The following is a 61,208-nucleotide window of genomic DNA, read 5'->3' as shown; positions in this document are numbered from 1 at the left end:
AAGATTACGGTAGATGCAACGAATTATGTGGTGATCTGGTTAAAGTTATTTTTGAAATAACGGTTGAATCACAGAAAATTAAGGAGTACATAATTGCTGGATACATTTCTGGTTGTCATATGAGAAACCATTCAGAAGTGCAGGATTTTCCTAAGAGAATTTTTTTATTATTTACGAAAATTTTTTTTTGACTTCTGAGATTTTGCATTTTGTGAGTATAATAATTCATTCTTTCTCCTTCCTTGTTTTTCAATTTTTCCGTTTTTTAGAATCGTATATGGGCTACAAAAACTATCGGATATCGAAAGTCAAATCAGTTTTTTTCTCTGAATTTCATTCACCAGTTTCTCGTAGCTAATGGGAAAATTTCTTTACATCAAGAAATTTCCTACCACTTTTATTGCAACAATAATTATATTTTTGTAATTAAGAGATGGCATTCTTATTCTTGAATTACTAGGTCAGTTATTAAGCAAATGAGCTGTTATCTATTGAGATCCCTAGGCCAACATCTAAAAGAAATGATTGAAAAAAGAAGACGGAGAATCCAAAAAAAAAAACGTTCCTCCGGTCCTAAAACGTACGTTTCAAAAAGAGTTTGTGAGAATCGATGTTGCAGTTGCATTGTTTGGAAATAAAAAGTTTAAAATACAACTGGGCAGAAGAATCTCGCAAAAAAAAAATTGGAAAGAGGTGAAAATCTCCAATATACATTTGTGAAAATAGTAAGTACAGTAGACAATGGTAGGTCCTTTTCAAAGGACAAAAAACAGTTCATTGCTTCTGTATTCACAATTTTTTAGTTTGTGGTTCTATTGTTTTTCATAAGCAGTTCTTTGCTTGTTGACGAGTTTTAAATGGAGTGTTTTCGCTTATTTTCCTTAAAATACTTAATCTTCAGTTTTATATTGGTTCCTCAACATGTATCCATACATATATCTAGCTATCATCTAAGAAAGGTAGCCTGTTTTGCATTTTATCGGATTTAAAATCGTTTCTTTTTTTCAACTCGCGGTTGTTTCATCCATTCATTCCATTCTCTCCCCTATTCCTCTCCACAAGTAACTGTTAATGAAGTAGTCGGGTGCGTTAGGTGTGATTAGCGCCACCTAGCTCGGGCGGTGGCTAATCCCTTGATTGTCCGGCGGCTACCACGACAACTGACCATGATTATCAGGTCTGCACTAGATCCGCCCTATAAGGGAGCATGTATGGAGCTGAACTGGAATGTGGCTGGATAAGAATTTGAACAGCTAGTTGGATTTTTCTCGTATGAAAAAAAAATCGGTGGAAAAAATCCACTAGAGACAAATATTTAAAAGCAAATAGCTGAAGTTACCAAGTTACCTGGCAAAAATAGCAAAAAAAAAAAAAGAAAAGTGAAAAATGGTTCATGCCAAAAGATATATTTTTTGGACTGCTATTTTCTAGTGATGACCATATCCCTATACATTTATAATTGTTTCATTCTGGTTAGACTAGGCTTGAGACACAGGAAAAATCCTTTTCCCCATGAAAAATAATCTTTTAAATAGCGCGGCTTTCAATTATTTCCGGGAGATCGAGTTCTCAGCTAATCTCACCTTATTTTTACCCCAATTGATGCTACTTTGGCGTTCATTTTTTTTTCATAATTTTTGCTAGCGACACAAGACATATTTCGCAAAGAAACCAGTCTACTTGTTTACATTTTTCGTAAATTGCACTTACATGACGAGAAGAGGAAGGAAATAAACCAAACAAGTTATCAAGTAGTCTGCATATTTTGCAGACCTCAAAAAGTTAACCTTAGAGCAATTATTCGACCATCCATCTATCCAAAGACGTCAAATCAAAGGCAAAAATAAACACGGAGATGAAGAAAGAATAAGAAAATCTCTTCGAAAGTGTAGAAACAATATGTGAAGGGACGTTAATGGGACCCATCGTAGGACGAGAAAGAATATAGTGCAGCAGTCGAGTAGCCGACTGGAAGCAGCGTGTGTTAGTGAGGGTCAGCGCCATCTAACACCTCACTCTGCAGGTCCGTTATACGTTCAGACGACTAGCCTCGTATGCAAATATTTGGCAGTAGCGCGCACCTCAGTCGGTAGATCGGCTGAGTTGAGTGTTGAATTGAGGAGAGTACAAAGCGGTAGACAAGGAACACCTCCTAAAAGCTTAAGATGTTCGCTATAGTGATAGTCAGCAGAACTCCAGCTCATCAACTCGGGGGTTCCAGCGGTGACTGACTAGAAATCAAAGCGGATGAAATCTGTTTGGGAGGTTTTGATCAATGGATAATACGGTAATTGCTCGGTAGGTAGCGGTAACAGATGCGGAGTATTTGCAGAGTATCACTGAACCGATGGTTCATTGTTACTGTAGCTATCGCGTTCAGAAATACTGTAACTAAGAAGATAAAAATGTTTCCTCACCTAAAATCACTTCTATGTACCCTACAAAAATCACTGCTAGAGTTGGAGTTGGTCCTGGTATTGGAGAAACCTCTATGATTACTGTAGATTACAATATAAAACGATTGAAAATTCTACACATATTAGATCTGTATGACGATGCGTAGTATCGGCATGAGTTTATTGTCTCTTACTATGATATTTTACAACAGTAAAGCTATAGATGATAAGTTTTAATAACAACGGTACCGTCTGTCATCTTGTGATGCGGTTTCTTAGACTCGAGAAGTCCATATGAGGGGAACTTTCTGCACCACTTTATTAGATGATATCAAATCAAAATAGTCCTTGGTGATAATAAAATATTGTCAGTTGGAGGTATTTTCTACTTTGTCAGCTCCAATATCTAGCGTTGCTTCTTGTGTTCCGTCTTCCTCTCTTTGTGTAATCTCTGATTTGCTACAACTGCAAGTAGTACGCATGTGCAAAATCGTTACTGCCAATATTGTCTGAGCAAGTATTTTTATTTTACATATTTCATATTATTATTTATTGCAGTAGTGTGGGTGTAGTATAGCGGTTAGGGGTTCCGCTTCCTGCAACGAAAGTCAGAGGTTCGAAGGCGATTAGATACCGCCCTAGTTCTGACCGCAAACCATCCCATCTAGCGATCCAATGGGGTATTGTTGCCTTGTCGAAGAGTTTCCCGGAAAGTCTTTCAGTTTCTGGGGTAGTATGGTTGCAAAGCTGAAACTTAAAGAAATTGACGGAATGGCATTCGGTAACTGATTTTGTTGTGTCTGTATAATTGATCGAAGGTTCGAATCCGCCCTAGTGCTCACCAAGCTGTCCATCCCTCCGCAGTCTATAAATTGGTACCAGACTTGTCCGGGAGGATAAAAACACTGATTTGACACATCGGCTAGCCACCGCAAGTCATTGCATTGGCCAGTTACACGTCCGTAAACCTCAAACGATTCTGAATTGAAGTGGACGTGGTGGCACATCCCAAGTGGATTGGCTAACGCCAGACACTTTATCCTTTATCCGCTTTATTTCATTACTATTATTTATTATTTATCTTATTATTATTTCTTGATTTTATATTTGACCGCTTTAATTCCGCAAGGAAGCGTATCTACGGGTCAAGTAGATTTATTTTAATCCACCTGTGCTAGTTCTTCTCTACCCTCTGAAGTGCTTAGACATTCGCAATCCTTTAGAACTCAAGAGTGGGATAGCACGCGGCAGTATTGGAAAAAATAACATTCCTTATTTGCACAAATAGCAACGACACTAGACTTTTTATTGCATTCTGCTGCTGCGCCTGCGGAGGTGCGCAGCCTTGTTGAATGAACTAGTGTTATTTGGAATTAACAGGTAGTTGGTAGAACGCTAAGGAGACAGATGGATTCAAAAGCAGTGTACTACGATATTGATATTGCTGGATTAGAGGTGTAATTCACGACTATGAGCGTAATGTCGCTCAATTCCCTCCCGGTCGCGTCTACAATCCCACTACAAGGCACCCAGGAACTTGTCGTAGGTACGAAAGAGGCGCCGGCTCTGCCGAGGAGCGGAAGAGACAGCGTTCGGCTGCTGGCAGGCGTTCACCTGGAGCGTCGCACGTTGTTAGGTGCGTTGTAGGGAGATTTAGGCCGAGAAGGCCGTTTCCAATGTTGTGTTTCTGCATAGTTAGGGGGAAATGAGGGTGATCGCACTCATATTGATCACCTACACCCCTGATCTCATTTGGAAGAATCCCGAAACCCTCAGTTTCGTGGTATGCTGCCTTCAATTGAGAGGATTGGTTGTTTACTATGAATAGAGATAATGTGATGGCACGTGTTCACAAAAGACAAGTTGTGTGCAAAAGGAACTCCATGAACTCTTTTGTAAAATATACACCTTGCAGCTTCATTATTATCTTAAGATACGGCAGTCGTTAACATCTACTGTAAGGTTACATCACATCACATCTACTGTTAACATATACTTCTAGGTGCGTTTAGTGCCTGGATTCAACTATTGTACGGATCCTACAAAATTGGAGTATTGTAGGACTTTCTGGCCACGAACGTATGCGTTCTGGAATCGTCGAACTTATTCATTTACCTAGTTTCATTGATGTATTTATCCATCGATGCATTTCTCCAAGGTTTCATCTGTACAGTAATCTTTCATTGATTCGTAATTTCATACGTTTATTCATCCAATTTTGTTTTCAGTAGACTCTTCCTCTAAAAACTCAGAATTTTTTTCGTTTCCTTCTCTGTTCGCCTTTTATCCATTTTCTCTATATTCTTCTATCTTTTCTCCCTTTTTCCCATGCTTTTGGTGACCTGGAAAGATGTTGCTCTTCTCTTATTGTCTGTTCTCTCTCTTTCTTCTTGTGTTTCTCTTTTCCTTTTTTCTCTCTTTTTTCTTCCACTTAAAATGGAACCTCTTCGGAGTCTTTTCTTGCGGTAAATATGAGTGTTTAGGTGCGTTTTGTTTGCACTTCGTGCGTAGCGGCCTGAGCTTAAGCTAAGGTCAAGTGAAATCATGGTTTCACTTGACTTTAGGCTGAAGAAACCTTGCTGCATATGGAGAGGAGTGTTCACCAGTAAAATTTGAAAACTCCTCCCATCATTTTTTTTAATCCTCAAGTTTGTGGATCTAAAAATTGCAATGGATAGGAACGACACATTGAAAGCAGCGTACTACGAAATTTCCCATGTTGGAACGTTTGGACGAGTACGTAATGGTAGGAGCGTAAATGTGACTGAGTGGGTTCACTCTTATATTTATGAATTGAACTCTTACCAATATCTGCTCATCCAGAAGTCCCTGCACCAAAAATTTCTAGATACCCTGACTTCAAACGGCATAGTGAAAGAAATAGAGACATTTAGCTAAACAACGACGACTTAGCAAAATTTGAAGGGCATCAACAGAAAGGCGTTTGTCGACAATAGTGGATGACTTGTTCTGCGTTGCACTGATGGAGACAACCTGCTCTCACCGTCATAATGGCAGGAGGTGGCTTTCATAGAGGACACGGTTGCCATGCTCCTCATCTGAAATCCTTATTTCTTTCAAAATGAAATCCTTTCAATGCCTGTTTCAGATTCAGTATTCGCCGCCATACTTATTCCAAAAATTAAAATGAATGAAATGAATTTTGCGAATATGGGAATTCGATGGTCTTTAATGACAATGTTTTAGTAGTACGACTGTCACCTGTAGCACAAGGCACATACCAGTGCATAGAAAAAGGATGAAGGAGAATATCTGTAGCACATCAATCCGCTTGGGACGCACCAACGCGGGAGTTGGCGTATACAGTGAGCGAGTCAATGTCAACTTAGTGTTTTTATCCACCTAGACAACTTCAGACAGGCGACAGACGACATTTCGCGGGAATGTGAGGTTTAGTTGGCACTAGGGCCGTTTCGAGTCATCGATCATGTACTTACGATCGAACTTCTTACGGACTGCACCGATGTAGGTGGAAATTAACCGTATAAAACGGAATGAATATGAGAAAAACACAAAGTGAAAATGTGATTTGAAATGTTACATGAAACGTAAACGTTTGAGGAAAAATCAAACAATGTAAGAATCAGGATTATTCCCTTTCGATTCACGATCTCATAATCATTGCTCTCCACTGCAAAGAGGTAAACCAGTAAGCTTAAAAGTAGTGTTGGCGAAATTGGGATCTCATCACGTGTGGTGGGAGTGTACATAGTTCACGAATATGAACGTGATCATGCCTAAAGGCATCACCCCACAAATCTGAGGTGGTACGGATTTCAGGTGGAGCATTCATGCACGGGATCGTAGATTATGGATGGTTCCGGGTGGTTCCGTCCATTTCTTCCTAATTGCCGTAAAAAACGGCCCGGACGATACGGCTTCAAGCGTTCCGGCGCATTATTTTCTACAACGTGTTCGATTGGAGCGCGCCAGCCTTGTGCACGCGCCGCATCTTCCGGATAGTTTTTTACGGCAATGGACGGAAGAAATGGACGGAATCACCCCTCTCTCTTTAATCAACTATCCCGCATAAGAACACTCCACCTGAAATCCGTACCACCTCGAATTCGTGGGGTGATGCCTTTAATTTCCATTACTAATCCAGAGAAAGGAGCACGAAACAGCCTTAACGTGACTCGTTTTAAAGGGATTAGATACGGTAATTCTCCAGGCAAATTCGCTTTTTAGTGCTCTTATTTTTATGTTATTCGTTTTATTAATTGCGGATGAAATTACGAAAAATGTTTGGTTGCAACTATTACAAAAGGGGAGATGAAGACGCTTCCGGTTGCGTTTTTTCTTCTTGATTGTCGTTGTCGCATGAAGTTTTATCCGTTCCAGTGTTCGCTTTGAAATCGAAGCAAAAATATCCATGAATTCCAAAGATACTCATGTCTTCTACCATAATTCTGACATATAAAGAAAATTTTTCAGTTTCCGATTCGAAATGTTACTAAAGAGAGGAGCGGGATTCTATATATGGCCGCTCTCTAATTCTTGAAATCCGCTGGGGAATTCGAAAAGAGTAAAATTCTTCTGTTCTTGCATTATTGTTTGTGCATGTGTATTTATAGCAAATGCAGTTTCACTTCAATTCTCGCAAGAACCTAGCCGATTTCAATCTAAGATCAACTTATTGAACAGTTTGATCACATCGATATCGATCGCACCATCGTTCAATCTGGAGAACTAGTTCGTAAATTTGTTGTTCTCGTACCGTTCGTCGATGAATTACACGAAAACATAGCACTCCTGTACGCTTTGTTCGTTTCTTAATTGCAAGCTGATCGTTTCCGGGGGACAATAACATTTCCACTGTGGTTCTCGAGGCGAGACCGGCAATTTCTCCTTTCACTCATTCTGTGCTTGAGTTTGAAATGTTTTCTAGCTGACGATATCCTCATTAAATCGCGTTGAGCATAAATATTTTGGTTTTAAAAGTTGCTTTTTGTGTCCTTTGAAGAGTAGAAATTAAGAGTTTCCCGCTGAGAACTCTAGAAAAATTCGTAGATTTTTTTAGCTCTTTCTTACCTTCATTTCAGTTTCTTCAGCTTGAAAACATTTCTGATCATTTCTGGCCTGAAAAGTACATACTGCCTACATAAAAGTATTCATCTACATAACGTGTACCTAATTTCTGAGCGCTCTTGGACGAAATTAGAAATATTTCATCAACAAACGCTTATAGTGCATACAAGAAATCCATATATAATTTTTATAGTGTGTCTGAAGATACATACTAGGACCTATGTGACATGATATAGGACTTTTCATTTTAGATTTTCGATGAGTTTATTTAGTTATTTATTTTTAGTTGGTTGTTGTTTTTTATTATCATTTATTTTTTCATTATATTATTTTATTATTATACTATTTTATTATTTATTTTATTTATTTTATTATTTTTATTTAGTTTTTATCTAGTTATTTATTTATTTTCATTTTAGTTTTTCGATGAGGACTCCAGAAGAACTCGACTCTTTCTTACATTCATTTCAGTTTCTTCGGCTTGAAATAATTTCTAATTCTGGTCTAAAAAGTACTGCCAAGGCAATAATGTTTTGTGTTTACTATTGAAATTAAACTGCCTATGAATATTCTCTCGCGTGTTTTGTTTTCATCTCTGAGCGCTCTCGGACGAAATTAGAAATATTTCATCCCTATTCACTTAAAGTGCATAAAACAAGAACATATAAAAAACTTATAGTGTGCTTAAAGATACTAAGGTTTGAGATATAGGATTTTACATTTTAGTCTTATTAAGCTTGTTTTTTGAACTAACCGCATCTGCTTCGTTTGGATGAGAGGATAGCTGTCCAGATGTGCTATACCGGCAAATTTGCAGTGGACTACCACAGCTTTACGTTTTGAAAAAGTGGGAGAATGGTTTTTATTTTAGAGTGACGCTAGAATAAAGGTGGAATCCACGACAGTTCTGTGCGCTGTAATCTCGCCGGGTATTTTTTCTCCTGAGTTTTTTTTTACAAGCTTCGCCTTCAGTACGATCAGCAGGGGTTAACAAAATATTCATTGGGTGTCGTTCACTTTCCTTGTTCCCAGTTTGAATTTTGTTTTATTCTTGAATTTATTCCTTGACAATGCATCTTTTCTAAAACGTGAAACATCTTCTACCAATAGAGCCCTCCACGGTTTATCTGCTGATTAGAATTGACTTCAGGGGTTATTGATAGCTCATGGTTTTTTATGCTATACGTAGTTCTTCTTAAAACTACGTACACACACATTCCCTACTCATCAACCCTTGCTGACAGGGGTCAAAACGTGTAGTGAACGTCAACGGTGCAGTTGCGTCAGCGGATGCAACGCAACTGGACCGAGCTTCAGCTTTGTTTTGACATGCGTTTTTTTCTGCCCATACGATGCTAACGCTGGGTTAAAGTATTTAAACTATTTTTTTTCGTTAAAGGATAAAGGATAAAGTGCACTGATCAACCCCTGTGGGGATGAGCCTACGCGTTCGACTTCAACTCAGACTTCGTTTGAGGTTCATGAACGCGCGCGTGCAGCCTTACAATGACTTGTGGGGGCCAAACGATGTGTCAAGTCAGTGTTTTTATCCTCCCAGATAAATCTGGTACCATTTTATCGACCACGAAGGGATGAAATTCTTGCTTTGCACTAGGACGAGTCAGTGTTCATCTGTTAATAGCAAAGAAAAATTGGTTGCTGGTTTCCAAAGCGCTTGCGATTCGTCAGTTTTGGTGGGAGTTAAGAACATTGGAGAAGAAGAGCGTTGCTTTTTACGCGGGTAAATTTGCTAAAAATAATTTAGAATTTTGTTTGAAGTGTCAGACAAAGATGCGTAACTAACAAGATTCCCGATACTGTATTATTATCATTATCGTGTAGAAAAAGCAAACTAACAAAATACACTACTTTATCTAACTCACGAGAAAAAGAGGAATTTGCTGGCATAGTGCTGGATCACAGTTATTACTACGAATTATAAATCAGTAATAATCATAAATGTTAATTCCAAATATTATTCCATGTTTCCTGCGTTGCACTTGCATTTGGCAGTTGTGAATTACCGATTGCTACATAATTTAAAGGGATCACCCCACGAATCTGGAGAGGTACGGATTTCCGGTGGAGTATTCGAATATGGGATCGTAGATTATTGAGAGAAGGGTGATTCCGTCCATTTCTTCCTAATTGCCGTAAAAAACCGCCCGGACGATACGGCTTCGAGCGTTCCAGTGCGCTATTTTCTATAACGAGTTCGATTGGAGCGCATCAGTCTTGCGCACGCCCCGCATCTTTCGGGCCGTTTTTTTACAACAATTAAGAAGAAATAGACGGAATCACCCTGCAATCCATAATCTACTATCCCGTATACGAATACTCCACCTGAAATCTGCACCACCTCAAATTCGTGGGGTGATGCCTTTAAGATCGGTGCTATTATTGCCATAAATGATTGTTTTCAGAGAAAAACAAAGGATCGTCGAACTACAATTTATACTGTTCCGTTTCGTTGTATCTGATTCAAATCTGTATTGTTTTCATGTATAGTGCATTGTTTATTCTACTGGCTATGATACAAAGCGTTTCTTGCGGATTCCACCATTGCAATCGTAAGTACTAAAGTGATAAGCAGATTTTAAATTTGTTTCCGGAAAATATTTATTGAAAGATCTATTCTTCAGCTAATAAGTACAACACACAACAATTTCACCTATGTCGACGATTTCTGGATCCGAGATTAATTCCACGTTATTTTTTCTGGCCTGAGGTGAGGGTTTGCCGCTCTGGCGCTTAAAGGCATCACCCCACGAATCTGAGGTGGTGCAGATTTCAGGTGGAGTATTCGTATGCGGGATGGGAGACTATGGAGAGGGTGGTGATTCCGTCTATTTCTTCCTGATTGCCGTAAAAAACGGCCCGGAAGATGCGGCGCCGCACAAGACTGGCGCGCTCCAATCGAACCCCTTGTACAAAATGGTGCGCCAAAACGAATGAAGGCGTATCTTCCGAACCGTTTTTTTTTACGGCAATTAGGAAGAAATGGACGGAATCACCCCTCTCTCTATAGTCTCCCATACCGTATACGAATACACCACCTGAAATCCGTACCACTTCAGATTCGTGGAGTGATGCCTTTAAGTATCTCAGAAATTGTTAAGCTTTGAGCTGAGATATGAAATCTTCAGTAGAACTTCTATACTTAAGGGAATTATTTAAGAGAGTCCCTGAACGTGGTGCTATTACGATGGTGGAGCACTATAAAAAGAAAAAGGAGCGATTACTGCAAAAGGTACTCTTTTAGTTTATAGGTGTTTTATTTGTGGGAAAAAGCAGGTGCAGTAACCCAGCACAGCTGCGACGTTTATGAGTTTCTAAGATTTTCTTTACGTATCTGTTTCAAATCAAACTTGATGCTCGGTGCAATTGCGTAAGCAACCGCGTCCGAAGTGTCGGTAATTACGAGTGACTCGGACTTCTAGGACGAGTAGTACTAACAAGGGTCCCACCTCGTTCGTAAACGCTAGCTTCCAGGGCGATCGCTTACGCAACTGCAACTGACCTGAGGTCGCTTTGACCCGACTATGGCTAAAGTTGGTATGAATTAAATATGTCTTTGATAACTTTTGAATTTTCCTGTATTTCCAGAATTCTTCGACATCAAGTGATAATTCAACTTCTGCGTACTCGGAAGGGAAGCTTAGTCCACAAAAAGGACATTCGTCAGCAAGGCTTTCTGTTACAAAAAAGGACAAGGTGGTCAATGAAGAGAATAAGGCGAATCCCCATTACAAGTCCTCTTCCTCTGCTGAGTTGAAGTCGTCGAACTTGGGCGAATAAAGGAACATGAGATAGAATTGTAGAATTTCCTTTTATTTTGTCTGCCGTATATCTTTTCGTGTAGATGAAATTATTCAGTAAGGTGTTACTGAGTGAAGATCCATGGAGAATACAACCACACATTCCCTGAATAGATGAAAAATCTGCAATGTAATAAAGAATTTTTTCAATTTTATTCAGCACTTAGCCAGGTTAAAAGACTGACCAGAATAGGTTTTGATAATCGTAAATCGGATGGACGACAACGATTCGACAAAGGTGATGGGGCAGACGAAAGAGACAGGATTTGTTGGTTTTAATCGATTGAAAATCACCAGACCGTGAAAATGTCGACAAAAGAATTGTAGAAGCAATTGGACTGTACTCTGGAATCCAGTCCTCCTATGCTTTGTTGTAAGACCTTTGGAATTATATCGCATGGCGTCAACAATTGCTTTTTCCAGAATGTGTACTTCGGAAACGTATCCTCGATCGATCGATAAATCGATCACACTGCTCAATCACAGAAAAAGAGCTACCTACTAATGAAAGTCTACTGACAGCACCAAAATGAAGAAGGCGAAAGTTATAGAAGGTAGAAAGTTGTGAAGAGAGTAGCGTCTGGTAGAAAAAAAGATATGTAAAAAAAAGAAGGAAAAGATGAAAAGGTATTTTTGTTCCTCCCATTTTGTTGCTACATAAACACGTGTGTTTCTGAATCCAAGTACTAATTCCTCATGGAATTGGATTTTCATGAACTCTAATGCACTTTTTCTCGGTTTTTTCATTTCAATTTCGTTCGTATCACCGATACGTCTGTTTTTTTTTCTCAGTTTTTGTTTCTCTTTCTCTGTTTTTCTTTTCACCTTCAAACACCGCTGATGCCCAGTCTCGTAGTAGCATTTTATGTGTTGTTGATATTTTTGCTGCTCGTGAATGACGATAGTTCAACAGGTTTTTTTTTCCTTGTGACTCGTAGCCGATGATCATCTCCTTGTGTGATGGTTATGTTTTGCAATGTCGTCGTCGAAATGTTGCCAAACAACAACGGGGATGACCTTTGACGGTGTATTTAAAGAGGGGTCCATCATCATAAGATCATAGGGTGCTGATCTGTGAGACCCTACGTTCACCCTCTTCACTATTGATTCCTTAGTGGACAAATTGTAGAGTATTTCCCGCGTAGTTTATTTCTATTTCATTTTTTTTTATTTTTTTTCTATTTTTTATTGAATTACCATCGTAGTTATACTTTTCATCTTTCACAAACCATAAGAGCAATGCCTGAGGAAGCGTTGTATTAAGACCTATAACAACATTCTTTCCTACTTTTCTAATATTCTCATTTTCATCCAACAACAAAGATATTCCAATTATCGTATCTATTCATCCATCTTCTTTCTTCTTCTTTTTTCTGTGTAGACTTGGAGAAGTTTACAGAGAAGATCATACCTTCTATACGGTCATAAATGGCGATTTCAACGGAAAATCTTCTACATACCATAAGAGAAACACCGCAAAAAGCGTAATGTTAGAATGACCCGTAACTTTTTTTTCCAGTTTTTCTAATATTTTTGCTTTTAATTCAACAACAAAAGATGTTCCAATCAATAATATATGACCGGTAGAATAGTCGATAGCTTTTCTTTCATCGTGATTATGATAGGTTGTTGATTCATTTGGCCCCTGATTCAGGTTGCTGTGAAATAAAATGTTGACGATCGTGAAAAGAAACTTGTGGGAGAACCTAACACATCAATACAGTGCACTGTAGTGCTTTCACTCAAAGTTTATCCTTTGAAATTTGACTCCGAATGTAATGTAAATTTGACTTGAAATCTATTTCAGACCTTTTAACCCTTTGCACTCCATTTTCAACATTGCACTTCTTTTAAATAAAATGTCTCCGCCTTATCTCAGGATTTCCGGATGAAAAAAATAGAATTCTTTTGTAGTTGCGTTTTTCTGCTTTACCATTGGCAGCACCAGCTACAAAAAGCTTCACATATTACGGAAAGGAAAGCAGAGAGACTCTGCCATACTAAGAAACAGACAAGAAAAAGGAAAACGACGGGACGAGATTAGCGAGTTTTGTGGTACTTGTCCTGGAAAGCCCCGAATGCATATGGATGACCATTTCCAGAGATATCACATACTTTCAGAAATTTTAAAGGCATCACCCCACGAATCTGGGGTGATGCGCATTTCAAGTGGAGCATTCGTATTCGGGATCGTAGATTATGGAGAGAGGGGTGATCCCGTCCATTTCTTTCTAATCGCCGTAAAAAACGGCCCGGAAGATACTTCTTCGAGCGTTCCGGCGCGCTATTTTCTACGAGTCCGATTGGAGCGAGTCAGTCTTGTGCACGCGCCGCATCTGCCGGGCGTTTTTTTTACGGCAATTAGGAAGAATCACCTCCTCTCCATAATCTACTATCCCGTATACGAATACTCCACCTGAAATCCGTACCATCTTAGATTCGTGGGATGATGCCTTTAAAATATAAACAATTTATTTTGTTATCATTTTATAAGCTAAAATTAGCTAGTAATGGTGTTTACAACAAATAAACAGTACTTCAATAACTATATTACCTGCTTTTTTTTTAAAAAAATATATGACTCGAGATTAGGATAGGATTTGTAACGAAGAAGTGCTGGAGTTGCTGGTGTTCCACGTGCCTGACTAGACTGTAGGTGCAAAGGGTTAATTCATAAACAGTACTATGAAACAAGGGCGAGAACTAGTCCCTCATCCTTCTCCAAATTCATTGAACTTTATTTTCACTTTATTGTACGGGTTTTTTTTAAATGAAGCTCAAGTGTCAAAGAAAAAAGAAAATCGTGAACGAAGATCTAATTCTATGCTGATGCTAGAAAGATGTATTTCATCACCTTTTGATCACGTGTTGAAAATTTTCCCAGCCAGCTCCGTGGTTCCGCCTTGGATCCTTCTGTATCCTCTGTATACATACTGTAATTCCTATCTACTGTAGATGCAGATGCTTCGACTATTCTTACTACTCACTTTACCAATTCTCATCTGTGCAGGGATTTTCTACAGTAAGCTCAGCGTTTCTCTTTAGTTGATAATTGAAATTTGTGATTTTCACGTGGGTATCGCGTTCTTTTAGATTTCATGCCGCCACCGCCACCTATCCCTCCACCACCATACTACTACCCATATCCATATCCGGTTCGTTTTTGCTCTTTTATTATCGAATGAATGTTTGAATGTGAATTCGAATAAAATGAACAAGATGTGAGAGCGAGTTAAATTTCTCCATTATTGGACATGAAGGTAATGCTTGTTTGATCTCTTTGAAGTACTGGAATTCTTCCTTTGGAATGAGAAGAGGAGAACTGGTCCTTGCACGTATTTCTTTCTGCATTATTATTATTATTATTACTATTGACTTGACTTAATCGGCGGGCTGATGTCATCGCCTGACGCGATTACCCGCATCTTCGCCGAGGTGTGCCGTCCTTGAACACAGCTCTGCCCAACCTTCTCGATCTTCTGCGAGAGCTTGCACAGAATCAATCCATTCGTCGCTATTCCATACTCTGCGAAACCTTACGTCTCGCCTGAACTGCCTCTCCACGCCGAGTGTCCTCAGGTCCTCTTTCACCACGTCAGTCCAGAACTTCCGTTTTCGGCCAGGTAGCTTCTTCCAGCTCGAACCCGACGAACTCCTCAAAACTCGTTGAACAAGGCGATCTGCCGGTCTCCTTAATATATGACCAAAGAAGCGAAGACGATTTACTTTAGCCACTTTCGATGGCGGTGCAAGATGTTGATGTTTTCCACGTGTCATCCGCCGGTATACCACATCAATTTCTGCGTAAAGATCTTCATTGTGACATACCCTAGGCCAAAAGTAGCCAAGTAGCAGCTTTCGTTCCGTGCAGTCAAGCCTCTCCATAACCGTTGATGGTGCTGCCCAAGTCTCCGATCCGTACATCATGATGGGGCGAATTGCGGATAGGTAGACTCGCAGCTTGACTTCGTTGGTGATGGGGGTCGACCACAGGCATTTCGTTAAGGAGTTAAATGCAGAAGTGGCCTTAGCGCACCTTTGCTGAACATCTCTCTCGTAGCTGCCATCGTTCTTCAGCGTACAGCCTAGGTAACAGAACTCATCGACGAGTTCTATCGGTTGTCCGTCCACCCTGATTCCCGTTCGTGGTCTCGAAGAGATCCACATCTGCTTGCATTTATCAGGGCGTAGGCGTAGTCCATAGGCTGCAGCCAGTTTCGATACAAGGTTGACAACATGTTGAAGTTTCGTACTGCTTTCCGCGAATATAACAACATCGTCGGCGTACTCGAGGTCAGTCAAGGGGTACCCTGATGGTGCTAAGACAATGTCAGCAGGACACTGGTCGACTGTTCTTCGCATAATGTCGTCGATTGCGAAATTGAACAGGAAAGGTCCTGCCACTGCCCCTTGTCTTACTCCAGTTACCACTTCAAACGGTGTTGTACATCCGGCTGGTGTTCGAACTGCAGCAGTTGTTCGTTGATTCATGTCATCAAGCAAGCGAACGAACTTTCCTGGTACTCCATCGGCGCGAAGCGCGTTCAGAAGACGGCCTCGGTGAGGAGGGTCGAACGCGGCTTCAAAGTCCAGAAACGCTAGTTACATTGGCTTCGAATACCGCTGCCAGATTTCGATCACTCTCCCGACGATGAACACCTGGTCAATCGTAGATCGGCCAGGACGAAAGCCAGCTTGCTCGTCCCGCGTTGTTTCTTCGCGATGTTTAATGAGTCGGTCCAGGATAATGCGCTCCAGTACCTTGTACATAACACCCAGCAAAGAGGTTCCTCGATAATTCCTTGGGTCCGTGACGGATAACTTCTTGTGGAGGGGAATTATGATAGCGTGTCTCCACGAATCAGGTATCCTTTCGCTTATCCATGTTGAACGGATGATCTTTGTCATCTCACGAATCCCAGACGGAGGAAGATATTTTAGCATTTCTGCGCTAATCCCGTCGTCTCCACCAGATTTTCCATTCTTCATTTTTTGAGTACAGACCAAGACCTCCGACTCGGTCGGTGGCTCCTCGTTAACCGCATATGTCGGTCTATGAACGTGTTCGAGTTCAGGAGCTGACGGTGCTGGCCGGTTCAGCAAGGTCTTGAAGTGTTCCTTCCAAATTGGAAGGGTTGCTTCACCGACAGCTACCCCATTAGCAGTGTTGAGGACATGGGAACATCTTTTCATTTTGCCGCTATACTGTTTTAGTAGAGCGTAGGCTTTCCGCGGGTTCCTGTCCTCCCACGCCTTCTCAAACTCCATCGCTCTTGACGTCCACTCGTTATCGCGGTCTTGTTGCAGTTGACGACGCAGCTTCCTTCTAAAACGCTTTTCCTGGTTGAAGTCACCAGCGCTGTGCGCGACACATACAGAATTGTATGTGGATTTTGTTTCCGCAGATGAAAAGGCAAACTTCTTCCGCGGCAATAGAACCGGGAGCGTTTCCCTTGCAGCGTCCTGGATGCACTTTGTGAAGGAATCCGCATCGCTAAGCTTCTTCCTGGTCCGTACTCCAACATGAATAGACACACGTTGGCGGAATTTTGTTCTGCATTCATCGTCTTTCAGACCTGCCATGTCGATTTTCGGTTGAGGAGGAACTCCTCGGTTTCTCTTGTGGAACCGTATCTTGAAGCTGAGAAGAACTGGACGGTGGTCAGAGTCGAACGCGACGTCCCAAACAGCTCTAAATTTTCGGATATCTGACTGAGGAATGTTCCTCGCCAGAACGTAGTCGAGCTGAAGTTTAAGAGTCCTCATCTTCCGCTTGCGCTGCTCTTCAGGCATTAAAAGGGTTGACCCCTGCCACGTGAGCTGATGGCGTCGATGATTCCTCTTAAACGTGGAAGCGATGATGAGGCCCGTCTGTTCGCACAAGTCGACCAGACGGTCACCGTTGTCCGACGTGCGCTCCGCTGCATAGTACCATTTTCCTAGCACATCGGATTGCTGTTCGAGTCCCATCTTTGCATTTGCGTCGATTCCGACAATGACCACCTGCTGGCTTGGTATTTTAGACATCAACGCATTGAGTTCATCATAGAAGGCGTCCTTACTGTTGTCCTCAGCGGTTTCCGTAGGTGCGTGAGCACTTACGATCCAGAGTTTACGTCCTCCGCGATCCCGCAGTCGTATAAAGGCGCACCTAGACGACGTTGAGCCAAATTCCTCCACCAGGTTCTTGTAATCGTTCCTCACAGCTATCGCGCAGCCACCTACTTTGTTCTCATCAGCATCGCCGCAGTATATGGTGTAATTTTCGATGCTGATGACGGGCCGATCTCTCATGCGTGTTTCCTGCAATGCAGCAAAAGGCACACAGAGATATCGCAGAAGTATGGATAGAGCGGCTTGTTGGAGTTCACTCGATAGTGTTCGGCAGTTCAGCGTCACGAAACGAATGTTTGTTGCCAAAGATTCCATGCTCCCTTCAGGCAGTTGACCTTTCAGGTCATGGGCTTTGGCGGTGTGCTGGACGACAGCACCTTTTTGCAATGTATGGGAAGCTTTCGCCATATAACAGTGCAGGTTATATAGCTCGTACGTTCCCAATGCGTACACTGGAACGCCTGATTGCGTTTAGTTAAAGCAGGGCCACCATGTGCAGGTAGCAATCAGACTCGTATACGCGGCCCCATTATTACTATTATTATTATTATCATTATTATTATCGTCATTATTACCATTATTATTATATTACTATTATTTCTCATGCGCGCTTTAAAAGCCATGCACCTTTGTGCAAACCACAAGCATAAATAATAATTGTTGTTGTCAATCAGAGGGAAAAGGAAGTTGGTGGGCTGCTCGAAAATGGTGGCTACCTAAGGAGGTTGCCTAAGGTGTGAGTCACTAAACAGGGTTGGTTGATTAAGGAAATACATTAATGAGCACAACTACTTCACGGAGTAATTACTTCCGGCGTTTGTAGCATTGAAAACGAACTTGCGGCGTGCTTCTTCACCGCTTGCGTTCGCCTGCTTCGCGGCTTACGGGGATTTCCATTGTTGGGGCGCAGTCGCTCTCTCCACAGTAAACCAAAAGCCATTCGTCGAAATCTTCTTTGAACTTCCATGCAACCTTGGACAAAAATAGTAGTCAGAGTTAATCAGGAAGAGTCAGCAGAATAGTAGAAGCCATTTTTCCCGTTGTGCAAATGAATGCCGGATTCCTGTTGATTCGGCTTTTTTCGGCTGTTAGGCTTTCATATAGAGGCATAGAGAGCTGTCATTTCGAATTTTGACGGGAAAATAAGGTGATACAACGATAAGATAATTATGATAACACAGCTAACTTATGTAGCTGATTAATCAGCCAACCCTGCTCAGCGATTCCAACTGCTTAATTAGTCATTACGACCACTTTTTGGATGCCACTCCCAACTCCATTTTTCCCTAAATCAGCTGTAAATGTCTCCTGTAGCTCCTGATGTTGCTTTTCGGAACGCTGATTTTTTAGAAAGTTCTGGTCAATGCGACCTGAAAGCCGTTACAATTGCACAAGCGGCTGCGTTCGAAAAGCTAACAGTTGGGATCGTATTGGGACCAACCCAAACTCTAGTGCCGGTGGTGCCAGCAAGGCTCTCCTCCTTGGTGTTAACCGCTACACTCCACCGCAACCGCTTACGCAGCTGCAATGAGCTTCATCTACACCACCATAAATAGGGTGTGACATTCAACCAACGCTGATCTTTGATAAACGTGATCATCTGCGCCTACTATAAACAAAAATACGTCACTTCAAAATGAATGAAGTCATCAGGAGGAGAAATTGATTCGAAGAATTGGATTGGTATAAATTGTTACTTTTTGGATGCACCGCCTTAAAAATAACATTCAAAATTTTATTTCTGGTATAATTTTCTAGAGAATTTCATCAAAAATCCCCGCAACTACATAGGACATGTATAACTGATTTATTATAACTATTATTTTTGCTACTAGTAGCTTAATGCGGGAGTATTCCTGTTTAAGAAAGATATCGTCCCATCTGATGCGAAGATGGATGAATTTTCCGTCAGCAATTCAATTGCAACGAATGGTCGGGCACGATCGAAAAGACAGGTGGGAGGAGACGTGAGCGGTGACGTGTCCGTCGCTTTTGACCCCGTTGCTTCGTAACCTTCTTGTATTTCTATATGAACCAGAAACAGTTGGCAGTAGTTATGTTTACCATTACAGCACGTCCGATGAATGCTAGCACGTTTCTAAATCAGATGCAGACCTTAACGGCATCACTCCACGATTCTGTGGTGGTACGGATTTCAGGTGGAGTATTCTTATAAGGGATAGTAGATTATGGAGAGGAGGGCGATTCCGTCCATTTCTTCCTAATTGCCGTAAAAAACGGCCCGGAAGATGCGGCGCCGCACAAGACTGGCGCGCTCCAATCGAACCTCTTGCACAAAATGGTGCGCCAAAACGAATGAAACCGTATCTTCCGGGCCGTATATATCTTTTTACGGCAATTTTTACGAAGAAATGGACGGGATCACCCCTCTCTCCATAATCTACAATCCCATATACGAATATTCCACCTGAAATCCGTAAAATCCGTACCACCTCAGATTCGTGGAGTGATGCCTTTAACTATGGCTAAAGATAGTGCTAGAGGATATAATTTTTAATCCTTCAGAATGCGATGGTGCCGAAATACACAAAGTTACGAACCAATGAACGAGTGTCAAAAGCGATGAAGTCTCCTAATCGATTAACATTGTGGCACTATGTGTTCTAACTACTATGTCAAACTGTACAGCTCCAACGTGAAGATCATGCTATATAATAGCAGTCTTATTCGTTTTCAAGCAGTTTCGCAAAAAAAGTAAGCAGTTGTAGTTTTTGAGATGTTGTGTCGAGTCAGAACCACATAAAGCACGTTGCAGTTGCGTAACCAGCTGCGCTCGAGGCGGTGCGGTGGAGCTCAGCGGTTAGGATCAAGTGAGGACCCTCGCTATCACCGTTCATTGCTGCAGTTCGCGATGGTCCCACTTCGATTCCAACCGCTGTATTCACCGCGCCGCTTCGAGCGCACAGTGAGCTTTATGTCGTTTTGACTCGACTATAGGTGTGAGTTTTTCGCAATTCCGGATAACATTGAGACCAACAGCGTATAGACCAGTATCCAACAGCGTTGAACTGGAGTGTCAGCGATAGAGGACGATAAAGTGGGCACTACGAATTCCATGACGTACGATTAGAGCGCTGGAGTCAGAATAAAGTAAAATTGGGTGGGATGGGGCTTATAACATCGGGATGTTGCGAAAGACGGCGTCAGAAAATGGGATCAACGAGATAAAGTGGGCATTATGAATTCCATGACGAGGTCGCTGGTACACGAACAGCGTGCAACGTTTCCAGGCAGGTGTGTCAAAAAAAGAACTAAAAAGTTGTGAGTAGTGAGACGTTGTGAACCGTTTCAAGACCGTCACAAGTGCTTTCGTAACGCCCTATTCTGCTACTCCTTCGTGTATTTACTCTCAGGCTGCCCTCAGAGTTCAGAGCCGCGCGAGCGTGCGGTTTATTGGCTCTGCGGCTTTGGTGGTTATTGACTATTCACAGTAGTGCGCTCAATAACTACCAAAATAGCAGAGCCACCAAACCGCTCGCCTCCGCGGCTCTGAACTTTGCAGGCAGCTTTACTGTACTCTACTGTTACTGTTTACTGTTTATGTTTAATGTTGGTTACCACTGTAATGTTTCCCAAATCTTCTCTTCAAAAATTGTTACCGCATTCAGACAGCTGCTTAAATAGTAGCTAATAGTTTATGTCGTCTGAAGTATGACCCATATTTATATCAGTATAACGATGATGTTCTCGTCTCATACGAGATGGGGTGACGTGTTCGCTACACAGATGGACCAGCTGAGAGCTCACGAAACTTGAGAACATCTTGGATGACAATGGCGAGGGAACGAAACAAGAGGAAGAGATGCTGGGGCCCGTACGTCCAGTGAAGACGGGCCATCTAAGCATCTAAGTAAGTAAGTAACGATGATGTTCACGTCGTTTCACGTTGGAACATCATCCTAAGTAAATTGCAGGATAGAAAGATGAGATGAGCGTCGTCCGATACTTTGATTCTTTCAAATCGTGGGCTTATAGAAGGAATGTAGATGTAAAACCAATATTTCTTTGGAAAAGAAAGATCTTGTTAGAAGAAAATACTTTTAATCCTGTGGCAGAAGTATACGGTGAGGAGCCCTATTTCAAGTTTTCATTGATGACTGAGAACAAGCGAAGCGAGCGGCACAAGAAATTTGAACTAGACCGACAGTCGAGCGTTCACGTCTTCTGCGTTCACCCTTTTCGAATATTCAATTTGTGAGTTTTCAGCAAATTACATATGGATGCACATCACATATAGATCAACACAGGTCACTGGGAGGAACAGTGGGATATAGTCCGATCAAAACGAATTAGATCTTAGTGCTGTTGCGCGATTAGCTGCGCTCAATGACGCGACGGAGCTAATCATGCCGATTGAGTTGGGACCTTTGCTAGTTCCACCCATCACTGCAGTGCGGGTGAAGTTGACGATGGTTCCATAACGATCCCAATCTGCCACTTCACTGCGTCGAACACAAATGGCCTTGAACACAGTCACTGAAGCAAATGCACCGGGATTCAGGTAGTTTCGACCCGACTGCAGAACAAAATGGAAATAATTATAAGAACCGTAGCCCGAATTTTACTAAATAACCGTAATTCTTATGAAAGTATGATAAGAATAAGAAAGTATGATATGCGCCATAGTTGTTTGAATTACATTCGACTTAACTATCTTTAGTACTTGTTGTTACACAAGTGTAAATTGAGCTGTTTTTTGTTTAACTCGTTCTAATTCTAACCAGTCGTCCAAAATGAAAGGTTGAAATCACCTTATTTTCTCTTCTTCCATCATTCCTTAGCAATAACAATGATGCTGTTTCTCTACATATAACGTCTACTAATTTGTAATTGTCTGCATTCCTAACCATGCTAAGAAAATCGCTCAATTAACCATCAAACTGTTTTTTTTAGTGTGATCACAAGAACCTATTATTTTCAGTACCAGTACTACAATCCTGGCTATTACAATCCGCTTGGGACAGGATCAGCGTGGGCCGCAGGTGGTGGAGTGATCGGAAACACATTATCGTTCCTTGTTGGATGATATGTATTCAATTAGTTGTACATACATGATATTGTATTGATATTGGGTTAGTGAACACAATGAATGGTTATTGATCTTTGAAGTTGAGCGCATTTCCTGATATACAGATCATACTAGACTTCTACGATTCGAATTTAATAAGGATGTCCAGAAATTGAGCATGTTAGAATGGATGAAATGGAGAGCCGGGCTTCCTTACCCTTCCCCGGGGTCTCAAACAATTCGGAATGAGACTAACGTTCGTTTTCGTTTTATTGTGGGCACAAATAAGTTTTAGGGTTTTTTTTTGTAACTTTGAACCTTTATTCCGAGAAATTGTGTAAATGTATTTTATTCAAAATATTTTCATAATTAGCTACGACTTTTCTCCATCTTTATAACAGCATACGGATTTAGAGAGCATATGTTGAAAAAAAATCGTCGTCTTTTGTGACTATCCAAAAATCGATCCAATTTTTGTCTTCATCGTTAGAAGTGAAGTGCTGTTCGGCTAGGCCACGAGTCATCGACCGAAACAGTCGGAAGGAGCAATGTCTGGTGAATGCAGCGGGTGGGACAGGAGCTCCTATTGAAGCGCCTCCAAAGTTTCTTTGACGATTTTTGCAACATTTAACCGAGAGTTGTCCGAAAGCGTTGTCTGCTAAAAGATCACCTTGTCATGTCTTTTGGCATATTGGGGTCGTTTGAGCTTTAATGCCCGTCTCAGTTGCATCAATTGTTGTTGGTAATGTTCCCCAGTGGCTTTGTAAGGTAGGAGTAGTTCATAGTAGATCACTTCTAGCTGATAACACCAGATCCGCAGCATCAGCTCCTTGCTGTGAATGTTCGGCATGGCCTTTGAAGTTGATGCCTACCTCACGATTTTCTGCTTTTTGCGTTTTCGTAGTGGATCCATTTTTCATGCTGCGCGACTGGCTGAACGGTTTCAACTAAGATTCACCACTTGTTCTTGTTTGGTTTTAGCCTTAGATCCACTGAGTCTGTCAGTCGTACGGCTAGTAGTTTTTTTCTACATTAACTGCACAAAATCCTAAAGTTGAAAGACATGGATGCCATATTTGTGACGTGAAAAGCACGTAAAAATACTACTGTGCAAAGAGTTTGAGGATCAAGTTCCAAGTTCGACTTTCTTTGAATCTTGGCATCGTAGTTTGAGGAGCATTCAAAAGCAAAGTAAATAATTAATAATTACTTTAGGAATTTCCATTAGAATTACAAATAGAGTGTGCGGTTTTTATTTTGAGATGGGGATAAATATAGGACTGACTAGCAAGAGAAAAGTGAGCGGAGCATGGCGCTGTAGATCACTTCATTTCCGCAATATACGTTTCCTTTCCCGACAGCGAGAAGTTGAGCTCATTCCTAGTAGCAAAAATGTTTGTGGAGACTACTGACCACAATTTGTGTGGATTCTCTGATTGTGATTCATCTGCTTTTTCGAAATCCGGTTAATGTGCGAGAATTTATCTATAACATATTACAAAGTTTGAATTTCTACATATATCAGTGACATGGTCACGAGCTCTCCAAAAAAAAACCACTCAGAGTTCAGAGAAGAGTTCAGAGAGTTCAGAGAAATGAATCAGAGTGGTTTTTTGGAGAGCTCGTATTTTTGACTGAAAGAGATGCAGTAAAGAACTTTTTGGGAGCCTACATCATTTTTTCTCATTTTTCTTCCTCGGAAGCATGTCAGAGGCAATGAGTGCTTTGTTAAAGGCATCACCCCATGAATCTGAGGTGGTGCAGATTTCAGGTGGAGTATTCGTATACGGGATGGGAGACTACGGAGAGGGAGGTGATTCCGTCCATTTCTTGCCGCAAGATGCGAGACACAAGACTGGCGCGCTCCAATCGAACCTCTTGTACAAAATGGCGCGCCAAAACGAATGAAACCGTATCTTCCAGGCCGTTTTTTACAGCAATTAGGAAGAAATGGACGGAATCACTCCCCTCTCCGTAGTCTCTCATCCTGTATACGAATACTCCACCTGAAATCTGCACCACCTCAGATTCGTGGGGTGATGCCTTTAGGCAAGTAACTAACACATATCACCGAATTGGAGGTTGTTCGTAGGTCAGTACAATCAAACAGGTCCTAATTGGCGCGTACATCTGTTGCTCTTTTTTTGAGGTGAACTTGATCAGCTTGAATTTCGTCATGAAAACGGATGGACGCCTTCCAAGTCATGGAATAAATGAACAATTTGGTAGGCAGATAAATCCATAGTTTCTGCATCAACTGTTAAATAATGCTAACTAAACTTATTACGGCTAACGTTTCGGCGTCTTCTCCCCCGTCAGAGCCTGGAAAGTCAGATCATTTGAAATATTTCCTCTCAAATGCCTCACCCAGATCCAGTCATCATTCTATGAGATGCTACATCCCAAAATCGAAACCAAAAGAGCCCAAATCGTTCTGCTTACCTGAGCAGGCGCGTTGATATTAGCGGACCTCCGCGTAATAAAATCGTTCCGCTAAGACTAATTAGGATGCGACCAGCATATGGCCACGTAGATCACAACCCGCAAAGGTCTTGATACAGAGTCAACTCGTTGGTCACGGCTATGCATTCTTCCTTTCTGTTCATCTTTGGACTTTTAGCGTTTATCCAAAACGCCTCCAAAGTTCAACAACCCACAATTTCAAGTCCCTACGGCAGGACCGTAGCAGATATGCAGAAAGGAGCATTTTCAGGACATTTTCTACGACAGCTTCGAGAGGGATTGCTGCGTTTGAATATTTCATCCCTTCCAGATGTTCTTTAATACGAACACAAAGAGGACGCCCTGTTTCGTCAATACGTTGTTCCACGCATGTTTTGCGCGAAATTAAATAAACTATACCAAGGGCAAGCATCACCCGCCTTACCGAGAGGACACCTTACACAGTTTGGAGTCAGGCAAATGCGATCGTACATTTTGTTTCGGATTAACTGCTTCTTGAGATTTGTGAGAGGTACTTACACAACTCTCACTTGGTCATCAAGACCACACCTAACCAAAATGACCCTTATCGCCTTACTCAGGTCGTCGGTTTCGAAAAAGTAAGCAGAAATTGACGTTCTGCGAGTCATCCACTTTCTGCTTACCTTTCATAACCGATGACCTAAGAAAGGCTCGATAAAGGCCAGTCTGGTTAGGTGTGGTCTCGATGACCACGTAAGAATCGTGGAATTACCTCCCACAAATCTTAATTATGACATCTATTCCTCCGATGTCAATAAATTGGTACTACAGCTGTAGAAGGATAAAAACACTGACCTGGTACGTTCTCTCATTACAGAATCGAATCGAACGATGTTTACGAACGTGTAACTGGCTTATACAATGACTTGCGGGGGCTAGCCGATGTCTCAACTCAGTGTTTTTATCCTCCCGGACAAGTCTTATATCAATTTATCGACATCGGAGGGAAGAAAAGTTTGGTGAGCACTGGGGAGGACTCGAACCTCCGATCGATCGTGTATACAGCGGAACCTCTCACCGACTGCGCTAAACCTGCGCCATAGAGTCTGCACACGTGCTTGGAGCCTCAAACGATTCTGAACTGGATTTGAAGGCTTCAGAAGAGTATAATTAATGCTAGCAATGTATCCCCACACAACAGTTTAGTGGAAAAGTTCACTGAATGAAAAGCGCCACGTAGCAGTCACGATGGCATATGAGACCAATTGCAATTGCAGAAATTGCGCATACTTCTGTTTTTTGCTTCAAAAGTCCAAATTGCTCTGCAGTGTGTTCGATTACTATGGCTCCCTTTGCACCATTATCGAAAAATATTAGAACTCTTCGACAGTCATGAGCGCTACTTGATCATTCTAGAATTGCAGTAGAATCGACTTTCACGAAAGAATCGCATTGAATTGGATCTTCAGTATGCACATTCGACGTCTGTTCTTCTTGACTGACGTAATTTGAGATGTGACTTCGCAGTTCAACGCTAATAACTGTTATTTCACCAGTGGGCAGTCTTCCATGGTTTGTTGCTAAAGCGCAATCGATTTGGCTGACTTGTTGCGCTCTCGGATGTTCTTGTAAAGCATAGGCTTTGGATATGCATACTTGGCAGGGGAAAAAGCATTTGCATATAGTGCATATCCTGATCCGTCGATACCATCTGATTAAACAACATTCTTATTCTCTTAAACACCTTTAGAACAAGATTAAGACGTATCTGCGATTCCCAACATTATTCCTTGCACTTGGAGGATCGACCTGCAGAACCTTTGTTCTATTTACTTGTTTATTACCATTTTTTTTACGATGTCAACCATCTATTTGCAGATCTGAGGAATCAGCTGTGTCCCTTTAATGGACTTTTCCGCTCTTCCTCGGAGATTTCGAGAAGAAGCATTTTCTTTACTGTATTGAGTACTCTGTTTCGATGTACCTCTACTTCATAAATTGCCCAGAATTCTAGAAATTTCTCTTCATCCCCCCAAAGTGTAGAAAGCTTCATCTGTCTTGGTCTGCGTGTTTTATATATCAACTTTTTTTTTTTCATTCTCTGATTGTATCGAAATGGTCCTATCACAGCTACACGGCATAATTTGAGCAGACAGCTATCCGTGGCCATTATGACATCTCCCGTTTGTTGGGATTATTTGCACAAGAAAGAATTTTTGCTTTGTTTAATAGTTATTAAAGTACCTTCTGTAAGGATGATTGAAGTCAAATATTCTTCAAACATTCTCTGACCATCTGTGTTGCACTCTCTTTAGTAAAATGAGAGAATGTCCACAAGTATGTGGAGTTCTGCACGCCACAGGTTTTCTGTGGAGAACCAAGAACCACTTTCATGATGACGTCCCAGAACTAGTGGCACTTGATTCAGCCGATGCATCAAATATTGTGCACGTGAGGTAGCGAGGGGCATGATAAGAGGATATAGAAACTAATTATTGCTTTAGGGGGCAATGTTTATCAAACTTAGTCGAACAGATATTCAGAATTCAAAGCTATTTGCGGCGCAAAAGGCAACAAGAGCAGGAATAGACCCACAGGAGAGCGGGTTCCTCCAAATGTGATCCGACGAGAAAGGGATAACATAGTAGCATAAACAGTCTAAATCGTTATGTTCCAAGATCGGAACAGATTGAACCTTATAGGGCTGTAAAAATGTCGACAAAGGGAAACGATGAAACTGTTTTGTGGAATCTAGTCCACTTCCTCTTTGTTGTAGGGCATTGCGAATTCATTTGCAGGCAGAGAATTGCACTTTTCAAAATGCATGTTGTTGATTTGTCATAGTGTTCAGTCGCAGAGAAAATGCTACCTTTTGTTGATGGTTGATTGACAGGACCAAAGTTGCAGACGATGGAAAGTTGTGAAGAAAGTAACTACCCCTTAGAAGATACGCAATGAAAAAGAAAAAAAAAGAAAAATATGTGTTTGCTCCTCCTCTTGTGTTGCTAGAGTACATGCGTATTTCTGAATCCAAGTACTATTTCCTCAAAGATTTGTATTTTCACATTAACTCGAATGCACTTTTTTCACTTCGCTTTTATTCATATAATTGATCCGTCTGCTTCCTTTCCAGTTTGTATTTCCTTTATTCACCTTCAAACACATTTTATACCTACTTTCGCAATGGAATTCATGAGCTGTTGATATTCTTGACGGGTCACTCACTCCTGCGATGGTTCCGTTCACCAGTGTCATCGAAGTGCTATCAAAAAAAAAGCGAGATGACCTTTAAAGGCATCACCCCACGAATCTGAAGTGGTGCAGATTTCAGGTGGAGTATTCGTATACGGGATGGGAGACTACGGAGAGGGAGGTGATTTCGTCCATTTCTTGCTAATTGCCGTAAAAAACGGCCCGCAAGATGCGGCGCCGCGCAAGACTGGCGCGCTCCAATCGAACCTCTTGTACAAAATGGTGCGCCAAAACGAATGAAGCCGTATCTTCCGGGCCGTCTTTTACGGCAATTAGGAAGAAATGGACGGAATCACCCCCCTCTCCGTAGTCTTCCATCCTGTATACGAATACTCCACCTGAAATCTGCACCACCTCATATTCGTGGGGTGATGCCTTTAAGTGTACGGTGGAGGGAGCGGTCATAAGATTGAAGTTGATCACAGAGTGCCGATCTGTGAGATTATATCCACAATTTTCACTTTAGTGGGCAGATTGTGAAATCTTTCCTGTATAGTTCATGTCTACTTCAATAGTGAATTACAAGCGTAGTTATAGATCCATCTTTAACATACCATAAGAACAAAGCCGGTGGAAGCGTAGTGATAAGTTGTCTCATAAGTTTCTTTCCTACTTTTTTGAAGAGGACGATCAAAAGGTACACGTACGATGTGCCACCGCATATCCTGGAGGCTAATGACCGTTGATAATTGCACCGCGCGTGTCCTGACAGCGTCAGCAGCAGCATGGTAGCTCATCTACCGTAACGGGGTTTTGAAGTGAGTGAGTGTTGCCGCCCATCCTTCAAATACAAATACAAGAGACAACGAATACAAGAGATTCTTTACAAAATGTTCCACTGATCGGTGTTATGCTGTATTTCTTCTTTAATTTTCTAGGCATTTTCTCTGCACATCTAAATAAAATTGGCATCCAACGCCTGACACGGGCCTCACAGACATGTATGGCACCTAATATCGCCACTCATACACCTAACCAATCATGTTGATTTCGTGCAGAGAACTGACAGAAACGAAGCGATAAAACTATGTTGAAAGGAGTTTAAAGGATTCATAAAGTTTTATTGGATAAGAGGTGCAAGCAATTTTTGAAATAGGTGAACATAGACTCCTTCAAAGACATTGTGACGTACACATACTTGTGTACTACACGTTCATATGGAAAAATATAGCCAGAAATATCCGAAATTATGCATACGCAATTGCATCTGAATATCAGGATGTATTGACACGATTGCAGCACAAAATAGAAGTAGAAGTGGAGACAGAAACAATCAGAATCTTATCAAATAACTGTATATCTTCGTAGAAGTGTTTTTTTTGCGTCTCAGTTGCTTGGATTACATTCGGCTTAAAGGCATCATCCCACGAATCTGAGGTGGTACGGATTTCTGGTGGAGTATTCGTATACGGGATGGGAGACTACGGAGAGGGGGGTGATTCCGTCAATTTCTTCCTAATTGCCGTAAAAAAACGGCCCGGAAGATACGGCTTCAGGTGTTTTGGCGCACTATTTTCTACAGGGAGTTCGACTGGAGCGCGCCATCCTTGTGCGGTGCCGCATCTTCCGGGCCGTTTTTTACGGCAATTAGCAAGAAATAAACGGAATCACCCCCCTCTCCGTAGTCTCCCATCCCGTATACGAATACTCCACCTGAAATCTGCACCACCTCAGATTCGTGGGGTGATGCCTTTAACTGTAGTACCTCTTACATGTGTGTATGGAGCTGCGTCTGCGAACATCTAATTCTAACCGGTCGCCCAAAATAAAAATGAATAATCGAGACCATCTTATTTCGCTTCTTTTCTTGCATCAATCATTAGCAATCCCGGTCATCCGATTTCTCTTTATAGTCTGACTTCCTTAATTTCTAATTGTCTGTAACCACGCGAAAAATTGCCCAAACAACTGCTGAACTGGTTCGTTAGTACAGTATTACTAAACGCAGAAGAACCGGCTATTTTCAGTACCAGTTCCACTATTCTGGCCGTTACAATCAGGCCCGGGAGCCGATCAGCGCGAGCTGCAGGTGGTGGAGTGGTCGGGAATACGTTGTCGTTCCTTGTTGGATGATATGTGTTCAATTAACTGTACATAGATGGTATTGTTTTGATATTACTTCTATGCCACTATGCACACGATGAATGGTTATCGATTTTTGTTGCAGTTCTACAGTTTCACACATCATCTTTATGATCCTGGAGTTATACAGTTCGAAGTTCGTGAAAATCTATAGAAATCTGCCAGGGTCGAATGGATGGGTCGAAGAGCCGGTCCCTCTCATCATTCGAGTATCAAACAATTCGAAATAGGATCAAAGCTCAATTTTGTTCTATGTGAAGGCTGGGAGGAATACCCGTAGTATTCTTAAGTGAGCTCGAACGCGAATCCTTTTTCTCATTCATTTTTTTTTGTGCTGGTGCTTTTATATGCAAATACAATCGGCGTGAAACGTTCTCCGAGCGACTCGATCCCGGTGAAGGCTTGCACTCAGCTCTCTTCCCAGTGTGGTGACTCTCCGGACCCGTTTCTTCTTTCTTTGTATGAATTCTCGGTAGTTTTTCCTATAATAGTTCGTGGATAGGAAAACACGGTCTCAGCGGTGGCTTTTTCCATTAGTTTTATCGTTTGCTTTATTCCTAGGATGCCTCTGAAATTATAGTTCGTTGGGATCTAATTTCTGTCTCGTTTTTATTTTGCGCACGATGTGCACTTTTCATTGTCGTAACACCCTTTTTCACGAGTTCCATAGTTCCTCCTAATTCCTGGGATCTCTTCAAAGATTTCAGTTCGCAGAAATTTCTCTGCTTTTTTGGGTAACTTGGCTATTTGTGAAACAGCTTCTGGGAATTTACTATCATTCCAATTATAAGGAACGTTAATCGTGCACGACTATATAGAGAGAAAGTGGGACAAAAATTGAACCCTTACAGGCTAAGAATTTAGAGGGATCTTCGGAGCAAAACGGAGGATAAAACTAATGGGTAAAGACTTTGAATACGAAAGAATAGTGGAAACGCAAAAGAAAACAAAATTAAAAGAGTTTCGACGAGTTTTCCAAATACTGCAGAGCGAGAGAGAGAGCTCTGCGCACGCCTTACGAGGACGTGCAGCATCGTTATCTTGCAATACGTTCTATGCGAACTTTATTTCTTTCATGCTGAAAAGAGTGTGGCACCTTCTACGACGTAACGAAATTTTCCGGGAACTAGGTTATGTGTACTGTACGCTGTGGTGCTGTGCGTACGATTTCACTCAAGTTATTCACCACATGTTCCAGGGTAGTTGTATACAGTATGCATATGCTGTATCTGCATATACGGTACTGCAAGAGGTATTGTGCCTGTACGAGATTCTAATGTTAAAAGCATCACCCCACGAATCTGAGGTGGTACGGATTTCTGGTGGAGTATTCGTATACGGATAGTAGATTATGGAGAGAAATGTGACTCCGTCCATTTCTTCCTAATAGCCGTAAAAAACGGCCCGGAAGACGCGGCGCGTGCACAAGGCTGGCGCGCTCCAATCAAACTCGTTGTAGAAAATAGCGCGCCGGATCGCTTGAAGCCGTATCGTCTGGGCCGCTTTTTACGGCAGTTAGGAAGAAATGGACGGAATCACCCTCTCTCCATAATTAACTGTGCCGTATACGAATACTCCATCTGAAATCCGTACTGCCTCAGATTCGTGGGGTGATGCCTTTGAGGTGATTATTCGGGGGCAGATGTCTCGATTTCCATATTTTCGCAGTCAAACAGACAGTATGTAGCGTTGACGCTGCAGTTTATCTAGCTGTACTTTCTCAAAAATATTCGAACTTCCCATTTAACGGGTAGTTGATTCGAAGTGGATTCTTGGTTTGTTTCTATACCTATCCTGACACTTGAGGTGAGAAAATGAGGTCATTGAATTTGATAAGATTGTTGGTTACATAGAGACCTGAATTTCAGAGAAGGTAAAGAAGAAAATCTCATCGGTGAGTTGTACCGTCTTTCTCTTGAAATGAGGAGAAATACAGGAGAGAATAACGGGGAAAAGTACAAAGCCCCAAGATGCTGATATAAACCCCTTCCTCTCTCTAACATGTGTTCTTATGTGGACCACAGTAATTACTTGGAGTTCGACAAATGTGTCAGAATTTAATCTATTACACAATACAGGGTTGCACTGTTAATCCTATCAGTGCAGTGATCACGGACGCTCCACAAAATCATAACGATCGATTCTGCAGATCAATGACTTTTAAGGAGATGCGGTAGTGAACTTTTTGAAGGCTACCTTTACCACGTTTCGCCTTTTTTCTAGAAACTTCTCCATGAAAATTACTTCGCTCCTAGAAGTATGATCGGCTCGACCGACTAAAACGACCTAATACTTCGATCGAGGCGGTAGGACCTTCACCAGCTTCGCTCACCTTTGCAATCACAGTCGCTCGTAGCCGCCAGCTCAACCGCGCCACTTCGCCACGATCTGAAGCAGCCGCTTATGCAACTGCACCGAGTTCTGACCCGACTTTACCACTCACCACTGAATGGTAGTTTCTTCGTAGGTCAAACAATGAACTGGTCCTAAATGGTACGTACATAGATTGGTTTCTTTATGAGGTGAACTCGATCAGCTCGATTTTTTTTTACGAGAATGAATTGATCTCTCTGGAATTATGGACTAAATTAGGCAGGCAATTTCATAGTTTTGATTTCCCGTTCGAATTGTTGGGTACTGGTTTCTTCTGAGTAATTAAACTGTGGACAGATATAGCACGATGGTAGAAGATCCAGCTCCGAACATACGGTTTATAACTCTAAACTCTCCGGTGGCAAGAGAACATTTCATTCCTCTGAAATCGAAACTTCGGTGGAAGTCTAAAAATACTGACCTGACAACAACGGTTGACTCTACTAAGCCATTGTAGAGAACTGAGTACGTGTTCACGAACCTCGAACGATTCTGGATTGAATTTGAAGGCGTCACATGACCGATGTTACTACTACATCATTTGTACTTTATTGTAGTGAAAATTTCACTGAATCAGACATCGAACGGCAACGTGGCATTGTCGTTCATACTTTTGATATTGCAAGGTCTGAAAAAAATTACGTGACCGAGACTTTCACTACTTTTTTCAAACTAAATTCCATACATTTTTTTTAGCAAGCTGCCTACGGAATTGACGTGGCACTATACGGATATCGTCTGGATCGCGTAAAGTTGCTAAAAAAAATCCACTTTTTTCATCTAGTAACTTCATTCATTCCATTCATTGCCAGCTAGTAGCTCAAAAATGCTTGAAATGTAGATTAGTGTGGAACCTATTGTTTGGATCTGGGGAATACGTGGATTTCTACAATTTCATTTGCATAAAAGGCCCACCGAAGTTGAGTTGTCACGAACAACGACAATGAACTTCTTGTTTGTGGTGAGTTCCTCCTTCTCACTCACCCTTGCTTAGCGTTGATCGCTTCGGTTCACTCATGACTGGCTGCAGTACTGGGTGCTACAGTCGTCAACATTTGCTTTGGCCCGGGCGACCGCCACGCGTCCGCAGCAACTCACACCCTTCCCCTAATCTATTTGTGCTCTTCTGCGTACATAAATTAGAGAAGGGACGAAATCTCTCACCGTTGCCATTCAGACCAGCACAAAACACCGCCTCTGAACATCATCGCTCCCTAAAAACCTCACTTTTGTAAAGGTTGAGCCCAAGATTCAGTACTGTTAGTAGCCATGTGACACGTTCTGCTGACAGAAGGCTATCTCGGTGTTCAGATTTGCAGAGAGCTGTTCTTCTGCATTTTTCTGAGAATATACTAGAAACTAAGGTCCCACCAGCACTCCTTTGACGATGGTATGATTTCTTACTGAATTGAATTAATTTTCAGGCTCTTGCTTTCTTCTCTTCTGCATTTGCTGCCACAGGTAATGTTTCCTTATTTCAATAGTTAATGCAAGTAATCAGTGACGATTAGAACTTACTGTAGTAGAGACGGATCCTCTCACCGACTGCACTCCATCCACCCCTCAAATATTACTGGCAACGTTACAACAGCATAGTGTATTCATTTAAAGGCAGCATACCACGAATCTGAGGAGGTACGGCTTTCAGGTGGAGTATCCGTATACGGGGTCGTAGATTATGGAGATGCGGGTAGTTCCGCTCATCTCTCCCTGTATCAATGCAAACAGCCGCCTCCAGAATGCTGTTTTGTACGACGCCATCTATTGCAACGCTCCACCCTTGCACCCATATCGTCCCCTACTGCCTATCGGAGCAGTCCGAATTGATTTTCGACGAGTCGCAGAGCGGAAGCGGCGCAAGAGGAGGAGTGTTGCAATAGATAGCGTCGTACAAAACAGCATTCTGTAGGCGGCTGTTTGCAGTGATGAAGGGAGAGATGAGCGGAACTACCCCGTCTCCATAATCTGCGACCCCCTCTACGGATACTCCACCTGAAATCCGCACCACCTCAGATTCATGGTATGCTGCCTTTGAGAACTGAACACAGCAAAAAAAAATCGGAGCGATGTCATTAACTAACCCAGTTCCCATCTCAGATTACCAGTGCTGGAACTTCAAATCGACAAACGATATAAGACAGAGATATCATAACAATATCAACAACTTGAGAAGAGATATCGCTAATGGAGCGTTGGCGCAATCCACGAAGTGGCCTCGAGGTCAGAACATCTATAGGCTGGTGAGTATGTTCCTTTGTTACTCTGCTCCATCAAAAAGAAAAAAAAATCGAATTCAAATCAAATTCTGAAGAAAATCAACAACAGAAAGAATTTGGTCTAGATGAAAAAAAAACTGGATTAATAAATTAGAGAAAAGAGCTCCATGTGATTCGGTTCTTGCGAACCTATTGCTTAATTTCAGCCGGTAGCTTGAAAAAAAAGCAATTTTTTCAAATTTCATAGACTAGTACTTTTGGATAGACGAAGAGACCTCCATGCACTGCTTACCCAGACGATTTTGACTCTTTGTCGCTTCATTTGCATGTAGCCAAAAGAAGAGGCACGATGCAATTGCGATTGACCGGCTGCGATTGGAGAGTAGTGCTGGTCCTAGCGGTTTGGATCGAGACGGGACCAGCGCTGAGTGGTGCTAGCTGGAATCTCCTTTCGATCGCAACCGCTACGCTCCACTGCCCCGTTTTGTTCCCAGCATTATTAGCTCCAGCTGTGTCCTTCTTTTTGCTCTTAGCACCTTTAATCTACATGTCATAGATACTCGAAGTGTAATGCTTAGGTTTTAGGCTCCGACTATCTCAAATATTCACTTCTGTGTGGGGTGCTGAGACTCTTGGGTCTTTGCCCGAATCGTTCCACTGAATAAATAGGTGGTTCAGTGAATGTTTATTGCCACAACTAGACGATCACACGTGAGCAATGAAGGCGAAGTCTGGTGAAGCATACCAAGCTACAGCTAGCATAAGCGGGCCACGCCCATAAACTACTTGAGTTGCAGTGAGGTCACGATAAGTGACCATCATCGCTAGATGATAACTTCCACTAATGACCCATCGATTGGATGAACTATCGCCTTCTCAAATGGGAAAGCTTTTTGCCACTCGAGAACGTGTTTTGTGTTCCATGGATGTTTTGCAATCAAACGTGCACTTCAATTAGAGCAGCGATGAGTCACTCCCCACTCTGACTGTTTTTGCACAATTTTTGGAAAACATGGATAGTCTAAGTTAAAATTTGTGAAATTCCAATTTTCAGTACTGGGATTGCAAACTGGAGGAAGAGGCACAAGCGCTTGTTGAACAATGTTCACTTGATGTGAAGGAGCCAGATAATGCGGCGCTTGTTATAAGCAGGTAAGAATGTCCTCAAATCGACTTAAGACTTCAGGCCTTTGATAGTCCTATCATAATTTAGAGAACTTCTACTCTGTGCAATTTCAAAATATTTTAGTCTTTTTTTCTCAAAAAAAAATGAGAGGTCAGAAAGATTATGTGGGAATGGTTTCAGTGCCGACGCGAGTAAAACATGCGATCGACTGACGTTCCTTAAGACACAGGTGGTAGGTTGGTGCGATGCGAAAACAGTGGGTGCCCCAGCAAACCCGCCAATCTACGATGGCGATTCCAAATTCGAAAAAATTGCAAAGGTAAAATTGTTGTATTTTTGGAATGGAATTATTAGGTGAACTGAACGATTTTAGTTTGCTCACGGAAAGGCCACCAAACTTGGATGCGCTCAGAAAATGTGCGGTAACCAGCTCTATATGGCTTGCCTTATTTTTGCCAAGTAAGTCTGATATTTGCAGCCATTTTCAGAAAGATTCCAAGCCTAATCAAGAGATTTTATTCTTCCATATAGCTCATATATCCAGTTAGGTGTGAATATTGTGATCTAGAGTCAATCCACGAACACCTTCCAAAAATGTGTAAAAGAATGTAGAAAAAAATTACGGAAGTAGCCTAATCTTTACATTCTAAGATTTGTAATCAACGATTTCATAGTTTGAAGATACAGTGATAATTGGCATAAGGCGTTTTTTCTTTCTTTTATTATTACAATTGTGTCCAGCAAGGTACCAAGCTCCCCATTCAGGAAGAATTTTCCCTGAAAAATACTTTATTGTTCATGAAATTCTAAAGCTTCACTGCTGCGAAAGAAGGAACTACTTTTCAAAATTCTGGTCGGATATCAATGATAATTTCGGGATAATTTTAGGATCACCGCTTCATTTGCAATATTTCTCCGGATAACATTGATAATATAATTTATTCATATTTTCCAGGGGTACTGAGAAGGATCAGCCAATCTATGAAACCGGCAACGGTTGTTCGAGACCTGATGAATGTACGACGTACGCTGGATCGAAATGCAGTAATACCGTTTGTCTTGCCGGATATATCAACATATCAACTGCAACAACAACGCCGGCGCCAGCGACAACAGCGGCAGCAGCAACTACAGCGGCAGCAGCAACTACAGCGGCAGCAGCAACTACAGCGGCAGCAGCAACTACAGCGGCAGCAGCAACTACAGCAGCTGCTGCATCAACGGTACCTCCAGGTACATCCGGGTTACGTATTGTCCCTTGAACAAAGAAATTAGGGGGAAAAAGAAGAACAGAATTTACAATCACTACACATCACGGTCTGAGATTCACACAAATTATTAGGTGAAACTTTTTTATTGGCCTGACGTTTCGACAAACTCGTCTTTTTCAAAGGCCAGTTTCACCGACTAGCGGGGTTGGTAAACCACCGCGTTCTTAAAGATTGTCACCAAGGCGAAAGTCGAAACGTCAGGCCAATAAAAAAGTTTCACCTAAACCTCGTTGTCATAACAAGAAAACATAAATACACTATCAAATGTTGAGGTGTCAAGAAGAGAGGACTTGGAGATTGTTGGACAGCATAAATCAGTATGTCTAGAAGGAGAAAAACTGCAAAAAGCTGCACAAGACATGGAAGTTCTACTCTACCAGCGAATTAAGAATATCAACCAAGTCTCCTCTTCCGCTCAAATTCCCAATAAATTTGTCCAACGATGCTACATATTTGCCGGGGCCTATTTCCGCTAAAAACGGCATCTACCATCTCAATGTAATTCAAAATATTTAGCGCATATTCCCGCAGAAGCTCTATGAATGTAATTTTTGCTATCCTGCTTCAGTGAAAACTGCAACTGTTGATTAATTTTTGAAAGTTTCAGAGGAAAATCTACCACAGGTTTCCAATACCACACAAATTTTCTTTTTAATTTCTAGAAGAACGTTCCTCTGTACTTCTTCTGACTAGTGACATTTGAGAAATTCGGAGTTGTTTCCTTCGATTTACGTGACCACGTCGCAAATACATCCAACTAAAATTACCTCAATCCATTCTATCATTCATAGTACCTGATTCAAATTACATCAAATCAGGTGGGACCGAGATTTGGAATGGAATGGTTTTCTTTAAGAAACTAGCAGTTATTTATACTTAGTACTCAGCCCTATTATTGCTCATAAATTTTATTCCTAGAATATAAATATTTCTTACATTTTTTATTTTTCTTTTAGTACATGCTTCCGGGGGATATTATATGCTTATATTTTAAGCACAGACAACAATGTGTCCTACCAATGCCCACATATCCACAGACGCTATAAGGACTATCTACCTTGAACGCCATAACTACCACAGGTATACTACTTTTCCGAATTTTTTGACCGAGATAGAATTGAGAAGCTCTCTTAGATCACGACTTGCACGAGGTTCACAAAAGAATGGAGCGTGGGGAACGGCACGTCAAGCTTCGAAAATGATCAAATTGGTACGTTCAGCAAATACATATCCGAGTTAAAATTATGTTAGACTCAAGTAATACAAGTAATAATGTAAAGAGTAATATAAAGAAAAAAAAGAAAGAAGTACAACCGTTAATGGCCGTCGACAATCATAATAGACAGTTTTATAGACATACAACTGCGCCCTAGAGAAAAGCGCCTTCGAATATGCGATGCAGTGTAAGGATGCAGATTCTGGTTACAGTTCTGAGAATCGTTACACGTTCCCGAACACAGCGCTCGCTATGGATGTAATCGCAACGAGGGTATGTGAAGCAATACTTTGATAGTTTATTAGAAGCTCTCAATTACGAGTATTCAGGCTCCAAATCGTTGGTGGTTGGAAATCGAGAACAAAGGAATGGATCAGAATGCGGATCTCAACAAATTCCGTGCCAATCATGGAGTTTCACACTGGGCAAGGGTAGGTAACTTTCCTGAAATGGACTTAGCACAATTAAATTTTTACGTTGCTCATTCAGATGGCTTGGGATAGCAATAAATCTGTCGGTTGTGCCGCCTACAAATGCCCTAACTTTATTAATGCAATCTGTCGATACGAAAGGTGTGTTTTCAAATACGTGCTGAAAAAATCGGAATAAGCTCCTAATATCATTTTTTTCAGCGGTGGTGTTCAGGGAGAACAAATCTACAAGATGGGACCTGAATGCAAGCGTTGTTCGACTATTAACACAAACAAATGCGAAGAAGGCCTTTGTGTTCTCTGAGATTCAATCAGATTTGCAAAATTTTCTTCGTGGGTGGAAATAAATTCTCTGTAATGCTACATATGTTTGTTTGAACAGCGAATCAAAGTTCTAATAGCTATTCACTTTATACTTGCTCTACTGCAGTTATTTTTGAATGAAAAGCAGGTGGTATACGCAAATGATCCGTTACGTTAAAGGCATCACTCCACGAATCTGAGGTGCTGCGGATTTCAGATAGAGTATTCGTATACGGGATCGTAGATTAAGGAGAGGGGAGGGGGGGGGGTGATTCCGTCCATTTCTACCTAATTGCCGTAAAAAACGGCCTGGAAGATACGGCTTCGGGCGTTCCGGCGCGCTATTTCCCACAAGGAGTTCGATTGGAGCGCGCCAGCCTTGTGCATGTGCCGCATCTTGCGGGCCGTTTTTTACGGCAATTAGGAAGTAATAGAGGGAATCACCCGCATCTCCATAATCTACTATCCTGCATACGAATACTCCACCTGAAATCCGTACCACCTCAGATTCGTGGAGTGATGCCTTTAACGTGGGGATCACCCCACGAATCTGAGGTGAAAAACACTACGTGAAAAACAATACACGAACAAAAGTAATCATAAAGTTCCCGAGCTATGTTTTTGTCTTCGCGAAGATGCTTTTTACTGAAGAAGACCCTCTTCGGCGTAATGGGATCGAAAATTGAGTTTATTTGGTTGACTGTATTTCTTTTTATCAGCTTCGCTTTGTGGATAAAAGTTCAAACGATTCTCTTTTCTGGACTTAGCATAGCTGCCCCTTCCTCAAAAAAAGCGTAAAAACTATGTGTAACGGGATTTTTTTATGCGTTTTCCACACAATGGGATAGTGCGTATAGTTAATTACCATTTGAAGTATAATGTCGAAGGTTTTTATGATACCTTCGCCTGCGTTTTTTTTTTCATCGGTTTTAGATATCATTTTGGTGTTAGAAGTTATTGAGAAGAGCTCGTTGTAGAGATTTCAGTCGTTTTATAACTACAGAGTAGTTGTTGTCCAACTCTGTCACGTTCTCCTTAAAAGCATCAGCACACGAATTTGACGTGGTATGGATTTCCGATCGACAAACTCTATACGGGGTCGTAGAGTGCGGGATCAGGAGTGGTCTCGCTCATTTCTCTCTAATCATAGTGAAAAAAGGCGTGAAAGTCTCCATTTTTTTCACGACGATTTCGGTTACAACGCACCACACTTGTACACGTACCGTATCCAGCTGCGCAGCAGTCAAAAGCCAGTGAGTTCTCCTCGACGGCTTCTTCAAGTGCAAGCTATGAATAAGTTGCTGAGGGGGCCACAACGTATATATAGAGGAGCGTTCTAACGTTCCTCGTAAAAAGTAAAGGACGATTAGGGAGAGGTGAGCGGGACCACCCCTGATCTCGCAATCTACAATTCCATCGCTAGCCTTTCCCGTGAATCCCCTCTGCACTCGAACTCGTAGTATGCTGGTGATAATCGAGCTGTAACCACATTGTTGTCGAACAATATTCTTTGAGGACATTCTTTGAAACATTTGTGGACGTCTTCCTTCTTTTGGCAGTTTTCGGCGGTGATTCCGAATTCGTAGAGATAAATTATTTTTCCTGAGAGCTCTTCTTCTGTGTTTTCGGAAAATCCCGTCATGCTATTACATGTTGTGTTTCGCGGCTTCACTTGTTTTGCTGATTTCTCGACCATATATAAAAGGATAAAGTCACTGACGTATCAATCCACTCGGGATGCGCCAACGCGTTTTACTGGAATTCGTAATCGTTGAGGTTTTGGAACGCGTGTTGGCCTATACAATGACTTGCGGGGGCCAGCCGATGATCAAGTCAGTGTTTTTATAAATCACTGACCATATATAGTGGGTCCAAAACTGCTCTTGCTATGTGTAAATCACATTACCGCACTCATCTGTAGTTTCTTTGTTGATGAGGTCTATTGCTAAGGTATGTGCCTTCAATATATATTGCTTGATCATCTTCTACAAATAGATCAGGCAAGGATATAGCTTCGTGATTGTGGCGCAGTAATACACTCCTGAAGTCTTGACTTTCATCCATTATACCATAGACGTAAACAAATCTCATATCAATTTTTACTTCTCGAATGATCATTCCGCTTCTTCGAGAAGAGTAGGGAAGATTAGCTGTCGGGATTGAGTCCAAAATGGTCCACTAGATCTTCCCAGGATCCACCTTTTTCGTCCCATGGAATGTTGTACTTTTGTAGATAATTTCATTAGTTTTCTACTTTTCTGACAATGTCTCTTGAACCGATACAGTTAGGTCACGTCTTGAGTCAAATGATCGTCGAAATCAATCAATACGTAGAGTGACTGTTTGTGAATTGCTATGGCTCTCCTGTTCCTGTTGTCCCTTACTCTGCCTTTAATATTTTGATAGCATTTGTCGTCGAATACAGATTCACATTTGATTGCCATACTTATCTTGTCTGAAGAATTATCATCACTTCACATATAGTCGGGTCGATACGACATGAAACACGATTGTAGTTGAGGTGCATTTGCGTACGCGCTCCAAACGGCGCGACTGAGGCAGCAATTGGAACCGAGTTGGGACCGTCGCAAACTGCAGCGATGGGTGCTGCCAGCAAGGATTTCACCACGCTCCCAGCCACTACGCTTCACCGAAGCGCCTCGAAAGAAGCCGCGTACGCAATTGCGTACGTGTTTCATGTCGTTTTGACCCTACTATAACATTCTTGCATACTACCGTACTTCTCTCACTGTTCCCACTTACAGCAGCATAGTATCTGACAGTAGCAGTCGATCGCCTCTAGAACAAAGACAAAACTGAGATCTTGTGGTTCTGAAAAATCGAGATCCATGCGCTTCCATGTGATCTTCGAAATTCACATAATATCGTTTCATAACATCATGATACATAAGTGATTTGAACAATCAGATCGAAGTTCAGAAGTAGTCAAGATCAATACCTATGAGAAACGCTAACCTGCAGCTTTGTTTCTTTGCCTCTAGGCAAGCATGTTGGCATTGTAGCAAGGGTGACATGATCAAGTGTTATGATTGCTGTTCCAATGAGTGTGTGATTGCGGACACGAGCGAAACAGTCTTGTGGTACAGCCTGGGGATAGGCAGGGAAGTAGGAGAAGAATCAAGAGCATCTGTTAATTAACATACAATTTTCCTCTACTGTGAAGTCGTAGTACTTCGTACAATTGGATATTCACAAAATGTGTGGGGAATCGCGCATCTGCAAATCCCATCAACTTTGCAATCGGTTCGTAATTACCGATGTATCAATAAAGATAAACATTGGGTGAAGAGACATTGATGGATTAAGAACTAAGTGCTTTCTGCAGTACTGTGATCTACGCGAATAAGAATTCTAAGAAGAGAGATTACAAGGAACTAATCAAAGTCATATTTGATGAAGCTACTTACTCGTTGTGACGTTCAAATGTGAAGATCCAGAATGGGTCACTCAGTAAGCATTGAGAGATAAGAAACTCTTTTGTTATTGAATTGAAAATAGGAATTCACCGGTGACACCGCGGAGTATGTAACACTGAAGATCGCGGATTTATAGCGAGATGTTGCTAGCGCGTTTTCTTAATAATACCATAAAAAGTAAAGTTACTGGCGTATCAATACACTTAGGATGCGCCAACGCGTTCTAGTGGATTTCGTAGTCGTTGAGGTTTTTGGAACGGCTTATACAGTGACTTGCAGGGGGCCAGCCGATGATCAAGTCAGTGCTTTTATCCTCCCAGACAAGTCTGGTACCAATTTATCGATCCCGGAGGGATGAAAGGCTTGGTGAGCACTAGGGCGCATTCGAACTCTCGACCGTGTGGCTACAACGGACCTCTAACCGACTGCGCCACACCCGCCCCACACACCCGTCACAGAATAATACCATAGATTGTTTGCAAACAAAGATGTGCACAACATACAACACATTCGCATAAGCGTTCTCAATGTGGATCCCTTTCATTGCTCGAATTAGATACCCATAGGCGACACACTCAACGAAATAAGTCCTCATCTTTTCAAAATCTAAAAAGTTCATTTGACCTGAATTGAGTGTTCAACATATGAACACTCTGCTACTGCTCTGTAAATCTCTGCTAGCGTAGAAATGGGGTTCTGACGTTCCATGTGGCGTCATCTGGGATAAAGTTTGGGCACCACTATCTGTGGCCATTCTAGCCTTTTTTTTCATTTGCACCTTCCTGTTGCCTGGTTATTCGTTCGTTTCTGTCTACTTTTATTCCCAGATTAGATACCTAATTTCGTAGTGGAGTTGATATTCTGCCGTTTGCGATGGCAATATTCAAGACGTTTTTTTCCCTTGGTTAAGGTTATCAGTTATAAGATCGTTGAGTGGGTGATCTTTGACATTATATTCACTCCTTCATTGTTGATTTGTCATAAGACAAAATATGGAATGTTCCATGCCTAGTTCATATCTGTTTCACGAGTAAATTACCAGCGTGCTTATGCATCCATCTTCCACATACCATAAGAGCAATGTCGAAAGAAGCGCAGCATTAGATCGTCCCATAACTCCTTTTCCTACTTTTCTGAAATTCTCATTTTCATCCAATTGCAAAGCTATATCCGATCAGCAGTATAGTCAACAGAATACTGAAGAGTCTTCGTCCTTATATGAAAGGTTGTTAATCAATTTGGCCTAGGACTCAGGGTCTTGTCAAATAAAATGTTGAAGTGGAAAGAAGCTTATCCTCGATTCCCCCTAACCCTAATTCTTGATTCGTTCGGAAAACTTGGTCCGTTCTCACGAGGCATGTGAAGACGCTCAGTGCCGCATCCACGAGCGAAAAAGCTTTCCTCGTAAAAACAAACGCCGCTCCCACGGCGTTTTTTAGGACGATTAAGGGAAGCTGAGCGCAACCACGACCATATTCGTAACCTAACATCTAGTTCTAACCAATCATCTAGGATAAGGGACAAAGGATTAGATGTCTGGTGTTAATCAATCCGCTTGGGATGCGCCATCGCGTTCACTTCAACTCAAAATCGTTCGAGGTTTACGAACGTGTAACTAGCCCTAACAATGACTAGCGGGTGTTAGCCGAAGTATCAAGTCAGTGTCTTTATCCTTTAAGACAAGTATGGTTCCAATTGATCGACCCCGCAGGGATGAAAGGCTTGGTTTGATATAAGGCGGTTTCAACCGTCGACTGTGCAGTTACAGCGACCGACTGCGCTACATCCACCCAAGATAAACGAAAGATTGAGATCATCTTATTCTTTTTCTTTTCTCCATCATTCCATACCAGTACCAGTAATCTTCTTTCTTTACATATTCTAACTTGTACTAACTTCTGATTATCTGCTAACTACCCAAGAAAAGTTTGCTAAACCAATAAACTATACCTACGAGAACTTGCTACTTTCAGTACCAGTGTTACTAACCTGGCTATTACAATCGAGCTTAGGACCGGATCTGGGCCGCAGGTGCTGGAGTGGTCGGAAACACATTGTCGTTCCTTGTTGGAGGATATGTTATTAATTAGTTGTACATATACGGTATTGTATTGGTACTGGCACAATCTGCACACAATGAATGGTTATCGATTTTCCGAGTTGCGCTTCTCACCTTGATGATTTTGCAGTCAAACATTTCGAACTTTCTTAAAATCTACAGAAGTCTGCCATGATTGAATGGATGGGTAGGGCTGCTAGACTTCCTCATCTTTCGAGTATCAGACAATTTTCTCACTTTTGCTTTATACCTTCTTTACACGTATTAGAGTGGACAGAAGCTCTTCTCACCCATTTTTCAAAATTACCAGAACTTTCCATTTTTGGGCGGAACCCATGTTGCAGTAGTAGAAGATTCTCAAAGCTTCTTCACGACAGGTGTATATAGCCAAGGGTCTTTGCTTAACTTTATTCACGATGTTAATTAAGCAAGAGCAATCATCTTCGAGCTATCATCTTCTATGAAAGCAACGGCAGCAGGGCACATCAACAGCAGATCGGGCGAGGGCACCACTACCATCAAGACTGTCAAGCGCTGGTCCGCTCACTTTGCTAGCCGAGACACCGGCTACGAAGTCAAGCCCCGTCCGAATGCCCCACACTGTCGACGACTCCGCCATTCTCGACGCTAACAAAGAGGATCCGGAGATCAGCACGTGCAGTCTTGCGACGAGACTCGGGTAGTTCCCTTAAGGTGAACACCCACCGACGCAAGCCAAATCGGACCTACACCCCAAAAAGTGTCTCCTTTGTTGCTTCTGGGATTCGAGGGGAATGCTGTTTTGCGAGCTGCTCCCACAAGGCCACACCGTCAACGGTTCCACATGCGCTAGTCAGCTCCAGGAGCTCGCAATAGCCGTTCGAGAAAAACGGCTAAGACGAGCTTCGGTGCACCTCCTCTACGATAACGCTAGGCCCATGTAGCTAAGGAGACCCACGAAAAACTGGAAGAGTTAGGGTAGGACACGGTTACACATCCCCTATTCTCTCGACCTCACCCCTCAGACTGCCATTAATTCCGGCCCCTCGATTCTTTCCTAACTAAGAAAATCTTCACCAAGTTTGAAGGAGAAGTCGAACGGGCAGTCAGCGCCTTCTTATACTCGCAACCTCTCAGTTCTGGGAGACAGGGATCGCTGAGTTGCCCAATAGGTGGGGCACTGTTGTAATTAATAATAGTGATCATATTATTAATTAATTTCTACTGGCTACAAGCTAAATAAAAGAATGAGGCAGAAAAAAATGACAAATGCTGACAAGAGTTTCTGTCCAGCCTAAAACATATACGTCTTTTGTGCTGCAGAGAGTATGGGACTTAAACTACAAGTAGCAAGAGTCTCTTTACTAGATTATCTGTGCTGCACGTATAATCATCTAAGGATCACCGGCTGCTCTCCTGAAATTTTATACTGTTGTAGTATTTTACATGTATATTAACTTTTAGGAACGATAACCTTTAGGGAAATGAGGTACTGAACTTTATGGAAGCCTCTCTAAGCTATCTTTATCAACTTTCCAGGCATTTTTTTTTCTGAAAACAGGAACGTTGTTAGAGGTATAGCCGGGTTAAAACGACCTGAAAAATTATCGATCGAAAAATGGTCTTCCACAGCACCACTCACCTCTGCAATCAGAGTCCCTGGCAAACTCCAGCTCAACTCACGCCGCTAACGCCGCTTCAAACGGGCAACGCTCCTTACGGAAGCTTCAGATCGTTTTGACCCGACTATATCAGTCATCGCTGAATTGCAGGTTCTTTAAGCTACAGTAGCAACCAAACCTTTCATTCCTCTGAAATCGATAAATTCCTACTTGAGTCTTCGGGAAGGATAAAAGCACTGACCTGGTACACCGGCTGACACTCCCAAGCCACTGCGGAGAACTGAATGCGTGTCCGAAGCGTCAAGCCATCACGGTGGTACCGTATGCACCGTATCCTTTGTTCCTTACGGTAGCGAAAAGTTCACTGGATCAAACTTTGATCGCCAACGTGGCAATGTCGATCACATATGTGATTTTCTGATATAAAGGGATTGGAAAAAATGCACGATAGGCACTTTTTTTAAACCAAATATGTACTTGACGTGGCACGATACGGTGAATTCTAGTCAGTCACGTAAAGTGGTTGGAAAAAAATCCTGCTTTTTATCTGGTAACTTTATTCATTCCGTTCTTCACCATCGGTGCCATTTCAAAAAATCCCTAAAATGTCAGGAGAATGTGGAACCTATTGTTTGGATCGGAAAATACGTGGATTTCTGCAATTTCATCTGCATAAAAGGCGCACCAAAGTTGAGTTGTCACGAACAACGACAATGAACTTCTTGTTTGTGGTGAGTTTCTCCTTCTCACTCACCATTGCTTAGCGTTGATCGCTTCGGTTCACTCATGACTGGCTGCAGTACTGGGTGTTACAGTCGTCAACATTTGCATTGGCCCGGGCGACCGCCACGCGTCCGCTGTAACTCACACCCCTTCCCTGATCTATGTATGCTCTTCTGCGTACATAAATTAGAGAAGGGACGAAATCTCTCACCGTTGCCATTCAGACCAGCACAAAACACCGCCTCTAAACATCATTGGTCCCTAAAAACCTCATTTTTGCAAAATTAGTCAAGTGACACTTTCTCCTGACAGAAAGCTACCTTGGTGTTCAGATTTGCAGAGAGCGGTTCTTCTGCATTTTTCTGAGAATATAGTAGAAACTGACCAGCACTCCTTTGACGTAGATGTGGACCGAGATTGCAAATGATCTAGTAATACAAGTATGATTTCTTACTGAATTGAGTTAATTTTCAGGCTCTTACTTTCTTCGCTTCTGCATTTGCTGCCACAGGTAACGTTTCCTTATTTCAATAATTAGTGCAAATAATCTGTGACGATTAGAACATACAGTAGTAGTGATCAACCAAAGCTGACCAGTACTCACTAAAAGTGTGCTACCTGATGTGATTAGTTCACATATCCGTCGAATGAGAAAAGGGGCAAGATGTAGTTGGGAAGGGGGAACACGGTGGCGCCCTTATTCCTCGAAATGAATACTTAAGTCAATCGGGACCCTAAGGCCTAAGCATTAGTCATAGAGGATCTATAACATCTAAGCTAATATTACTATGAGAAGAAAAAGTAAGTTAGAGCACCGAGAAATAAATTCGTCACCGAGTGCCCTCTCCCCAACTAGATTTTCCCTCCAAAAATGTTCGACAAAAGGTGTTGAATGATAATCTTGTTCGTTATAGTCGAGTCAAAACCGCCTCAACCTCGGTGAGGTTGGGTAAGAAGGCTGCCCTCGAAGCGACGCGGCGGAGCGTAGCCGTTCAGAGTGGAGTCCATCGCTACACTCTGAGCGAATCTAGCGGTGGTCCCACCTTGACCTCAACTGTTCGCTCCACCCCGCCACTCCGACTTCACTTCACTTACTCAATTGCGCCGATCTTCAGGTCGTTTTGACCTTATTATGCCTCTATCACCTAGGTTCGCAATAAATTATGAGGCTTAGAAGAATGCTAACAAAATACTGATACCGTACCTATACCTCCATGCTCGTGTAACGTAGTATCATTACCATCGCGTTAGTTGAATCGTTTGAGGTTTACGCACGTGTAACTACCCTGTCCAATGACTTGCTCGACTAGCTGATGTATCAAGACAGCGCATTCATCTCTCAGATAAGTCTGGCGCTAATTTATCGATTCCGGAGGCATGACTGGCTTAGTTTGCACTAGGGCGGATCCGATCCTCTGATTGATCAAGTAGCAAGCGAAACCTCTCACTGACTGACCCGCCCCTCAAAGATTACCACAACGTAGTGTATTCATTCAATAAAGCGAAAACAGCAAAAAAAAACCGGAGCGATATCTTTAACTAACCCAGTTTCATCTCAGATTACCAATGCTGGAACTTCAAATCGACAAACGATATAAGACAGAGATATTTTAACAATATCAACAACTTGAGAAGAGATGTCGCTAATGGAGCGTTTGAGCAATCCACGAAGTGGCCTCGAGGTCAGAACATCTATAGGCTGGTAAGTTCGCTTCCTTCCTTATCACTCTGCTCCATCGAAAAAAAAATCGAATTCAAATCAAATTCTAAAGAAAATCAGCAACAGAAAGAAATTTGTCTAGATGAACAAAGCTGAATTAATGAACTAAAGAGAAGAGCTTCACGTGCTCGGTCATTTCAAGCCTATTGCTTAATTTTAGCCGGTAGCTCGAATGAAAGCAATTTTTTTTTCAAATTTCATACACTAATACTTTTGGATAGACGAAGAGACCTCCATGCAGTACTTACCCCCATACGATTATGATTGAAGACGCGATTGAAGAGGAGCGGTGGACCTAGCGGTTTGGATCGAGATGGGACGACCATCGCTGGCTTCACGAGCACTACAGTGATGAATAGTGCTGGCAGGAGTCTCCCCTCGATCGCAACCGCTCCGCTCCACCGCTTCGCCTTGATCCTAGCATTACTAGTTCCAGCTTTATTCTCATTTTTTCTCTTAACGGCTGTAGCCTACATATAATAGATCCTTGAAGACTAATGGTTAAGTATTAGGATGCGAGTGACTCAAATATTCAGTTCCACTAATGACCACTCGATTAATGAACCATTTCCTTTCTGAAATGTTTTTCAAATTGGAAAGTCATTTCCCATTTGAGAACGGTTTTTCTGCTCTGCGGTCGTCTTGCGCTCAAAAGCGCACTTCCATTAGAGCAGCGTTGAGTTACCCCCACCCCAACTACCTTTGCACCAATTTCAGAAGCATGGACCGTTCTAAAACGAAATTTGTGAAATTCTATCTTTTTAGTACTGGGATTGCATGCTGGAAGAAAAGGCGCAAGAAATTGTTGAAAAATGTTCGGAATCAGAGAAGGAGCCGAGTGATGCAGCGCTTATTTTAACGAAGTGAGAATCCTTGAATGCATTTAAGATCACAAATCTTCGCATTCCTGTCATAATTTGGACCAAAAACAGCTCTTAGTAATTTTTAAAAGAAAAACATAGGAAATCAAAAAGACAGAACGGAAATGCTTTCAGAGCGGACGCGAGTGGAACTTGCGATCGACTGACGTTCCTTAAAACACAGGTGGTAGGTTGGTGCGATGAAGTGAAGAAAGAGACTGTTCCCACTGGCGCTCCAGTGTTCGATGGCGATGCGAAGTTCGAAAAGTTTGCGAAGGTAAAACTACTATGTACATTTTTAGGCGTACGGAATTTCTAGCCACATGAAATGTTGAAGTGAAGTGATTTTAGCTTGCTTACGGAAAGGCCACCAGACTTGGATGCGCTCAGAAAATGTGCGGCAACGATCTATACATGGCTTGTCTCATTTATGCCAAGTACGTGCGACATTTGTTACAACATTAAAATCCTCTTCCGGAACAATTTCAAATCCAATCATGAGATTCTATTCTTCTACTTAGTTCGGCTATCCACTTGAGATTTTACACGGCAATTCATTTTCAATATTCGTTGCTATCCTTCAAAATCCACAATGGAATGTGAAAAAGAGATCACGAAAACATTCTAATTTTCTCACCCTAGTCTTCTACTCATCCGTTTACATATCCATTTCTGCAATATTTCTTATTTCTGTAATAAGCGACTTCGCCGTTCTAAACTATTACGACCATTTTCATAAGTTTTTTTTTTCTTGGCAAATTTACTAAAACAGTCGTCTCCTGTGCAGCAGCAACCCTCATTCAGCAAGAAGTTTAACTAAAAAAAATTCATTTATGAAAATTCATGGTAGACTTTAAGAGAATAGGGGGTTGCATCAAAAAATGGCATTGTATTTGTTTTCAGTGCAATATTAAATACAAATGTTCGCAGCTACTTCTCATATGTCTACTCATAAACGGATTTTCGAATTTTTAATGCAAATGAATTTACTACAAGACTTAACTACAAGCCTTGTGTGGTGATATACTAGGTGAAGTGAAAAGTTCTTAGCGTTTTGCTGTCTTTAGTGCTGACGATGTAAACATCATATTGGATCATATCATACGAGGATTTTAAGATGATATTACGCTTCGAAAAAAAGTTCTTTATCGATCTTCTCTTTGATGGAGCCAGTTGTATGTTGTAGCGTTTCCAAACGGAAGTAAAAAGAGAAAAGTTTCGATGCGTTCTTCAGTACCAGTACGATCAAGGTGAAAAGGCGGAGCAAGTGGCCAGAAAAATTTTAGCTGTTTATGGACCTATTGCAGCACCGAATGCAACAGCATAGCAGTAGTTTAGTAGTAGTTCCGTTACAGTAATATGGAAGTCGAAGATGAGACACGCTGTGGTAGGTCAATCGCCGAAAATGTCGTTTCATTGCTCAGGAACTGAAGATTAGCAGGAAAAACGTTTGGAACAATTTGCATAAGGCTGATCTCAAGAAGAATCTTCTTGTATGCGTGCCACACGAATTCACGCAAAAGTACCTTTTAGATCGAATTGAATCGCCTGCTATTCTTTGTTGAGATTTAACGAAATCAACCCATTTTTGATTAACCCGGATTAACGGCCAAGAAGGTTTCGCTCTGTGTTTGGGATCGGAAGGAAATCATCCACTATGAGCTCCTCCCATCTGCGAAAACACTCAATTCGGACTTTTACTGTCAGGATCTGACAAAATTGAAATAGGCAGCAGCCGGAATTGGTCAATAGGACAGGTGCTGTGTTCCAGTGAGATAAAGCCTGGCCGCGGTCATCTTTAATGACTCGTCAGAAGCTCCGAGAGCTTGGATGAGTGATTCTACCGCACCGTCCGTGTGGCAGAGAATTGACACCAAGCTACTATCATTTCTTCAAGCATATGGAAAATTTTCTTGACGACAAAAAATCGGTCTAAAGAGAAGCTTGTGAAAATGAGGTGGTCAGGTTTTGCCAATAAGGACGATGACTTCTTCAATGGCGGAATTTCGGAATTTACATCAAAATGGACAAAAGTTACCGAACAAAGCGATGCATATTTGATTTAAATCGACAGGTGCTTGCTGAATTAATTTTATTGTCGAAATAAAGCGAAAAAACACTCAGAACTTTTCACCTAATATACTTCAAGCAATGAAATGTAAAATTGAGAACTGCTGGATCTAAGTCTTCCCGTTCTAGATTCTAGTTGGACTTCGAGGATGATTTTAGGATCATCACCTCTCATGTACAATATGTTCCCGAATAATATTGATAATATATCATCATTTATTAACATTTTCCAGGGGTACTGAGAAGGGTCAGCCAATCTATGAAACCGGCAACGGTTGTTCGAGACATGATGAATGTACGACATACGCTGGATCGAAATGCAGTAATACCGTTTGTCTTGCCGGATATATCGACCCAACTGCAACAACAACGTCGGTACCAACAACAACAGCGACACCAACTACATCGGCGGCAGCAACTACATCGACGGCAGCAACTACATCGGCGGCAGCAACTACATCGGCGGCAGCAACTACATCGGCGGCAGAAACTACATCGACAGCAGCAACTACATCGGCGGCAGCAACTACATCGACAGCAGCAACTACATCGACGGCAGCAACTACATCGACAGCAGCAACTACAGCAGCTGCTGCATCAACGGTACCCCCAGGTACATTTGGGTTACGTATTGTCCCTTACGTATTGTCCCTTCAACAAATAAATTAGGGGGAAAAAGAAGAACAGAATTTACAGTTACTGCACATCACGGTCTGAGATTCACACAAATTATGCACTAACATAAATCAGTATGCCTAGAAGGAGAGAAATGCAAAAAGCTGCACAAGACATGGAAGTTCTGCTGTCCCAGCGAATTAAGAATATCAACCAAGTCTTTTCTTCCGCTGTGGTCTATTTTCGTTAAAAACGTAATCTCCTACCTACTAATTCAACCCGTCTATAGCATATTACTGCAGAGGGCCTATGAATGTACTTTTAGCGATCCAGCAAAGCTTGCATATTCGATGTAATTCTGAAGTCTTCCAACACCTATGCACAAATAATACATTGGAATTTCTAGGAAAAAAAAATCTTAGTTTAAAGGCATCACCCCACAAATCTGAAGTGAAATGGATTTCCGTTGGAGTATACCTATATCGGGTCGTAGATTATCAATCCAGGGGTTTTTCCGCTCATCTCTCCCTGCATCACTATAAATGATCTTCGGAATGCGGCTCCTTACGAAGTCCTCTACTGTAACGCGCCACCCTTGCGCCTCGCCCCGTCGATAGGCAGTTCATTTCATCCGACGAGTCGCAGGTGGGGGCGGAGAGCAAGGATGGTGTAGAGGACGAAAATCCACAACAACCCAGATTCGTGGGATGATGCCTTTAAACCATTTGAGACCGAGCTAAGATACCATTTCCGTTACGGAACTGATACCAAGTGTTATTCCAAGTAGTTAGTAGTGTATCTTGCTGATGCTCACAATTTTTATTCCTAGAGTGTCAATACTTCTCACAGGTTGTTGTTTATTATTCTCGCAGTGCGCAGGTCCAGTAAAAGTGTTATATCCTTACGTTTTAAGCATCGACAAGAATTTGTCCTGACAATGCCCATATATCTACGGACGATATAAGGAATACTTTCCTTGAACGCCACAACTTCCACAGGTAAAACCCTTCCGAATTTTTTTTAAGAAAGGTAAAATTGAGAAGTTTTCTAGGTCACAACTTGCACAAGGTTTACAAAAGAATAAAGGGATGACGACGGGGATGGCACGCCAAGCATCGAAAATGATCAAATTGGTAAGTCCTGTAAATATCCGAGTTAAAATAATGTTAAACTGAAGTAATAATGGAAAGAGTAATAACGAAAGAACTACAATCGTTAATGGCCGTCGACAATCATAATAGACAGTTTTATAGACATACAACTGCGCTCTAGAGAAAAGCGCCTTCGAATATGCGATGCAGTGTAAGGATGCAGATTCTGGTTACAGTTCTGAGAATCGTTACACCTTCCCGAACACAGCGCTCACTATGGATGTAATCGCAAGGAGGGTAAGTAACCCTACCGATAGTTTGATAGTTAATTAAAATTATCAATTACGACTATACAGGCTCCAAATCGTTGGTGGTTGGAAATCGAGAACACAGGAATGGATCAGAATGCGGATCTCAACAAATTCTATGCCAAAAATGGAGTTTCACACTGGGCAAGGGTAGGTAACTTTCCTGAAACGGACTTAGCACAATTTAATTTTTACGTTGCTCATTCAGATGGCTTGGGATAGCAATAAATCTGTCGGTTGTGCCGCCTACAAATGCCCTAACTTTATTAATGCAATCTGTCGATACGAAAGGTCTGTTTACATATATCTACTAAAAAGAAATTGAATTAAACATTCTTCTTCAGCGGTGGTACTGAGGCAGAACAAATCTACAAGATGGGACCTGCATGCAGGCGTTGTACGATTATTGGCACAGAAAAATGTGAAGAAGGCCTTTGTGTGTTCTGAGATGTGCTAAATTTTCTTCGTGAATGGAAATAAATTCCCTGCAATGCAATTTTTGTTGAGACAGTGAACCAAAATTCTAGTTGTTGTTTTCACTTTACGCTGCCCTTTTGTAGTGATTCTAGGACAAAGAACAAGGGCTATAACCAAACGATTCTGTTAAAGGCAGCGAGCGTATCACGAAACCACAAAATGAGATTGAGGTCTGGATTGAAATTTCGAAATCCTACAAGGAACGTTAGGACGCACCTCATTGTGAACGCTCCGGTCGCCTCAGCAACATGTTCATTGGTTTCACTTGAATAGTTTGCTGAAGAGGACTTGTTGATTGTCGTTCGCTCGTTCGTGAATGCGACAGGTGCACAACGGTGGCGCATGCAACTGATTTTGTAGCAGAGAACACGGTTTTCCACGCCTTTTTTCACAATGATGAGGGGAACCATCTACATCCCGAAATCTACGTTTTCCCTGAGATTCCCATAGTACGTTGGTTTCGTGCCGCTGCCACTAATTATTGCACATGGAAGAAAAGGAGCAAAAATAGGCATAACACAGCGTCAGCCTCGCTTCCCACGCACTGTTCTTTTCATTGGAGCAAATTTTCTCTGAAGGAGTGCATTTTCGACAGCTTTCAAACAAGAAAGGGGAGTTTATTCAAATGTGTCCACTAAAATGAGGTAAAAACAAACAAACTGTACAATCATGTTTTCAAATCAACTACCGCACAAACTGATGCCTACAAAACTTTTTAGACGTTAATGTCAACAGTCGTTTCTATTATGATAAACAATTCCGTCCACTTCTTGCATATCGCCACCGTCTACGATGTGCGTAGAAGAGAGAGCGCAGAATTCACGACTTCTGAAGGATAGTGTTGATAGGGAATTTGGCGACAAAGGATGGACGCACAGAACTTACACATCAAATGCGACCGCTTCACATTTTTTGCCATGTAAACATCTCCAACATAGTCGACAAATATCTGTGCACTGCTCAAGCGAGTAGGCTTTCGTTATCCGTGTTTGATCCATTGGGTGAAGAGGACGTACCTCACTTGAAGAGTAAAGAATTAGAGAGAAAGGAGGAGAAAATCCTCCCTTCTGTGTATTTAAAGGCATCATCCCACGAATATGAGGTGGTTCAGATTTCAGGTGGAGTATTCGTATACAGGATGGGAGACTACGGAGAGGGGGGTGATTCCGTCCATTTCTTCCTAATTGCCGTAAAAAACGGCCCGGAAGATACGGCCTCATTCGTTTTGGCGCACCATTTTGTGCAAGAGGTTCGATTGGAGCGCGCCAGTCTTGTGCGGCGCCGCATCTTCCGGGCCGTTTTTTACGGCAATTAGCAAGAAATGGACGGAATCACCTCCTTCTCCGTAGTCTCTCATCTCGTAAACGAATACTCCACCTCAAATCTGCACCACCTCAAATTCGTGGGGTGATGCCTTTAATCTGCTCTACACAAAAACAAATATAGTGGAACTCTCCACTCTCCTTAAAGGCAGCACACTACGAATGTGAGGTGGTACGGACTTCAGGTGGAGTATTCGTATACGAGATAGTAGATTATGAAGATGCGGCAAGTGCACAAGGCTGGCACGCTCCAGTCGAACTCTTTGTAGAAAATAGTGCGCCAGAACGCCCGAAGCCGTATCCTCTGGGCCGTTTTTTACGGCAATTAGCAAAAAATGGACGGAATCATCCCCCTCTCCATAATCTACGATCCCGTATACGAATACTCCACCGGAAATCCGTACCACTCCAGATTCGTGGGGTGATACTTTTAAAGGCAGCACACTACGAATGTGACGTTGTGAGGGCATCCGCGGGAAAAACTAGAGATGGGATTCTGGATTGCGGAATCCGCGGTGGCTCCGCTTATCTCTCTCTCTCTCTCTCTGATCGTCGTAGGAAAACGATGTAGGAACCGCTCTAATTCCTACGAGGGATGACGAGAAGACATCACTGCTCTTCGACCAATCGTACATGGATGCGGCTCGTGCACATTTAGTGTGCTGCCTTTAAGGAGAGTGGAGAGTTCCACTATATTTGTTTTTGTGTAGAGCAGATTAAAGGCATCACCCCACGAATCTGAGGTGGTGCAGATTTGAGGTGGAGTATTCGTTTACGAGATGAGAGACTACGGAGAAGGAGGTGATTCCGTCCATTTCTTTCTAATCGCCGTAAAAAAACGCTCCGGAAGATGCGGCGCGTGCACATTGCTGGAGCGCTCCAATGCTACTCTTCGTAGACGACAGCGCCTCGGAACGCTCGAAGCCGCATCTTCTGGACCGTTTTTTACGGCGATTAAGAAGAAATGAATGCGGATCTCACCCGTTTCCCTATCTACGATCCCGTATAGTTTTGGACCATCGGAAATCACGTCGGATTCGTGGGGTGATGCCCTTAAGCACGTCCCTTCGATACGCATTCGTGAGCATTGGCCCCCATGGGATTAAAAGAAAAAACTGGTCTTTGTTGACCATTTCTTAATCATTGTTAACTAGAAAATCATATATAAAACTCACGTGAAGCACTCCTTAACTCGAGCGTCGCGCAAACGTCTACCGTAGCCTGCTGACGCTGCAGTTTTCACAACTGGCTCGACATTATAGGAGTCAATCACCTAGTAAATTAGAAAATAAAGTTAAATAGGACACTAAAAGTGGTCAATGAACTACCAATTCAGAATTTGACACCTTTGCATCAAAGCTTGTTGTTGGTTTTTCGGTGGTGGTTGTGGTAGTTGTTGTTGTTGTTGTTGTCGTCGTCGTTGTCGTAATTACGTCCTCTGCACCAGAATCATTTGATACTGTATCAGAAGGAGATTCATAGCCGGACAGTTCAACAGTGTTCTGCGGCTGGAGGGAGACTTTTTTCTTGTAATTCTCAACCGCCTAAGGTTTGTGACTGACCGATTTTCTTTGGTTGTGGGTGACTTTGCCGATGGCGATAGAGGTTCGTGCGGTAGTACGGGTGGATTCTGGGAGTGATTCCGTCTGTTGAGTCGTTGTTGTTGGCTGAAAAAAGTGATTGGAGTAAACGGATTGTTTTTCAGAGTTATTGCGGAAAACGATATGAAGTACGGATGCTATGGTGTGGTCGGGTCAAAACGATCTGAAGCACGGTGCACTTTGCGTAAGCGGCTGCGTTAAAAGCGGCGCGAAACTGAGGCCATCGCTAGCTTCACACGGGCTGCAGAGATCAGGGATAGGTCCCTTCTAGACTGAAACTGTTCACTTTACCGTACCGTTTCGAGCGCAGCCGTTCACGCGACAGCACCAAAGTCCTGGTTTTGACCCGGTTTATTGATGCGATCCCTTTCGGCCTAGTTTTGGGTCAAAAGAAAAGCCGAAGGTATCTCCACAGCTCTTCTATTTGGAAGACAACTATTCATAGTTTGCTTGTCGATGTGAAACAAGAGCCAAGATTGTTATCACTCTCTAAATAGGTTAACGTTTCGCCGTCGTCACCCGCAGCAGCTATGCACCTGCTCATTCCATGCTACTTTTACACAAACGGTGATTCCTACCTCAATAGAAGAACCTGCCACATGCGATTTGAAGTCTGGAACGGTCTCAGGCATTGCCTGAAATAAGATTTCATCTTGAGAGACCATCAATTCATCAGCAACTGGTTACCAAACCAATCGCAAAAGGATTCTGAAACAGAATCCAGCAAAGTTATCAACGAACAACACTTGAACCGATCATCAGTCGGATCATCGATGATTTGATGACAAGCGAAGTTTGAATGAAAACCATAGTAGGAGCTTTTTTCACGGATTGCCCTATTCAAACGTCTCTTCATCAATAGGAACATGTCCTATTTTCACTTTTTTGAAACTAGGTTGACCCAGGTTACCTACAAAATATTCGAACCCACTAACGCCTGAAAACGAGTTTAAAGGCATCACCCCACGAGTCTGAGGTGGTACGGATTTCAAGTGGAGTATTTGTGTACGGGGTAGTAGATTATGGAGAGGGGTGTGGATCCGTCCATTTCTTCCTAACTGCCGTAAAAACAGCCCGGAAGATGCGGCGCCGCACAGGGCTGGCGCGCTCTAATCGACCTCCTTGTAGAAAATAGTGCGCCGGAACGCTCGAAGCCGTATCTTCCGGGCCGTTTGCAGCGGCAACTAAAAAGAAATGAACGGAATCACCCTTCTCTCAATAATCTACAATCCCGTAAATGAATACTCCACCAGAAATCCGTACCACCTCAGTTTCGTGGAGTGATGACTTTAAACGGGAGACTCCACTTCTCGTGCGCGGGAATTCCCTCCGGCTCTCATATTCTTTATGGCGCTTCATGGTCAGAAATTCCCAATAATTCCTGATAAAACCAGAGAGAAGGTCACGACGGAATCTGCATCTTATCCGTGAGGTGAAATCCAATAGAAATCCCAGCTAGCTGTGAGTATCCCGCCAAAATCTCTACGGCCAATCTCCTTTTCTTTCCTTATTATTATTTTTTCTCTTTTCTCTCTTGATAGATAGGTCACGTCACTCGTTATGGGACTCACTTGTAGTTTCTTCATCGATGAGGTGCTATCGCTAAGGCATGCGTTTTCGATATATATCGCTTGATCATCTTCTATGAATAGATCAGGGATATCGCTTCGTGATTGTGACGCAATAATGCACTCCTGAAATGCTGACTTTCATTCATTTTACCGTAGACTTCATCAATAAGTCAATTATGAATTATGACTGTTTAAATTATCATTGGTTTTTTTTCAAAAAGAACAGGGAAAATTAGCGTTTTTTACAGAAGTCAAAATGGTCCATTGCGTCTTCTCAACACCCACCTTCTCTTTCTCATAGAAAATGGCACTTTTGCAGACAATATCACTGGCTTCCTTACTTTTCTGACAACGTTTCTTACATTGATCCAATGAAGTCACGTCTTGAATCAATTGGTCGACGATACCAATCAATACCTATAGTTACTGCAAGTGAATTACTCTGTCTTTTCCGGTCTTCACGTCCCTTACCTTGCCCTTAATGATTTCATAACATTTGTCTTCGAATACGTTAATAGATTCACGTTTGACTGGCATACTTGGTTTATCTGAAAATGTCTCCATGCTTTTCATTTTTGCGCGCGACCGTACTGTTTATTGCTCTCACTTACAGTAACATGTCCTGTGATAGTAGTCGACCGCGTCCAAAACGGGAACAAACTGAGATCCAGGTGTTTTCATGTCTTCAGAATTCAGGTAACATCGTTTCGTTGCTGCATGATACATCAATGATCTGAGCAATCAAATCAAAGCAAGAACAACTAGCCAAGATCAATACCTATGAGAAACGCTAACCTGCAGCTTTGTTTCTTTGCCTCTAGGCAAGCATGTTGACATTGTAGCAGAGTGACATGATCAAGTGTTATGATTGCTGTTCCAATGAGTGTGTGATTGCGGACACGAGCGAAACAGTTTTGTGGTACAGCCAAGGATAGACAGGGAAGTAGGAGAAGAATCAGTAACATCTGTTAATAAGCAAACAATTCCTCATTCTGCGGCGTTACCGTACCTCATTCGACTTGACAATCACAAAAAGTGTGGCGAATCGCGCATCCGTAGGTATTAACGCCGAATACTTTTCAGTTCGCAATTACAGACCTATTTATAAACATAAACATTTGGTGAGGAGACCGTTACGGATTGAGAGCTAAGTGCCAGTGTTCAGCTGGACCGTGTTTACCTCTAATAATAGCGGTAAGAAGGAGGATTGCTAGGAACTAATCATAGTCATATTCGGTGAACATCATTCTTTGTAACTTTAAGTCTAATGATTACGAATGGAACAGTCAGTGAGCATTGAAATATAAGGAACTTTTTTTTATTGAAAGAAGAATTTGTCGGTGACACCTTTCAATATGTGATCTTAAAGATTTCAGAAGGAGAACGAGAAGTTGTTACGATGTTCTCTTAATAATGCCGGACATTGTTTGCAAACATGGATGTACGAAACAAGCTTATACAAGTGGTTCGAATCTGGATCCATACCATTTCCCAAATAGGATACGCGTAGGCTACGCCCAACATTTCAAGAGGGGATCCCTTATGTTTGCACAGAAAAAGCCGGTATGTTAGATCATCCCATTCACTTCAGAACGTAACATAAACATTTTTCTAAACATATTTATGAGTTGTTAATCTATTCGTATACGAACTTATCAATTTGTTCACTCTTTCAATCCAAAAATAGTAGATTAGGTTTCGCGAAAGAGGAGGTGCCTATAACAAATGGCGTCTAGTTTATGACAAGATGGCAAACGTCCCTCTAATTTGTCTAGGTTCCAAGAATCTGGAATTCGGGAACTTCCTCCATTTAGTAACGATAGGACTTTGTTGTTCCAACAATTTCAGCGGGAGCAGTACATCTAACACGAGAACAGCTGATTTATTATACGTTACAATTAGCTCACAGATCAGCGATATGACTCGACACACATAAAGATATTTCTTTCAGAGTGGAACTAAGTATCGTTGTCAGAATATGACATTGTCGCAGTGGAGCGGCATACGCCTCTCCTAACTAATATAGTGTCCTCAGAGTTGAATCCGGTCCCTAGACGACCTTGTGGTCCACTTAACGTCGCTCATTCCACATACATTCTTTCTGCCGCAACGACCTATACCAAGGTTTTTCGCGCTCTTATGTATGAAGAACTACTTCAAGCCATCGCAAAAACGGAAGAAACCGATAGTGATGGTTAGAAAAACCCGCAAAAGTAGCAGCTGCGAAACCATTGACCGATCACAGAATATTCTGACACTCATCTTCCATGGTTTTTTGAATGATGATGAAGAACCCACGAAAAACGATAAGACCATCGAAAACCTTTAAAAGGCAGAGAAGAAAGCGGAAGTAACTTGTGACGTCCTTTTGAGTCAGAATTACATTAATTTTGACTATTCGTATGATCAACTCACCGATCTTGCTCTTACAAGTATAAACCGCTCTTTCTGAATAAAACCTTTGTATTGACTCTGTGATCTGCTGTTTTTTTTTTAATATTTACTTCAATTCTGCACGGTATTACAGAATAGACTATTTTCACTTCAGAAGTGTACTGCGTAAGTATAATCCAGGCATACATTTGTGTTTAATATTACTCATTCAACAGTTACTAGGACTTCACGTCCTGTTGTGTTTTCAACTTCAGAGTGA

General features: G+C 42.0%; 7 protein-coding genes across 11 annotated transcripts; 3 read left to right on the top strand and 4 right to left on the bottom strand.

The window, feature by feature from the left end:
- Positions 1–9,945: 9,945 nt before the first annotated feature.
- RB195_013178 (uncharacterized protein) lies at positions 9,946–11,243 on the top strand (the record flags this gene model as incomplete). 2 transcript variants are annotated; one of them, XM_064202874.1, is made up of 4 exons in its annotated part: positions 9,946–10,015; positions 10,088–10,173; positions 10,624–10,695; positions 11,052–11,243. In XM_064202874.1, 4 exons carry the CDS (start codon positions 9,946–9,948, stop codon positions 11,241–11,243), a joined length of 420 nt encoding a protein of 139 aa, XP_064058755.1. The 2 variants fall into 2 exon arrangements, with proteins under 2 accessions (XP_064058755.1, XP_064058756.1); XM_064202875.1 differs by having other exon boundaries at positions 9,976–10,015.
- Positions 11,244–14,662: 3,419 nt separating this feature from the next.
- On the bottom strand, positions 14,663–15,754 carry RB195_013177 (uncharacterized protein; the record flags this gene model as incomplete). The annotated part of the gene is made up of 1 exon (XM_064202873.1): positions 14,663–15,754. The coding sequence occupies one exon, from the start codon at positions 15,752–15,754 to the stop codon at positions 14,663–14,665; it is 1,092 nt and encodes a 363-aa protein (XP_064058754.1).
- Positions 15,755–15,865: 111 nt separating this feature from the next.
- RB195_013176 (uncharacterized protein) lies at positions 15,866–17,785 on the bottom strand (the record flags this gene model as incomplete). Of its 2 annotated transcripts, none has more annotated exons than XM_064202871.1 (1): positions 15,866–17,785. In XM_064202871.1, one exon carries the CDS (start codon positions 17,783–17,785, stop codon positions 15,866–15,868), a length of 1,920 nt encoding a protein of 639 aa, XP_064058752.1. The 2 variants fall into 2 exon arrangements, with proteins under 2 accessions (XP_064058752.1, XP_064058753.1); XM_064202872.1 differs by having other exon boundaries at positions 15,866–16,531.
- A 12,618-nt stretch (positions 17,786–30,403) lies between these two features.
- Positions 30,404–33,555, bottom strand: RB195_013175 (uncharacterized protein; the record flags this gene model as incomplete). The annotated part of the gene is made up of 3 exons (XM_064202870.1): positions 30,404–30,646; positions 32,497–32,552; positions 33,522–33,555. The coding sequence occupies 3 exons, from the start codon at positions 33,553–33,555 to the stop codon at positions 30,404–30,406; spliced, it is 333 nt and encodes a 110-aa protein (XP_064058751.1).
- Positions 33,481–39,101, top strand: RB195_013174 (uncharacterized protein; the record flags this gene model as incomplete). Of its 2 annotated transcripts, XM_064202868.1 has the most annotated exons (13): positions 33,481–33,498; positions 33,962–33,998; positions 34,635–34,777; positions 35,808–35,905; positions 36,060–36,198; positions 36,253–36,338; positions 36,835–37,112; positions 38,146–38,230; positions 38,285–38,360; positions 38,505–38,639; positions 38,696–38,797; positions 38,856–38,938; positions 38,999–39,101. In XM_064202868.1, 13 exons carry the CDS (start codon positions 33,481–33,483, stop codon positions 39,099–39,101), a joined length of 1,383 nt encoding a protein of 460 aa, XP_064058749.1. The 2 variants fall into 2 exon arrangements, with proteins under 2 accessions (XP_064058749.1, XP_064058750.1); XM_064202869.1 differs by lacking the exons at positions 33,481–33,498; positions 33,962–33,998 and adding an exon at positions 37,942–37,968 and having other exon boundaries at positions 34,604–34,777.
- A 2,599-nt stretch (positions 39,102–41,700) lies between these two features.
- Positions 41,701–54,031, top strand: RB195_013173 (uncharacterized protein; the record flags this gene model as incomplete). 2 transcript variants are annotated; one of them, XM_064202867.1, is made up of 13 exons in its annotated part: positions 41,701–41,786; positions 45,129–45,275; positions 48,553–48,622; positions 49,406–49,503; positions 49,636–49,777; positions 49,852–49,937; positions 51,804–52,183; positions 53,099–53,183; positions 53,237–53,318; positions 53,439–53,573; positions 53,633–53,734; positions 53,793–53,875; positions 53,929–54,031. In XM_064202867.1, 13 exons carry the CDS (start codon positions 41,701–41,703, stop codon positions 54,029–54,031), a joined length of 1,599 nt encoding a protein of 532 aa, XP_064058747.1. The 2 variants fall into 2 exon arrangements, with proteins under 2 accessions (XP_064058747.1, XP_064058748.1); XM_064202866.1 differs by lacking the exons at positions 41,701–41,786; positions 45,129–45,275 and adding exons at positions 46,911–46,928; positions 47,395–47,431 and having other exon boundaries at positions 48,480–48,622.
- A 758-nt stretch (positions 54,032–54,789) lies between these two features.
- RB195_013172 (uncharacterized protein) lies at positions 54,790–59,520 on the bottom strand (the record flags this gene model as incomplete). Its single annotated transcript, XM_064202865.1, has 11 exons — positions 54,790–54,889; positions 54,947–55,081; positions 56,559–56,656; positions 56,730–56,891; positions 56,946–57,050; positions 57,563–57,619; positions 58,556–58,678; positions 58,841–58,972; positions 59,027–59,103; positions 59,167–59,288; positions 59,351–59,520. The coding sequence occupies 11 exons, from the start codon at positions 59,518–59,520 to the stop codon at positions 54,790–54,792; spliced, it is 1,281 nt and encodes a 426-aa protein (XP_064058746.1).
- Between the last annotated feature and the right edge of the window lie 1,688 nt (positions 59,521–61,208).

The sequence above is a fragment of the Necator americanus genome, chromosome V (assembly GCF_031761385.1).
Source record: "Necator americanus strain Aroian chromosome V, whole genome shotgun sequence".
NCBI classification, from domain to species: Eukaryota; Metazoa; Nematoda; class Chromadorea; order Rhabditida; family Ancylostomatidae; genus Necator; species Necator americanus.
This window is presented reverse-complemented; position numbering and strand designations above follow the sequence as displayed.